General features: G+C 41.6%; 2 protein-coding genes and 1 long non-coding RNA gene across 5 annotated transcripts; all 3 read left to right on the top strand.

Moving 5' to 3' along the window:
- The first annotated feature begins 2,174 nt into the window (after positions 1-2,174).
- On the top strand, positions 2,175-4,201 carry LOC139556343 (putative nuclease HARBI1). Its single transcript, XM_071370203.1, has 4 exons — positions 2,175-2,309; positions 2,408-2,962; positions 3,244-3,355; positions 3,450-4,201. The coding sequence occupies exons 2-4, from the start codon at positions 2,894-2,896 to the stop codon at positions 3,818-3,820; spliced, it is 552 nt and encodes a 183-aa protein (XP_071226304.1). The 5' UTR covers positions 2,175-2,309; positions 2,408-2,893; the 3' UTR covers positions 3,821-4,201.
- A 17,492-nt stretch (positions 4,202-21,693) lies between these two features.
- LOC139556367 (uncharacterized) lies at positions 21,694-61,230 on the top strand. 2 transcript variants are annotated; one of them, XM_071370264.1, is made up of 11 exons: positions 21,694-22,408; positions 22,576-22,770; positions 22,915-23,120; positions 23,371-23,415; positions 23,587-23,602; positions 24,004-24,204; positions 24,305-24,507; positions 24,601-24,636; positions 24,896-24,941; positions 25,181-25,279; positions 60,946-61,230. In XM_071370264.1, exons 1-10 carry the CDS (start codon positions 22,396-22,398, stop codon positions 25,276-25,278), a joined length of 1,059 nt encoding a protein of 352 aa, XP_071226365.1. In that variant the 5' UTR covers positions 21,694-22,395; the 3' UTR covers position 25,279; positions 60,946-61,230. The 2 variants fall into 2 exon arrangements, with proteins under 2 accessions (XP_071226365.1, XP_071226366.1); XM_071370265.1 differs by lacking the exon at positions 60,946-61,230 and having other exon boundaries at positions 25,155-25,573.
- Positions 61,231-70,746: 9,516 nt separating this feature from the next.
- LOC139555822 (uncharacterized) lies at positions 70,747-71,800 on the top strand. Of its 2 annotated transcripts, XR_011671024.1 has the most exons (4): positions 70,747-70,942; positions 71,080-71,285; positions 71,472-71,495; positions 71,578-71,800. It is a non-coding gene; the product is annotated as an uncharacterized lncRNA (long non-coding RNA). The 2 variants fall into 2 exon arrangements; XR_011671023.1 differs by having other exon boundaries at positions 71,472-71,578.
- The last annotated feature ends 289 nt before the right edge of the window (positions 71,801-72,089 follow it).

Raw genomic sequence — 72,089 nt, 5'->3', positions numbered from 1 at the left:
GAATGTTTTCTATCCAATCAGACAGTGAGCATTCACACAATGATTATTTAAAGTTAATTCACAGTCAATTCCGGAGTGCACTGTACTTGACAGCAGCAGACTGGTGACCAGAACTGATATAATAGAGTGGACTGACTGTCTGTTCCATGAGAGCCAGGGAGGACTGTGCTGGGATTGATACTGAAGCAGCACTGCAGTTGCCTGCTACCCAAACTCCTTGCTACCCAAATGCTACGCCACGCCTACGGACGTTAGATTCTGGATCTGAGTACCTCCCTGACGATTTCTAGAATGCAAACACATTCTAACTGTAACACTCGTCTATTTCGTCCTCCTCATCGGACGAGGAGAGGCGAGAAGGATCGGACCAATATGCAGCGTGGGTTGAATACATAATGAATTTATTAAATAAAGACGAACACGAAGAACACTTGAATAAACTACAAAATAACAAACAACGTGAACAGACCTGGGGCCTGTTGCACAAAAGTAGAATTAAGACATCCGGGATAAATGACTCAGCTGAGCTCAATGAAGCCAAAACATGTGCGTCCAGGCTTAATTGGTTGCACAAAGACCAAGCCAGGATGAGCAGACACGGATTCATTAAGCCAGGTGAAACCAATCCTGGATAGGTGCGCGCTCACGGCTCACTCAAATAGACCCCGCCACAGATCACAGATTAACTGATTTACCATGGCAACTAGAGCCGCGTACTTTTCCCCGTCGGAAGCACAAATCCTCATGGAGGCATACGAGGAGGTAAAAGATATAATTAAGAAGAAAGGCAACACCGCCACAGTGATAAAGCAAAGAGAAAAAGCGTGGCAAAGTATTGCAGACCGCCTGAATGCGTAAGTAGTGCACAATTACACACTCACCGCTCCGCTGAAACATCACAATTACAATTCAAATATTTAATTCACATCTCCAAAAATGCAGTTGTACTGTAATTATGAAACGGTTAAATTTTTAATTGAAATGCACTGCAGATATGAGTGAAATTGTGTAAAGTAACTCCATCACACTGTATAAAGCTATGATAAATTTTTTGATATTTTTACTGAAAACAAGACAAAAATACCAAGTAATTTTTTGCAGTGTGACTCCATTAAATGTGTGTGTGTGTGTGTGTGTGTGTGTGTGTGTGTGTGTGTGTGTGTGTAGATTAAACATGAACGGGCCAAAACGGACATGGCAGCAGGTCAAAATCAAATACAAGAACATTCTGCAGAATGGTATGGTCCCTGACTAATATTTAACAAAGCACAAGCATATATTGTACCCAGAAGGTGCCTGCTCACACATTGTCTGTACTGTTTTAGCAGTGAAAAAGAATACCCACAGACAAGGCACGGGTGGTGGGTCACCAAAGGCTGACCTTACCCCAGCAGAGGACATGGCCTTGGAGCTAAATAAAGGCAGGCCCGTCTTAGAGGGGATCCCTGGGGGGAAAGAGACGAGCATAGGTTCCTCCCAAGATGCCACCCGCTTCATTCAAGGTATGTCCTTCCATCTCTACATGGGATACAACCACATTCATATTGAATCAATTTGGACTGTCTGACTTTGGTTTACCTATTGCCTTGCAGTGTCTGGCAGCACTGTGTTCCTGTTAGAGCCACCAGCACAAGCACCAGACGATGCTGATCCAGTGAGTACTCCATCAAAGGCATACTGTAGGCCTGGCATGTCTTGTCTACTAGCTTCAATATGAATCCGATTAAATGTGATAGGGTGAAGGCCCCAGTGCAGCAGCAACAGCACATGATGGAGACGATGATGAGGAGGAGACCATCTCTCTGTATTCCAGAAGGCATGAGGTATCATGTTAAGACTGTGAAAGTACTATTTACTCTACAATGGTGAGGAGTCCTCATCAAAATCAAAAAATCTAATTTCTTTTACAGGACCCAGATGCTATACAGTGGGAAAACCAGCCTGGCAACATAGTGCGTATTAATAAAAGGACACCACATCCTGCCAAATTCCAGCTGCGCTAATTGTATTGTGTTCACAGAGCTCACAAGCTATCAGAAAGTTGTATGGCAACCACCTCCGGCGCCAAATAGAACTGGCAGACATAGACATTCAGTACAAGAAGAAAAAGATGGAAAATCTTGCACTGGAGTCCGAAATAAAAAAGAGGACAATTAGGAAACTGGACCTTGAAATAAAAAAACTTGAGAGGGAGGTGAGATATGCCTTCAATGTACACTGTATGCTAACTGTAACACAAATGTATTAATCATTATTTTTCTTTCCTCCCCCAGCTCCAAGAAGATGACACAGCTCAAAATAAAAATTAGGTATATTCTCGTAAAGTCAAGTGAGCCATGACATATGAGCTCTTATTGTGAGCACACAGGACGGTGGCATCTTTCTAAGGTTTTTTTTATTTTCCCAGCAATCAGTACAACCAAGTCATCGTTATAAGGCATCGCCCTCTTTTGCCCACCCCCCCAGCACCAGGTGTGGCCACTAGCCTATATGAAGGCCCAAAATTGTGTGTTCCTTTCTGCTCTGACAATGGCATGCCCATTCGTGCGAGATGTGGTGGATGAAGAAGCACTTGTGCTGAGGAGAGCCTTCAGGCGAGAAAGGGTCTTCAGGGACCGGTTGGACCCACTGGCCTTCCCTGATGACCATCTATATGAAAGATACAGGTTTTCTGCAGATGGCATCAGGTATCTATGCAGACTACTGGGTCCCAGGATTAAGCACCGCACTGCACGGAGCCATGCACTGAGTGTGGAGCAAATGGTTTGTGTGGCCTTGCGCTTTTTTGCTAGTGGAGCCTTCCTGTACTCAGTGGGGGATGCAGAACAGCTGAACAAGGCCACAATTTGCCGCACAATAAGGAGTGTGTGTCTGGCTATCAAAGCATTAGCAGATGTCTTCATCTCCTTCCCTGGCCACAGAAGACTCTGTGACATCAAAGAGGAGTTCTATAGGATTGCAGGTAAGAGGATCTACAAATTACAGGACAACTGTTAACACATAGTAGGATACTCATTACTTTGTGTGACAGGTTTCCCCAATGTCATTGGTGCAGTGGACTGCACACACATAAGGATAAAAGCCCCCTCAGGTGCCCATGAGGCCGATTTTGTGAATAGGAAATCCTTTCACAGCATTAATGTTCAGGTGAACATAACTTTTTGATATTGTCCATTGACGAACACTCTGCATTGCCAGTGATGTGCATTGATTGGTGTAATATTCCTCATCTTATGATTTCAGATGGTCTGCAATGCTGACTGTGTGATCAGCAATGTTGTGGCAAAATGGCCTGGCTCAGTCCATGACTCCAGAATCTTTCGGGCCTCTGAAATCTATCAGTGCCTATCACAAGGTAAGCCACACAACCCCTATTTATAACCATCATGGCTGTGTCAAGAATATCACTGTGTTTATGAGGTAGTAATGATGAGATTTTGTGTTGACAGGTGAATTCTCTGGTGTGTTGCTGGGAGACAGGGGGTATGGCTGCCAGCCTTTTCTCCTGACACCTTTCACAGACCCCCAGGAAGCACAGCAGGCCTACAACCATGCCCATGCCAGGACCAGGGCCAGAGTTGAAATGACCTTTGGCCTCCTGAAGGCACGCTTTCACTGCCTTCACAAATTAAGGGTCAGCCCTGTTAGGGCATGTGATATTACTGTGGCTTGTGCTGTCCTCCACAATGTGGCCTGCCTGAGGAAGGAGAGGGCCCCCAGAGTGCCACCAGCCATGGACTGGGACAATCCGGCAATCTTCCCTGATGACGACAGTGGTCGGCTGCTGAGGGACCAATATGTGTTGAATTATTTTAGTTAGTATGTGTGCTTTCAATTTTGGTTAAATATGTCCTGCGGTGGCAGAGGAATTTGGGTTTTTTTGGGTTCGTTTTTTGACGAATTTGGCCTCTTATGATGTTTGTGCGGTATACTGTGTGTAATACAAGGCTGCAGGGAGGCTACTGCATCCATTCATTTGTCTGTTCAGTTGATGTGTATGGATTTGTCCTGCATTTATTTTAGTGTGCAGACATGCAGGGTGTGTTATATACAGACCTTTGAATGTGTATGTATCATTTTGTATAATATGCTTGGATTCTGTGCTTTCCATCTTGTAGAGTCACTGTGACTTCAGTTTCGAAAGGAGCTGATGGTTTACCTGCTTTGTTTTGTCCTTATTCAATAAAGGAACATAATGTTACACATTGTGTTTTTATATTCATATGGAATGTGTATTTGTTTATATGACAGAGTACTAGGGCCACACTGAAGAAAAAGGATAAAGTCATAAATTTATGAGGCTGGTTCTTTCTGCAGAAAAGCTACATATTGTTTTTACAGTTTTGATACTTATGACAATGTGATACTTAATATTCTGGCACATCAGCATGTTTTTGTTTATGAAACCATACTGAAGTACAATTTCACGAAATGCCCCACATCTGTCATTTTAACAACTGTCCTCCTTTAAAACAACTGGTTACAATATTATGACTTGTGTTTTTTTCCCCTCTGTGGCCCTAATATTCTATCATTTTATATATAGCCTTATAGTCTATGGGAAACTGTAAATTATCTAATGATAGCAACATCATCTAAAAATCATTTTTTATCCAAAATCATTGAAATTAATGATCACAAACGTTTAAATAATAACAGTGGGTCTAGTTATATGTGATAACAATGTATAGTGAGCAGTGAAATAACTATTGGTTTCCATTTGTGGTGACTGCTGACTGACATTAGGGATGAGATTAAATAGATCCTGGAATTTAGCCTGGTCTGGAGCAGGCTAGCTCCACAGAATAAATCTCCATGGTAATTTATACCATAACATATCCTCCTGCCCCCTATCCATCTTTAGTGCAACCGGATTACGGATCAATTGAGCCAGGATCACCAAGATATCCTGGCTTAATCCCTTATCCTAGTTTTGTGCAACAGGCCCCTGAACTTGAGAACAAAACGCACGAACAGGAACGAACACATACACGAACGAAAACGAAACAGTCCCGTGTGGCACAAACACTGACACAGGAACACAATCACCCACAAACAAACGGTGTGAACAGCCTACCTTAATATGGTTCTCAATCAGAGGAAACGTAAAACACCTGCCCCTGATTGAGAACCATATCAGGCTAAACATTGAACCCAACATAGAAACACATAGACAGGAGCAGCCAGAGCCGTCCGCCAGACAGGAGCAGCCAGAGCCGTCCGCCAGACAGGATCTGCCAGAACCGCCCGCCAGCCAGGATCTGCCCCTCAGTCCGGTGCTACCCCTTGGTTCAGTGGGGTTGATATGGAGGGTGGTTGTGGTTAGGAGGCCACGGGGGCGATTAAGGAGGCGGGAAAAAACATTGTTTAAGTGGGGTCCACGTCCCGCGCCAGAGCCGCCACCGCGGACAGACGCCCACCCAGACCCTCCCCTAGAGTTTTAGGTGGTGCGCCCGGAGTTCGCACCTTAAGGGGGGGTTCTGTCACGTTCCTGACCTGTTTTCCCTTGTTTTTGTATTTATTTAGTATGGTCAGGGCGTGAGTTGGGTGGGTTGTCGATGTGTGATTTTTAGGTTGGGATTTTGTGTGTTCGGCCTGGTATGATTCTCAATCAGAGGCAGCTGTCAATCGTTGTCCCTGATTGAGAATCATACTTAGGCAGCCGGGGTTTCACGTGTGTTTTTTGGGTGTTTGTATTTCGTGTCAGTGTTCGTGCCACACGGGACTGTTTTTCGGTTAGATTCTCTTTGTTATTTTGTTTCGTGTAGTGTTCAGTTTATTTCTTAATAAAACATGGACACTTTCCACTCTGCGTCTTGGTCCGATCCCTACACCTCCTCCTCCACCACCTCTTCAGACGAAGAGGAGGAAATCAGCCGTTACACTAACCGTTCTGATTGGTCCTAGAAACCAATGGGTTGGGCCAGAGCCATTTTGAGTGTTGGGCCAGAGCCATTTTGAAAATTAGTCATTGGCTTTGATACTCTGATTGGTTAGAGATTATCCATTCACTGATTACTTTGTTTTGTACAACACCCCTCATTTTGACGTCACCACAAACAACTTCAATGATGTCAGTCCCAGACTGAAGTCCTATATGTAGTGAAGATAGAGTAGCGCAAGAGTTCAGTTTGAGTCATCAGGCAAGCACTGCAGCAGATTCCAGGTAATCAATATCCATTAAATAAGTTATTATAGCAGTTGTTTTTGTTTTGTTAATGCTTACCCTACTAGCTACGTAACTACTACTTAACTATTACTAAGATTACACTTGTCTATAGCAATTCATGGAACTGAACCTGTCACTTGATCAGAGTTTAGTGTAGTGCTGCATCACACATTCAACCCAGACTCCACTGTAGCTGATAGCAGCAGACTAGTGACCAGAGATTATGTAATGAAGACTGTAAACCTTCTGGTCCATGAGAGCAAGGGAGGACTACTGATGTGTCATCACAATAACAAAGCAATCACAAATATTTTGAAAACGATAAAGAAACAGAAAGGAAGCAAGGGCGGTTGCTGCAGCATTTCCTTATGAAAGGTCCAAAGAATATTTGTTGGTCCGTGGTTTGTAATGAGGAGCAAACAGACACTGCACTTGACACATTTATGAAATTGCTTATTCCAGTTACTAATAAGCATGCACCCATTAAGAAGGAATGGCAAATAACTCTGGCTGCACAGCCGATTTTCAAACATATTGCAAATTGAGAAACCATGTGACTAAACTGAATAAAAAGAAGAAACTATGCTATGACACAAAGATAAATGAAATAAAGAAAGCTAGTAAAAAGCTTTGGAGCACCTTAAATGACATTTTGGGGAAAAATGTATTGAATCAGATGGCTCATTCATCACAAAACCAACTGATCTTGCCGGCTACTTTAATGATTTTTTTATTGGCAAATTGAGGCATGACATGCCAGCATCAAACGCTGACACTACACATCCAAGTATATCTGACCAAATTATGAAAGACAAGCATTGTAATTGTGAATTCTGTAAAGTGAGTGTGGAAGAGGTTAAATGTTTTGTTGTCTATCAACAATGACAAGCCACCGGGGTCTGACAACTTGGATGGAAAATTACTGAGGATAGTAGCAGACGATTTTTCCATATTTTCAATCTAAGCCTACTAGAAAGTGTGTGCCCTTAGGCCTGGAGGGAAGCAAAAGTCACGCCTCTACCTAAGAATAGTAAAGCCCCCTTTACTGGCTCAAATAGCCAACCAATCAGCCTGTTACCAACCCTTAGTAAACTTTTGGAAAACATTGTGTTTGACCAGATATTATTTTACAGTAAACAAATTGACAACAAATTTTCAGCACGCTTATAGAGAAGGACATTCAACAACACATGAACAAAAACAACAAAACGACAAACGAACAGTTCTGAAAGGTGCAATACACAAAACAGTAAACAACTACCCACAAACACAGGTGGGAACAGGCTACCTAAGTATGGTTCTCAATCAGAGACAATGATTGACAGCTGCCTCTGATTGGGAACCATACCAGGCCAAACACATAGAAACGGACAACATAGAACAAAACATAGAATGCCCACCCCAACTCACACCTTGACCAAACCAAAATAGAGACATAAACAAGGAACTAAGGTCAGGGCGTGACACTGAAAGTGGTGGAGAGATTGACTTCATCACTACTTGTATTTATGGGAGGTTTGAACTGGTGGCGCACAGCTCGGACACCCATGCGTATACCCCACAAGACATGCCACAATAGGTATCTTCAAAGTCCCCAAGTCCAGAACCATATGGGAGGCGCACAGTACTACATAGAGCTATGACTACATGGAACTCTATTCCACATCAGGTAACTGAGGCAAGCAGTAAAATTTGATTAGAAAAACAGATAAACAAACACCTTATGGAATAGAGGGGACTAAGAGGCAACACAAACATAGGCACAAACACATGCATACACACATTTAAAAAAATGTATTTCACCTTTATTTAACCAGGTAGGCTAGTTGAGAACAAGTTCTCATTTGCAACTGCGACCTGGCCAAGATAAAGCAAAGCAGTTTGACACATACAACAACACAGAGTTACACATGGAATAAACAAACATACAATCAGTAAAACAGTAGAAAAATCTATATACAGCATGTGCAAATGAGGTAGGATAAGAGAGGTAAGGCAATAAATAGGCCATGGTGGCGAAGTAATTACAATATAGCAATTAAACACTGGAATGGTAGAATGTGCAGAAGATGAATGTGCAAGTAGAGATACTGGGGTGCAAAGGAGCAAGATAAATAAATAAATACAGTATGGGGATGATGTAGATTGAATGGGCTATTTACAGATGAGTTATGTACAGGTGCAGTGATCTGTGAGCTGCTCTGACATCTGGTGCTTAAAGCAAGTGAGGGAGGTAAGAGTATCAGCTTTAGTGATTTTTGCAGTTCATTCCAGTCATTGGCAGCAGATAACTGGAAGGAGAGGCGGCCAAAGGAGGAATTGGCTTTGGGGGTGACCAGTGAGATATACCTGCTGGAGCGCGTGCTACGGGTGGGTGCTGCTATGGTGACCAGTGAGCTGAGATAAGGTGGGGCTTTACCTAGCAGAGACTTGTAGATGACCTGGAGTCAGTGGGTTTGGCGACGAGTATGAAGCGAGGGCCAGCCAACGAGAGCATACAAGTCGCAGTGGTGGGTAGTATATGGGGCTTTGGTGACAAAACGGATGGCACTGTGATAGACTGCATCCAATTTGTTGAGTAGAGTGTTGGAGGCTTTTTTGTAAATGACATCGCCAAAGTCGAGGATCGGTAGGATGGTCAGTTTTACGAGGGTATGTTTGGCAGCATGAGTGAAGGATGCTTTGTTGCGAAATAGGAAGCCAATTCTAGATTAAATTTTTGATTGGAGATGTTTAATGTGAGTCTGGAAGGAGAGTTTACAGTCTAACCAGACACCTATGTATTTGTAGTTGTCCACATATTCTAAGTCAGAACAGTCCAGAGTAGTGATGCTGGACGGGCAGGCAGGTGCGGGCAGCGAACGGTTGAAGAGCATGCATTTAGTTTTACTTGCATGTAAGAGCAGTTGGAGGCCACGGAAGGAGAGTTGTATGGCATTAAAGCTCATCTGGAGGTTAGTTAACACAGTTTCCAAAGAAGGGCCAGAGGTATACAGAATGGTGTCGTTGTAATGTTGTCTGTGTGTAGCTGGTGTATAGGAGTCAGGCGCAGGACAGCAGATATGAGTAAATGAACCTATTTTACTCAAAATAGACAAATACAATACAAAATAAGCGAGCCCACATAAACGGACCGTAATTACAGAAAAACAATCACTCACAAACAAACATGGGGGAACAGAGGGTTAAATAATGAACAAGTAATTGTGGAATTGAAACCAGGTGTGTAAGACAAAGACAAATCAAATGGAAAATGAAAAGTGGATCGGCGATGGCTAGAAGGCCGGTGACGTCGACCGCCGAACGTCGCCCGAACAAGGATAGGGACCGACTTCGGCGGAAGTCGTGACAGTCGTCTGCGTAGAGGTGGATCAAAGAATCACCAGCAGCGAGAGCGACATCATTGATGTATACAGAGAAGAGAGTCGGCCCGAGAATTGAACCCTGTGGCACCCCCATAGAGACTGCCAGAGGTCCGGACAACAGGCCCTCCGATTTGAAATAATGAACTCTATCGGAGAAGTAGTTGGTGAACCAAGCAAGGCAATCATTTGAGAAACCAAGGCTGTTGAGTCTGCCAATAAGAATGTTGTGATTGACAGAGTCGAAAGCCTTAGCCAGGTCTATAAATACGGCTGCACAGTAATGTCTCTTATCGATGGCGGTTATGAAATCGGTTAGGACCTTGAACGTGGCTGAGGTGCACCCATGACTAGCACAGAAACCAGATTGCATAGCGGAGAAGGTACAGTGGGATTCGAAATGGTCGGTAATCTGTTTGTTAACTTGGCTTTCGAAGACCTTAGAAAGGCAGGGAAGAATAGATTTAGGTCTGTAGCAGTTTGGGTCTGGAGTGTCTCCCCCTTTGAAGAGGGGGATGACCGTGGCAGCTTTCCAATCTATGGGAATCTCAGACGATACGAAAGAGAGGTTGAACAGGCTAGTAATAGGGGTTGCAACAATTTCGGCAGATCATTTTAGAAAGAGAGGGTCCAGATTGTCTAGCCCGGCTGATTTGTAGGGGTCCAGATTTTGCAGCTCTTTCAGAACATCAGCTATCTGGATTTGGGTGAAGGAGAAGTGGGGGAGGTTTGCGCGAGTTGCTCTGGGGAGCGCAGGGCTGTTGACCGGGGTAGGGGTAGCCAGGTCGCAAGCATGGCCAATTGTAGAAAAATACTTATTGAAATTCTCAATTATAGTGGATTTATCGGTGGTAACAGTGTTTCCTAGCCTCAGTGCAGTGGGCAGCTGGGAGGAGGTGCTCTTATTCTCCATGGACTTTACAGTGTGTCACGTCCTGACCATAGTGCTTATGTGTTTTGCTTGTTTTAGTGTTGGTCAGGACTTGAGCTGGGTGGGCATTCTATGTTGTGTGTCTAGTTTGTCTGTTTCTGTGTTCAGCCTAATATGGTTCTCAATCAGAGGCAGCTGTCAATCGTTGTCCCTGATTGAGAATCATATATAGGTGGTTTGTTTTGTGTTGGGATTTTGTGGGTGGTTGTTTCCTGTCTCTGTGTTTTGTCTGCACCAGCTAGGACTGTTTCGGTTTGCCACATTTTGTTGTTTTGTATTGTTGTAGTGTTCACAGTTCGTTAAATTAAATATGCTGAGCACTGGCTACGCAGCGTGTTGGTCTGATCTCTGTTTCACCCCCTCTTCTCGTGAAGAGAGGGGAGGCTGCCGTTACACAGTGTCCCAGAACGTTTTTGAGTTTGTGCTACAGGATGCAAATTTCTGCTTGAAAAAGCTAGCCTTAGCTTTCCTAACTGCCTGTGTATATTTGTTCCTAACTTCCCTGAAAAGTTGCATATCACGGGGACTGTTCGATGCTAATGCAGAACGCCACAGGATATTTTGTGCTGGTCAAGGGCAGTCAGGTCTGGAGAGATCCAAGGGCTATATCTGTTCCTGGTTCTAAATTCTTTGAATGGGGCATGCTTATTTAAGATGGTGCGGAAGGCACTTTTAAAGAATAACCAGGCATCCTCTACTGATGGGATGAGGTCAATATCCTTCCAGGATACCCGGGGCAGGTCGATTAGAAAGGCCTGCTCGCTGAAGTGTTTTAGGGAGCATTTGACAGTGAGGAGGGGTGGTCGTTTGACCGCAGACCCATTACAGATGCAGGCAATGAGGCAGTGATCGCTGAGATCTTGGTTGAAAACAGCAGAGGTGTATTTGGAGGGCAAGTTGGTTAGGATGATATCTATGAGGGTGCCCGTGTTTATGGATTTGGTGTTGTACCTGGTGGGTTCATTGATAATATGTGTGAGATTGAGGGCATCAAGCTTAGATTGTAGGATGGCTGGGGTGTTAAGCATGTCCCAGTTTAGGTCACCTAGCATCAAGAGCTCTGAAGATAGATGGGGGGCAATCAATTCACATATGGTGTCCAGGGCACAGCTGGGGGCAGAGGGTGGTCTATAGCAAGCGGCAACAGTGAGAGACTTGTTTCTGGAAAGATGGATTTTTAAAAGTAGAAGTTTGAATTGTTTGGGCACAGACCAGGATGGTAAGACAGAACTCTGCAGGCTATCTCTAACATACACAAAATACACACACGCACACATGGATTTTGTACTGTAGATATGTGGTAGTGGTGAAGTAGGGGCCTGAGGGCACACAGTGTGTTGTGAAATCTGTGAATGTAATGTAATGTTTTTAAAATTGTATAAACTGCCTTAATTTTGCTGGACCCCAGGATGAGTAGCTTGGCAGCAGCTGATGGGGATCGAAAATAAATACAAATACAAAAGACCAGGATGTGCACACTCACCTCAATATGAAATGGATGACAGGACCAACCTGTCATTAGAAGCATGTGAGAAAGTGTAATCAGCAGTAATACACAACACCACTCTAATTATTGGCTTTTTTGAAAGCATTCTGTGACAGTGAAAGACAAGCTAAAATAAATTAATTGTAGGAAGTACATTTTCAAGCATTTTGTTGTTTTAATGCGTTCTTTGTGATACTATGAACACAATCTCAAATAGCAGAAATTACCACAGTGAGCTTTTTCCAAGTTGTTTACTTGGGACTGATATTGAAGCAGCACTGCAGCAGATGCCAGGTAATAAATATGAACGCTTGCCCTAGATTTAGGGAGCTCATACGTGCCTAAAGGGCAATCAATATGAGTGACATTGGATCATACAACAAATGTGGAAAGCAGTTGTACACACAAAACACTATCCTGATAATGACATGTTTCATCGAGCACCACACATTGTCTGGGCCTTTTTTAGCAAGGTTAGCAGCCATACCTTTCTGTTTGAGTCCCCCTCTGTCATTTCCACCTGACAACGGTCCGCAAACCAGTGTTTGCGTTCGGTTATTTGAATAGAGACCATCAAATGGCTATGCTGATATTATAAAAAATCAAAAAATATTGCCCATGGTTACATTAATAGACAGTGGAGTCCGCATGAGACATTGGTAGGAAAACGTACGGATGGTATATGCTAGGGGTGATGGTAAATGCTACGGGTGTGCCGACATGGCCATACTCGTATTCGTAATCATATCCGTAATTGACAGTTGATAGTCGGATCGGATGACAGTCTTGATTGGAAAGAACAAAATGGTTTTAATATGTCTAAGTAGATCTTGTCAAAATACTTCCCTGCACATTCTCACTGCAGAAAAGCTGCCGATTAGGAGCAGCGCGCGGAGGGGTGCGTGTGTGTCCTCAATTTGCAGCGGGCTGCCATGTTTGCTGTCACTTAGTCAGAATGCACATCAGCATTTCCTATTTTCTCCCTAGTCTTGCCCTGCTTGTTAGATATTATGCACATTGATAGCAAACGTCCTCGCCATGTGATTTAGCAGGCAGCAGCAATCTAAATGATCAGACCGAGAACGTGAGGAAAACTGATCAGGTGAAATTATGAAGTGGAAGGAGAAAGTTAGAATAACAGATTGGCATGATTGTGGACTACAGGAAAAGAAGGACCGAGCAGGCCCCCATTCTCATCGAAGGGGCTGTCGTGGAGCAGGTTGAGAGCTTCAAGTTCCTTGGTGTCCATATCTCCAACAAACTATCATGGTCAGAATTAGAGGTCGACCGATTAATCAGAATGGCCGATTAATTAGGGCCGATTTCAAGTTTTCATAACAATCGGAAATCGGTAATTTTGGACGCCGATTTTGCCAACTTTTTTATTTTTTTACACCTTTATTTAACTAGGCAAGTTAGTTAAGAACACATAACACATTCTTATTTTCAATAATGGCCTAGGAACGGTGGGTTAACTGCCTTGTTCAGGGGCAGAATGACAGATTTTTACCATGTCAGCTCAGGGATTCAATCTTGCAACCTTACGGTTAACTAGTCCAACGCTCTAACCACCTGCCTCACGAGGAGCCCGCCTGTTACGCGAATGCAATAAGAAGCCAAGGTAAGTTGCTAGCTAGCATTAAACTTATCTTATAAAAAACAATCAATCAATCAATCATAATCACTAGTTATAACTACACATGGTTGATGATATTACTAGTTTATCTAGCGTGTCCTGCGTTGCCTATAATCGATGCAACGCGCATTTGCGAAAAAGGACTGTCGTTGCTCCAACGTGTACCTAACCATAAACATTAATGCCTTTCTTAAAATCAATACACAGAAGTATATATTTTTAAACCTGCATATTTAGTTAATATTGCCTGCTAACATGACTCGTTGCGAACTGTGAAGACTATTTCTTCCTAACAAAGACAGCCAACTTCGCCAAACGGGGGATGATTTAACAAAAGCGCAGTTGCGAAAAAAGCACAATCGTTGCACGACTGTACCTAACCATAAACATCAATGCATTTCTTAAAATCAATACACAGAAGTATATATTTTTAAACCTGCATATTTAGCTAAAAGAAATCCAGGTTAGCAGGCAATATTAACCAGGTGAAATTGTGTCACTTCTCTTGCGTTCATTGCACGCAGAGTCAGGGTATATGCAACAGTTTGGGCCGCCTAATTATGACATAACATTGAAGGTTGTGCAATGTAACAGGAATATTTAGACTTAGGGATGCCACTCGTTAGATAAAATACGGAACGGTTCCGTATTTCACTGAAAGAATAAACGTCTTGTTTTCGAGGATAGTTTCCGGATTCGACCATATTAATGACCTAAGACTCGTATTTCTGTATGTTATTATGTTATAATTAAGTCTATGATTTGATAGAGCAGTCTGACTGAGCGGTGGTAGGCACCAGCAAGCTCGTAAGCATTCATTCAAACAGCACTTTCGTGCGTTTTGCCAGCAGCAGGGACGGAAGCTATACTGTTACACTGGCAATACTAAAGTGCCTATAAGAACATCCAATAGTCAAAGGTTAATGAAATACAAATCGTATAGAGAGAAATAGTCCTATAACAACTACAACCTAAAACTTCTTACCTGAGAATATTGAAGACTCATGTTAAAAGGAAACACCAGCATTCATATGTTCTCATGTTCTGAGCAAGGAACTTAAACGTTAGCTTTTTTACATGGCACATATTTCACTTTTACTTCTCCAACACTTTGTTTTTGCATTATTTAAACCAAATTGAACATGTTTCATTATTTATTTGAGGCTAAATAGATTTCATTGACGTATTATATTAAGTTAAAATAAGTGTTCATTCAGTATTGTTGTAATTGTCATTATTACAAATACGTTTTTTAATCGGCCGATTAATCGGCATCGGCATTGAAAAATCATAATCGGTTGACCTCTATTCTAGAAACATCATTTAAACCAGGTGATGTCACCGCGTGTGTGGGAGGTGGAACTAAAGGGTTAGGTAAGGCATATTGAGCAGGGCTAGAGGCTCTACAGTGAAATAAGACAATAATCACTGACCAGAACAGCAATGGACAAGGCATATTTACATTAGGGAGAGGCATGCATAGCCGAGTGATCATAGGGGTCCAGTGAGTAGTTAAGCTGGCTAGAGACACGGCGATTCAGACAGCTAGCGGGCCGGGGCTAGTAAGCTAGCAGAAGGGCCTTAGAGGGACGTTGCAGCGGAATAAGTCTGTTATAGCCTCCTCGTGTGGAGCCTCCTCGTGTGGTTGCATCGGCAGACCAGTCGTGATGGATTAGTAGGGTTCTGTGTAGTAAAGGGGTCCAGTCCAATTGGCAAAATAGGTATAGTAGCCCAAAAAATTGGCCGATGGATCTCTTCAGCTAACAGTCCAATATGCTCTAGACAGCTAGCGGGCCGCGGCTAGCAGATGGGCATTCAGGGGACGTCGCTACTGAGGGGCCTGTTGAAAAAAATCCCTCGGGCAGATTACGTCGGTAATCCAGTCGTGATGGATAAGCAGGGCTCGGTGTAGTAAAAGGGGTCCAGGTCAATTGGCAAAATAGGTATAGTGGCCCAAGAAATTGGCCGATTGACCTATTCAGCTAACAGTCCGATATGCTCTAGACAGCTAGCGGGCCGCGGCTAGCAGATGGGCATTCAGGGGACGTCGCAACGTTGTAGTCAGTTGAAGAACCCCCACGGGCAGATTACATCGGTAGTCCAGTCGTGAAGGATCGGTGGGGCTCCGAACCGGAAGTAAGAGGGGTCCAGGCCAATTGGCAAAAAAGGTATTGTAGCCCAGGAGTGGCTGATGGACCTCTTCAGCTAGCCGGGAGATGGGCTTAGCATAGGCTAGCTCCAGGCTAATTGGTGCTCGCTTCGGGACAGAGACGTTAGCCAGGAGTAGCCATTCGGATTGCAGCTAGCTAGCTGCGATAATCCAGGTGAAAAGGTTCAGAGCTTGCGGTAGGAATCTGGGGATATGGAGAGAAAATAAGTCCGGTATGCTCTGGTTTGAATCGCGTTGTGCAAACTGGCGAGAGTTTTCCGAACTAAAGGTTAGCTGATGACCGCTAGCAGTAGCTGGCTAGCTGCTGTTGGGGTTCCGGTTCAAAAGTAAAGAAAAATACTTTAGAAAAAAGCAGATCCACACCACGTTGGGTGAGGCGGGTTGCAGGAGAGTATTCTGATGTTGAGGTTTAGAAAAATATAAAAAAGATATGCGAAGAAAAAATATATAAAAAGATATATACACATGGGACACGACAAGACGAGGACAAATACGTCTGACTGCTATGCCATCTTGGATGAGAGGACGAGAGAACTAGAGTACTAATGGTCAATAGCGATTGTAAATAGGAGTTGGGTTTTAGTTCAACATCTGTTCAGAATCTGTGGAATGTCACTCCTGAACTCAGAGCGACGTGTGCTACGTGTGCCACGTTTTCATTGGTCTGTACATTGAGTCGGAAGTGGTTATTTGGCCATTGGCCACGTTGGACTTCTGATTGGTCAACCCCAGGCTAGGGTGGGGGTTTATAAATGGCCTCCTGTTCCTTTGTTCGATGGGGAAAAGCTGAGGACAGGGGAGACTGAACAGCTGAACATCTACTTCCCAGCATAACATCTTGATTTGTCCTTCTCAAATAAACCTATTTTTCTCCCCCTGATTTGGTTTGGAGTTTGTGTTGTTGAAGAATAACATACATTGCTAACATTGCATCTGCTCTACACAAAACTTGTTCCTATTGAGATGAGAATATCATTTGTTGTCCCCGCAAAGAGGTCGTTTCGGGAATTAAGTAATCTCGAAGAGGGTATGCAATAATGGAGGATTGATACTGTAGTGTTTGTCTTTGCCAGAAGATACCGACTACAGCTGCGCTTGTTTACACTAGCTGGACTGAGGTCGGAACGCAGTCATGGTTACATCAAGACACTGTGGAGCCGGCAGCAGATATTGATCAGAAAACGTACCTCAACGCAGGGATGGGATATGCCACTGTACTCTAAATGTTACCTTCATCCACATTGCTCCATCGAGAAGATTGAAATACTGCTAGTTTTCCATCAGCAGCCATAATGGAATGGCATGTAGCGTTGAACAAAGGAGCTGATTGGCTTACACTGCCATTCTAAAATAGCTGTGGTGGCTACTGCTAGCTAGCATAAGGATGAAAAGGGCAGTTCTGTAAAACGAGCAGTAATTCAATCTTCTCGATATATCAGTGTGGAAAAGGTACAATTGAGTACAGTGGCATACTACGGGTGTGCCGAATAGTCGGACAAAATGAGTATCGAAACGAATATGGGACTCTTTTTGGATACGATTATGATCAGACAATTTTTTGTAATTATCCGAGATCTAAAAAAAAAAATGTTTGGGTGCTATAAAGCATCTTTCTCATGTCAGTCAGTCATGTGCGAGGTTCTACATGGTCTAAATAACTAAAATGACTGTCTGTAAAGAGAAGGGCGGGCTGTACGTTGATCCTGCTGCTCTGATTGGATAGAGTGAAGCTGTATTTCTCCAGCCACTTGCTTCATAATTTCACACTATCAATTTTCCTTTCATGTTTTTGGTCTGATCATTTAGATTCAGTGGCGGTCGGTGCTGTTTTAGATGAGGGAGGATTCTTTTTTTTCATGACCATGGCAGCATATTGGATGACTGTCATTCATATTCCATTCACCCAGATCAATGTAACATCGATAGGTTTAAGCTACTACATGATACGCAAATTTTCCCTGTACCCTCATGAGGTTGCTACAACCTAGCCTATGAATGAAAGTTTAGAATGTAGGTGCACAGGTTGAGAGAATTGACACATTCATTACCACCTTGCACACTATTGCCTGCATTTAGCTGAACTAGGGTGTAATCATTAGACCAGATGCAATCGAGGGTTTCTATTGGACAAATTGAGGTATGTTTGTCCCCGTTTCGTTCCGTTTGCATTCATTTAAGACATGTTTTTCAACAGAATCAGTGGAATGAATACACCCCTGATCACACACAAACACAGTTCACTTTCATAGCAGGTACATTAAAATAGCATGATCACTTTGCTCTTTGTATAATTTGCACGTTCTCCTCCTCTCACCTTTACCATTCACTTGTGGACTTCAGTGCACAACACATCAGCTGTCTGTGACCAGGCGGAAAAAGCTTTCCAAGCCAAACCATGTCATGACCACTAACCACAACACACAACCTACACTGTTGTCACATCATGGTCAACTAGAGGTACTAGAACTAACGCTTTAGTAAACCCGCTAGAATCAGGCAGTACAGTGTACAGTCAGAGAGCAGGTCAGCAGTTAGACTGACGGGCCCAGGTGGCAATAAAATAATAAAACCAAAAGCTTACCTTGACTTGGAAGAGTTCCAGTGTTGGGTAGCCATAGCCAGCTAGCTAACATAGCATCCATCTCTGTATGAGCTGGGTGTTCGAGTAGGCTGAACTAGCTAGCTGCATTTGCCAAAGTACAACCAAATATATCTATCACCCTCTTTTTTTTCTCTCTCTTACGTCTCCTTAATTTTGGAAGAAATGTATTTGTTCAAAACTGATCAAAAATTCTCTCTCTCTCTTTGAGTCAACTATTCAACACATGTTATGCACTGCAGTGCTAGCTAGACATAGCTTATGCTTTCAGTACTAAATTAATTAACTGATCCTTTGATTGGGTGGACAACATGTCAGTTCATGCTGCAAGAGCTCTGATAGGTTGGAGGACGTCATCTGGAAGTTGTCATAATTACTGTGTATGAATACCCGGGTGGCGCAGTGGTCTAGGGCACTGCATCGCAGTGCTAGCTGCGCCACCAGAGTCTCTGGGTTCGCGCCCAGGCTGGGCTGGGTTCGCGCCCAGGCTCTGTCGCAGCCGGCCGCAACCGGGAGATCCGTGGGGCGACGCACAATTGGCATAGCGTCGTCCGGGTTAGGGAGGGTTTGGCCGGTAGGGAGGGTTTGGCCGGTAGGGATATCCTTGTCTCAGTATGTAAAAATGTAATAAAATGTATGCACTCTACTGTAAGTCGCTCTGGATAAGAGCGTCTGCTCTTGGCCGGTAGGGATATCCTTGTCTCAGTATGTAAAAAAATGTAATAAAATGTATGCACTCTACTGTAAGTCGCTCTGGATAAGAGCGTCTGCTAAATGACTAAAATATGTAAAAATGTAATACGAGCATGGCCACGTCGGCGCATATACCATCCCTACGTTTTCCTACCCATGTCTCACACGGACTCCACTGTCTCGTAATATAACCATGATTGCGTTCTGACATCAGTGCAGCTCAGTGCAAACAAGCTTGACGGTAGGAACGGTATCTTCTGGCAGTGTTTGTCTGGACAATATTTTTCAGAAGTAGATAGCCTATTGAAAATATCAGCATAGCCATTTGAGGGTCTCTCTATTCAAATAACTGAAAGCAAACACTGGTTATGCGGATAGTTGTCGGGAGGAAATGACAGAGGGGGACTCAGACAGGAAGAAATGGCAGCTAACCTTGCTAAGGGAAGCCATCAAATGGCTATGTTGATATTTTCAATAGGCTATCTACTTATGAAATATATTGCCCAGACAAACATTTCCAGAAGATACCAACCGTACAGTTCAGCTTGTTTACATCGAACTGCACTGAGGTTCGAACGCAATCATGGTTACATTAAGAGACAGTGGAGTCGGCGTGAGACACGTAGGGATGGTATGTGCGCAGGGGTGTGCCAACATGGCCATACTCGTATTCGTAATCGGAACTGTAAGTTGACAGTTGATAGTGATATCGGATAGGATGACTCTTTTAATATGCCTAAATAGATGTTGGCAAAATACGTCCCTGCACATTCTCACTGCAAAACAGCTGCAAATTAGGAGCCGTGTGTGGAGGGGTGCGTGTGTGTGTTTTCAATTTGCAGCGGACTGCCAAGTTTTCTGTCACTTAGTCAGAATGCGCATCAGCATTTCATATCTTTTCCCTACCCTTAAAACTTCTTCTTAATAGGGGGCGCTGTTTTCACTTTGGGAAAAAATCATGCCCAAATTAAACGGCCTCGTACTCTGTTCTAGATCATACGATATGCATATTATTATTACTATTGGATAGAAAACTCTCTGAAGTTTCTAAAACTGTTTGAATTATATCTGTGAGTAAAACAGAACTCATTTGGCAACAAACTTCCAAACAGGAAGTGAAAATTCTGAAAATGGGGCTCTGTGTAAGGCCTTGCCTATTCAATTGCCTTATATTTATGGATCTGTATGCACTTCATACGCCTTCCACTAGATGTCAACAGGCAGTAGAATGTTGAATGGGGTGTCTAGCTTGATGTGAGACCAAATGAGAGCTTTTGGAGTGACAGGTCCGCCCTATTGGCAGTATTTAGCTGCGCACCAGGGAACACCACATTGTTTTCTGCAATGCGTTAGGTATACACGACGAAATGATCCGTCTTGGACTTTATTGGATACATATGAGAAAAACATCATAAAGATGGATTTTCAACTGAGTTTGACCAGTTTATTCGACGTTTATTGTGACTTTTGGAATTTTTCGTTCCATGCGCCAAGAGTTGATGGACATGTGCGCTCCACAATGCTAGCCAAAGTTGCTAATTCGACAGAAGAAATGGACATTCTAAAACAAAACAACGATTTATTGTGGAACTAGGACTCCTTGCACTACATTCTGATGGAAGATCATCAAAGGTAAGAGAATATTTATGATGTTATTTCGTATTTTTGTGGAATATGTTGGCTCCAACATGGCGGAGAATGGCTGGGAGCTGTCTCAGAATATTGCATGCTGTACTTTGTACTAACGTTATTTTTTAAAATCTAACACAGCGGTTGCATTAAGAACCAGTGTATCTTTCATTTGCTGTACAACATGTATTTTTTAGCAAAGTTTATGATGAGTTTTTTGGTTAGATTACGTGACTTTCCAAAATATCTCCGGACAATTTGGTGCATTTTGGCGCCGTATTCACAATGTAAAACCACGATTTGTAGTTATAAATATGCACATTTTTGAACAAAACATAAATGTATTGTATAACATGATGTTATAAGACTGTCATCTGATGAAGTTGTTCAAAGGTTAGTGATTCATTTTATCTCTATTTGTGGGTTTTGTGAAAGCTATGTTTGCGGTGAAAACATGGCGTTGTGTGTTTGGCTATTGTGGTGAGCTAACATAAATATATATTGTGTTTTCGCTGTAAAACACTTAAAAAATCGGACATGTTGGCTGGATTCACAAGATGTTTATCTTTCATTTGCTGTATTGGACTTGTGATTTCATGAAATTATATTATATGATATCCCTGTGGCGCAAGGCTAGGCTATGCTAGTCTGCGTTTCTGATGAGGAGGATCCCGGATCCGGGAGGGTGAATTGGTGACAAGTTATGTTAGTTTTTCCTTTTTTACTTTTACAATGAATGTTATAGAGACTTTTTAGGTTGTTTTAGAGGCTAATGATTAACTACGGCCAGTTGAATGCCAGATGAGAAAACAGGTGATGCTGCAGTTTTAAAAGCCTACTATAGTGTCTCTTGAATATGAAAGTGAAACTGTTTCTGATAAAACCATCTCTCCTCCTCTTTTCCATCAAGCTGTGTACTGTTTCACTTTCCTCTGGGCATCAAAGAAGGTAGTCAGATTGTCTTTCAATAGTCATCTTCCAAAGGAATTCACACACCATTATGGTTCAGTAAGTCAATTTTCCTCTTTACATTCAGCACTAACTGACACATGATACAGATAAAGGAGGATCTGATCTGTGTATTGTTTGTTCAATTGATATCCAGACTTAAACAACAGAAAACTGATAATCATTTCAAAATTGATAGGCACAAGCAACACAATACTAATCTTTATCCACTAACAGGTATTTTGAACAATCAGATCAGTTCTTATTTCAATAATTGGTCAAAACTTCAGATTTGGTCTGCCTTTGTAAATGCAGCCATTATGTTGCAGATTAGTTTTTCTTAGGAGATCACCTGTCTGAAAACTCATGCATTGCTAATTTTTCACCCTTCATTGAGTTATCTTATTTAACACCACTATGCTTTCTGAATAAGTAAAATTGATGTGGTGTGTATAGGCTACTGGTGCAGACATGAAAATATAATGGGGTTTATGACGCTAATTATATGGGTGTAAAATAGATGTGAGCAATTCACTTTCACGTTTCCTGTAGATCACATGGTCAAATAAAGGCAAGAGGGGAGGTGGGCGGGAGACTGCATAGCTTATCTAAGAAGGATATGTCATTGTCAGAATGAAAGTGAAAGATGACTTGAAATATTTACACTGTCTGCACACTGGTTGTTATATTATACAGTAATATATGTATTTTATTGTCTGTTACATGATTAATACATATTTTTTTCCCTGTTCACTCCCCTTACATATCCACAATGGAACGCAGAGGTAATTATTTTAACAGGACACTGACCTACAACTTATTTAAATAATGTTTAAGGCCAGATCTTAGGTTGGGCTAATAGATGTCTGGGCAGTGATCTAAACCAAAACATTGCTACTTTTATTTTTAGGGTCTATACTTGACTTTTCTCTTTTTATCCATTATAAAACAGAGGTGCCAAGGTTGATGAAGTACTACACCATCACCACTGGCAAGACTATGGATTCTCATATCCAGTTTATGAGACAACTTGGAGGAGGCTTCACTGAAGTGATGTCACCAGAGCAGAGTGATGTCATCATGGCTTTCTGTCCCATTGTCTCTCGTGCTGGTACTGATATTGAGGCAGCACTGCAGCAGATTCCAGGTAGCCAACCCCCAAAGTATCCTCAAACTATCCTACTGTCAATTCTATCTCTTCTATCTCCATATCAGTTGATCTAGATAGGACATGTATCAAGTGGCTAATGACATGAATAAATGCTTTGTTTGTCCCTCATTCTTTTGACAGCTGGTAAAGATGTCATTCTGGTAGTCCTGCATCACTTTTTTAACCCAGAGTGCACTGTAGCTGACAGCAGCAGACTAGTGACCAGAAGTGATGTAATACTCACAGTGGACTGTCTCTTCCATGAGAGTAAGGGAGGACTACTGAACTGTCCTCGCAACAAAGCAGCAGTTGGTAACATTCTGAACCTGCTGAACATGAAGCCAAAGGTAGTTCACCCATGTTCTATGTGTATATCCGTCATTCATTCATGATCATTCATGAATTGGACACACAAACCAGACTCAGCTGGTTAGCAAAAACAATACATGCAAAAGGAGACATTTTAACTGAAGCATTTTATTAGATAGGGTCCAAGAGTGTAAATAATGTGTTTTCATTTAAATATGAGTATTTGTTATTTTTAATCAAAGTGTACTGAACTTCTTTATTCAGTGTATTGAAATATTGTATTCATAGGTGATAGATGTTGTCGTGGACATCCCTGATCTCAGAAACAGGCCAGTATGTATATTTTCATTTTAGGAGTTGCCGCTTTACTCAACAGCTGACAAAATACCCAACAATTGTATACCATTATATGATGTAATCTTTTAGTCTGATACATATAGCTTTAATACAAAGTTTATACAGATACCTTTTGTATATAATTTGCTAACTTTCTCTCTGCTGCAGCACACGTTTCTTGGAAGTAAGTACTATCTGTAAATCATACATTAAAATGATATATATGTACAATATCTACATTCCCTTGTCATTTAAGAAAACTGCTATTGGGGGATCAATGTTGATGCCTGTAAGAAAAACAGACTGTAAACTGATTATGTGGAAGCATTGTTTGACTTCAGTTGCAAAACCACATCCACCACTTTCTCATTTTCAAAAACTATTATGAAGGAAGTGCATCCCGTTTAAAAGACATAGTTCATCTTGATAACTGGATTGCCTTATTACCAAATAAGCACAGTGGACTACTAGTGTATTCTTCCCCTTGAACTACTTTTGATGTAATACAATTAAAAATATAACGCATTATATCTAGATAGTGTGAATTATGTCTACATTTTCTTCATATTGTCTATGTCTCTATAGGCATGTCAGGGATGGTAAGATTCTTCATATTTGTGGTTGGCAATACCTTGGGTGCTCATGTGGATTTGACAAGACATCTCGTCATCAGAGGGGGCTGTACTGAAGTGATGTCACAAGAGGAGAGTGATGTCATCATGGCTTTCTGTCTTATCGTCTCTCGTGCTGGGACTGATTTTGAAGCAGCACTGCCGCAGATTCCTGGTAATTTAGTCAGGGGAGAATCAATCCATCCAAAATGAATCAGAAAATAGGCAAATAAAATTGTAATGAGGTGAAGTGTATTTTGTTTTCCTTTTGACAGCTGGTAAACCTGTCATTCTGGTAGTACTGCATCACACCTTCAACCCAGACTACACTGTACCTGACAGCAGCAGACTAGTGACAAGAGGTGATGTAATACTCACAGTGGACTGTCTCTTCCATGAGAGCCAGGGACTATTGGAGTGTCATCGCAATGAAGCAGCAGTCAAAGAGATTCAGAAGAAGCTTAATATACATCCTGAGGTATTAACTCACCACTGCCATTTTTTGTTTCACTTTGTTAGTTATGTACCATGAGATCTAAAGATAATGTTTTAATCTTGAATTATTTTACAGACTGATTCTGGATCTGTCTGTATGGATCTGCTCATGGTATGACAAACCAATGCAAATGACAAAATACATCAGCATTATACTGCATTATACCCTCTCAACCAATGTTCGTATTGGGATTTTTTTTAATAGCAGGGACTATTTTTGTCATGATTTCTTCAGCTTTTGTATTGTTGGTCAAAGTCCTATTCAGAGGTCTACTTGTTGCTTGTAATGTAGTAAATATACAGTACAACCTCCATACTATTCTGAGGGTTCTAAAGCCAATGTGTCGTTTTCCGATTGTTTTAATTTCCAGATGGTGTGTTCCTGGATCCTTGGTTGCATCAGGGCAGTCAGGCGTTGTAAGTCCATCATTAATTTAAACTAAATTCCACAACATTACAATATTTACAGTTGCTTATATACACGTTATATTCATAACTAATAACTATATAATCCATATATGTAGTTGTTGGTAATTATGACATGCTTTTATAGAGGTTATATTGTTTGCATTTCAGAAACATAAACTGTATTGTGATAATTGTACTTTACTGTAGCTAACTAACATACAGCTTTTATGTTTACTACTATCTTACAGGTTGCCAGAGATCACCATTTGCATTTGTTGGGCTCATTATTTTTCTTGTTCTTTTTTGTTTGGTGATATTTTTTATTGTTTCTAGAAAGAAACAATGAGGTTTATCAAACTAACCTAATGGAAATAGAGCAAGTAGGTTCAAACAGAAATAGAGGAATAAACTGTATAAATTACACAGACAACACAGATAAACTGACTTAATTATACATTAAAAATAATGAATAAAGCCTAATAAAGCACCTACTCTACCTACCTCTATCAGGATAGTGTATTAGTTTAAGATGGCATGATGCTCATGTAATATTGTCGGCCTACTCTGATTGTATATTCTGTGTTGTCAATTTATTCTGCTTTGACTGCCCTTCTTTTAAATATTAAAGTCATAGAATTTCAGTTGCTTTATGAGTGTGTCATTGATGAACCACAAATAGTCATCATTACACTTTGACATTAAGAACATGAACCTGTGTTGTGTTGGTAGGAGAGATAATGCGTAGTTTTTTTTTTTTTTTTTTTTTTTTAATTTTATCCCCTTTTCTCCCCAATTTTCGTGGTATCCAATCGCTAGTAATTACTATCTTGTCTCATCGCTACAACTCCCGTACGGGCTCGGGAGAGACGAAGGTCGAAAGTCATGCGTCCTCCGAAGCACAACCCAACCTAGCCGCACTGCTTCTTAACACAGCGCGCCTCCAACCCGGAAGCCAGTCGCACCAATGTGTCGGAGGAAACACCGTGCACCCGCCCCCTCGGTTAGCGCGCACTGCGCCCGGCCCGCCACAGGAGTCGCTGGAGCGCGATGAGACAAGGATATCCCTACCGGCCAAACCCTCCCTAACCCGGACGACGCTAAGCCAATTGTGCGTCGCCCCACGGACCTCCCGGTCGCGGCCGGCTGCGACAGAGCCTGGGCGCGAACCCAGACTCTGGTGGCGCAGCATAGCACTGCGATGCAGTGCTCTAGACCACTGCGCCACCCGGGAGGCTGATAATGCGTTGTTAACCAATTGGGAAGGTGCTATTTACCAGTTGTGAAGTCATAAATACCAGTTTGCACTCGTTGAGAAACGCTGATTGGCTAATGGCGAGCAAGCTGCGTCAACCATAAACTAAAACTACAGCTATGCATAGCCGCAGGAAGTAGGGGTGTTGGGTGTGATGCCGCACCCCCTGAAAAATGAGAATCCAAAAGTATATATGTATTAACTCAGCAAAAAAAGAAACGTCCTCTCACTGTCAACTGCGTTTACTACAGCAAACTTAACATGTGTAAATATTTGTATGAACATAACAAGATTCAACAACTGGTAGTTGCGCGGTAAGAAACAGAAGGAAAAGAACACAGCTTAATCAAAACCTTCTAACATCTACAGCAGAGCGCGTTCGACACACAAATTCCTTTCAACATACCCACTACTTTCCACACGCCCACTGCTTACATTTTGACACACCCACTCACCCATATTCCAGTTTCCATATTGTTGCTGCAGCTTCCCATTTTCCCTTTCTCTGAGATCACTCACTCTTGACTGTAATGAAAAAAAGTCATCTGGCTTCCACCATAGAGGTACTATAACTTATGGCTACCACCTCTACCACATCCTTTAAACATCCCAAAACTCATCCCTCATTCATTGAATTATTCCATGCATTAAAAAGGAGTAAAAGAGTAATGTTGGAGTTTGGCGTAGAACTAGGAAAAAATTTGATTCCTATTAGATAAGAGGCTACACTAATATTGCTTTCTATTGATGATAGTAGGCCTAATAGTGAAGGTGAAAGATTCTCATTGGAAAGTCACACAGAAACAGTCACAGGTTGTTATGTAACTAATACTTTATTTCTATTTGTTTATTTTTCCTACAGAACCAGAATGGATAACACAAGTAATTTTCACTAGTACATAATGTCTTTAAATAATTTTGTTATTTATACTACTATAGTCACCTCCAAAATTATTGGCACCCTTGATAAAGATGAGCGAAAAAGACTGTATCAAATAAATAACACATACTGAGCTATATTGTATGCTCCAAAAAAATTTGAAAAGTATTTTATACTAATACAATTGTTTAGAGAAAGAGATTTTATTTAACAAGAAATATATATATATATTTTTCAAAAAGATAGATGTCAAAATTGATGGCACACCTAAAGATTCTTATACACTGAGTGTACAAAACATTTGGAACATCTGCTGTTTCCATGACAGGGTGACAGGGTGAATGGGTCCCTTTGAACGGGGTATGGTAGTAGGTGCCAGGCGTACCTGTTTGAGTGTGTCAAGAACTGCAACGCTGCTGGGTTTTTCACACTCAACAGTTTCCTGTGTGTATCAAGAATGGTCCAGCACCCAAAGGACAACCAGCCAACTTAACATAACTGTGAAAAGCTTTGGAGTTAACATGGGCCAGCATCCCTGTGGAACGCTTTCGACTCCTTGTAGTGTCCATGCCCCGACAAATTGAGGCTGTTCTGAGGGCAAAAGGGGGTACAACTCAATATTAGGAAGGTGTTCCCATGGCTTCCTCTGCCACTGGGGTATAAAAATGACATAACAGGCGTGTAAAATCCATTTGTCATCCATCATCTTGAGGAAAGACAAAGAACTCAAAAATGGAAAGAGATGGTTGTTGACCTTAATAATCAGGCAATGGGCACACAAAACAAGAGTTTAAAAAAAGAGTAAACTAAGTGTTAATGTAAGTGTTGTCAAGCAGAGACTGTTACCCAATCCCAAATTGACTCCTATCACCTATCCACTTTGGACTTGTAGATCTGAGAGGAGTGGAATGTTTGGAGTCGATTTCATTACAGGGATAGGCAATTTAAAAAAACAGAAATGTGCAATTAAAATACAGGAAACTCACAGTAGGCCCATTGACCTTTTTCTGCCATATGTTCTTTTAATCTTTTGGGTCGCCTGGGCATGAGGGTCATCATTCTATAATATTCAAGTACAGGACTGTAGATCGGAGATCCAGTTTCCTACCGGACCTTAGAAGGTTTTATTTTGAAAACTACGATATGGAACATCATGCATGGACCAATATGCATGGAATACATAAATGGAGTGTCAGGACCCGGTGCGAGAAACAGTCACTAATAATCGTCAGAACCCAGAAGATGAGGCAGACACAGCAGTACTAGAGATGGTGGTTTAATAAAGAACAAAATCTTCAGGCAAAGAAACTAAATCCACAATGTCCAAAAATAAAGCCAAAAGGTACAAAATGGAAATCCTCCAAAATACAAAAGAAACTCCACAAAGTGGTAAAAACAGCAGGGAAAAACAAACCTCAAAAGACTACTCAAATAATACACAAGAACTAAACCAGAGAACCTCTGGAAAATCCAACAAGAGAAATATCTGAATAAAACAAGGCTTGGGCTGGGGCTGGGTGCTAACTTACAAACACTGAGCAAGGAACACACAGGGTATAAATACTAACAAGGGAATGACCTACAGGTGCAAACAATAATTAGAGCAAGAAAAACAAAAGGTACAAAAAAGGTGCAATGGGGACATCTAGTGACCAAAACCCGAACAGTCTTGGCCAAAACCTGACATGGAATCTCCACAAGCAATAATCATTTTGATTATTATTTGTTATAAGGACATCTTCTTTTTATTAACGAAGATGAACAAACAAACAAAAACGACAAACAGACGACCGTGAAGCTATTCAAACAAATAGTGCTGACACTAAACACTACACATAGACAAACCCACCCAACTCACGCCCTGACCAACTAAATAAATACAAGACAAAGGAAAACAGGTCAGGAACGTGACAAATACCCTATTTGTCATCACCCTAGATAGTTTAAAATAGGGATTCTTATTGGAGATGTCCTTCTCACCTAACATCCCATGCTGTTGAGATATTCTACGTAAGTTAATATCGTGAAAGTCAAATTCGAGCCTGGTGAGACGGTTACATGACAATTTGTCATAATCTAGTAATAGTGACAGTTTAGTGACAGTTAGCTATCTGGTAGTGGAACACCATTTCTTTGTTTTGGCTGTGAAGCGTTCCTCTACCTTGGCAGATATGATGGTGACATGTTTCCTTGTGTGTGTGATGATGAAGTGGATGATGACAATGATTCATGATTACAGAAGACCTCACCGATCAGTACTGTCTCTAACATAACAACACCAGGCCTGAATTATTCTAAGACAGATAGTGCATGCAATAGACATCATCACTATCACATAATTGTCAAAAGGGCTTCAATATTATTTAGTCTGGAGATCAACATCTATTCTGGTAGTAGGACACTGTATTTTGATGTCCACATAGAATAAAAATGACGTGTGTTAAAGGAATTAAATGATTCCTCTATTGTACTCATTAATTAAAATCAATCTGTCTATTTATAAGAATTTGTAAGATACTTATTAACATAAAATAGACAGGATACAGTCTTATTAAAATTAGATAATAGTATTTATTCTCGGAGCACGCTACCATTTGACCATAAACAATAGTTTATATACAAGATATGACGTCATAGGTTACAGAATAAATCTCCTCCTCCTGATCAATATAAAACAGGTTCAAAAGTTCATTCCAACTTCCCAGCGCACACACATGACACACAATATAATCTATTCTCCTGAAGGCTCACTATATTTTATTACCACTTTAGCAGACAACTCAAGATAATGGAAGACCTAAAAAGTTACTCACTGCCTTATCTAAACATCTCAGGGCTAAGTTGGGTCAGTTCAACCATAGTTTAACGACCCTTTTTGCTTACTTTATAACCCACAGCACAAATCTCTTTTCACTAGGCGTGCAGAGTTAAATTAGTTATAGTTTTATCTAAATCTAGAAATTGTTTTAGTTATTATTAACAAAATTCCTAACACGTGGTATACCTACCTTTATGAACACAGAATTAGCCCGCGTGTGAATCCAAAGGTCATATGAACTCCTTGGTTCTGTTTTATTCAGTACAGCAGTGAAGTATTGTAGCAACTCGAGCAGTGTAGCAGTAGCAGTGTTTCTAGAGCCACAGCCACCATCATTGTCCACGAAAAGCCACATAAAGACGGAGAACGCTTGGTTTGCAGTGACGTTGCAGCAAATCTACGCTCTGGATGCTGATATAATGTAACCTTTCTAACCGTGCACTAAATCAAAATCAAATCAAATGGATTTATAAAGCCCTTCTTACATCAGCTGATATATCAAAGTGCTGTACAGAAACCCAGCCTAAAACGCCAAACAGCAAGCAATGCAGGTGTAGAAGCACTACATGTGCTCAAACAACTTGGCTACAATGTAGCCAACTACTGATTTAATTGTTTGATACATTTACATTGTGAAATGTCTACCTGTACCATACACTTCTCTTAGCAAGGTTACCTTCCATTTCTCCCTGTTTGAGTCTCCCTCTGTCATTTCCCCCGACAACGATCCGCATAACCAGTGTTTGCATTCAGTTATTTGAATAGAGAGACTATCAAATGGCTATGCTAATATTTTCAATAGGCTATCTATATACTTATGAAAAATATTGGGATAGGGAGCAGCATTTTCACTTTTAGATGAATAGCGTGCCCAGAGTGAACTGCCTCCTACTCAGTCCCAGATGCTAATATATGCATAGTATTAGTAGTATTGGATAGAAAACACTCTGAAGTTTCTAAACTGTTTGAATGATGTCTGTGCGTATAACAGAACTCATATGGCAGGCAAAAACCTGAGAAAAAATCCAAACAGGAAGTGGGAAATCTGAGGTTTGTAGTTTTTGAACTCACCCCTATCGAATTCACAGTGGGATATGGGTTATTTTGCACTTCCTAAGGCTTCCACTAGATGTCAACCGTCTTTAGAACGTGGTTTCAGGCTGCTCATGTGAAGGGGGGCCGGATGGGAGCTGTTTGACTAAGGGGTCTGCCAGCAGCCTCGTTCTCATTGACGCGCATTTCACATGAGAGGTAGCTCTCGTTCCATAAGCTTTTCTACAGACAATGGAATTCTCCGGTTGGAACATTATTGAACATTTATGATAAAAACGTCCTAAAGATTGATTCTATACTTAGCTTGACAAGTTTCTTCGACCTGTAATATAACTTTTTGAACTTTTCGTCCAACTGGACCTGATCGCGCTTTTGGATTTGTTTACCAAACGCCCTAACAAAATAAGCTATTTTGACATAAATGGACAGAAATGATGGACATTATCGAACAAAACAAACATTTATTGTGGAACTGCGATTCCTGGGAGTGCATTCTGATGAAGATCATCAAAGTGTTAGGATTTATGTTTATGCATAATAGCCTGTTAGCATATTGGTTGAAGAGGAATATTGTTTTGTTACACACATACACAAACTATACAGAGGGGGGTGTGTGTGTAGGTGTAAGGACTGACCAACACAGGCCATAAAAGTTGTGGACAGTCTGGAGAGGGGAGGGGTGCATCTCTCTAGACCAACCAGGAGGTTAGAATACTGGACAATACCATATTAGGAACTGTTTTAGTGTAGAATCGACAGACCCAAGACGGAGCTAATCTACCCAACAACCAGATGTGGACAAAGGAACGCGCCAAGGGGCTTGGACAAAGGGCCAGCAAAGGGGGGCAAAGTCTAAACCAAGCCCAGCCTCTACTGTGATAGGCTAACAGACGCGTTGAAACTACGTCATCACGGTATAAGAACAGCTGTTTACGTACTTCTTGCCAGTTCCCTGTTCATCCTGCGCGGTGATACAGCGAACCCGTATATACGAAAATTGCATTTGCCATTCATTGTTTGCGGTAATTAAACATAATTAAAGAAAGTTAGCAGACCTTGCTTTTTATTTATCCTGACACCGGATGTGTTACACGCAGCGTTTACAAAAGGTAAGTGAATATTTATAACGTTATTGTGACTAATGTTGACTGCGCAACATGGCGGATATTTCTTTTGGCTGGTTTGGGCTCTGAGCGCCGTTCTCAGATTATGCTTTTCCGTAAAAGAACATTCAAATCTGACACAGCGGTTGCATTAAGGAGAAGTGTATCTAAAGTTCCATGCATAACACTTGAATTTTCATCAACATTTATAATGAGTATTTCTGTGAATTCATGTGGCTCTCTGCAAAATCATAGCATGTTTTTGAACTACTGAACTTAAAAACTTCTTATGGCTGCAATCCCGTTAACGGGATGATATGACAACAGCCAGTGAAAGTGCAGGGCGCCAAATTCAAACAACATAAATCTCATAATTAAAATTCCTCACACATACATGTATGTATTTTATACCATTTCAAAGGTAATCTTGTTGTTAATCCCACCAAAGTGTCCGATTTCAAATAGGCTTTACAGCGAAAGCCCGTACGGGAGTTGTAGCGATGAGACAAGATAGTAATTACTAACAATTGGATACCACGAGATTGGGGAGAAAAAAGGGGGTTAAATAAAATAAATATAGAATGGCAGTGTCAGCCAATCAGCTCCTTTGTTGTTCAATGGCTTCTGTGGCTTCTGGTAGCTATCATGAGGATGAAAATGTTTGGAGTACAGTGGCATATCCCATCCCTGCATTGAGGTACGTTTTCTGACCAATATCTGCCTCTGGCTTCACGGTGTCTTGATATAACCATTTTCACGTTCTGACCTCAGTGTAGGCAGTGTAAACAAGCGTAGCTGTTGTCAGTATCTTCTGGCAAAGACAAACACTACAGTATCAATTCTCCATATTGCATACCTTCTTTGATATTCCTGAAACTCCCTCTTTGTGGAGACAACAAATTAGATTCTCATCTCATTCACCACAACTGTAAAAGGGCCAGTTTCTTAAGGCCAACCAGTAGGAACAGGTTTTGTGTTGAACAGACACAAAACAGATTCCAGATCAGCTACTTCTACCCTATATGCATTCCCCCACATGGCCCCCAAGCCTTAAAGCTGTTCCAGTGACAGTGTCTAACAATACTGGATGTGATTTCTGTATGAATAATACTCATAGCGTTGGTGACAAGTTATACTTTTACTTGTATTTTATACTTTTACTTTTCTTTCATACTTTTACAATGAATGTTGTAAAGGCTTTTTAGGTTGTTTCACAGGCCAATGGTTAACTAGGGCATGCCAATCTTTAACCAAATGCCAGTTGAAAAAACAGGTGATGCTGCAGTTTTAAAAGCCTACTATAGTGTCTCTTGAATATGAAAGTGAAACTGTTTCTGATAAAACCATCTCTCCTCCTCTTTTCCATCAAGCTATGTTTCACATTCCTCTGGGCATCAAAGAAGGTAGTCAGATTGTCTTTCAACAGTCGTCTTCCAAAGGAATTCACACACCATTATGGTTCAGTAAGTCAATTTTCCTCTTTACATTCAGCACTAACTGACACATGATACAGATAAAGGAAGCTCTGTATCGTTTGTTCAATTGATATCCGGACGGATGACAACAAAGACGGATAATCATTTCCAAATTGATAGGCACACAGAATGAGTCATGGGATCATTGGCTGCGTTTACATAGGCACCCCAACATTGATATTTTTTCTACTAATTGACCTTTTGAACAATCAGATCAGCTCTTTAGTCAATAATTGGTCAACACTTCAGAATTGGTCTGCCTGTATAAATACAGCCATTATGTTGCAGATGAGTTGTTCTTAGGAGATCAGCTGTCTGAAAACTCATGCATTGCTCATTGTTCATCCTTCATTGAGTTATCTTATTTAACACCACTGTGATTTATAAATAAGTCAAATTGATGTGATGTGTATAGGCTACTGGTGCAGACATGAAAATATAATGGGGTTTATGATGCTAATTATATGGGTGTAAAATAGATGTCAGCAATTGACTTTCACTTGTTTCCTGTAGATCACATGGTCAAATAAAGGCAAGAGGGGAGGTGGGCGGGAGACTGCATAGTTTATCTCAGAGGGATCTGTCATAGTCAGAATGAAAGACGACTTGAAATATTTACACTGGTTGTTATATTATACAGTAAGATATGTATTTTATTGTCTGTTACATGATTAATATTATTTCTTCCCTGTTCATTCCCTTACAGATCCACAATGGAACGCAGAGGTAATTCTTTTAACAGGACAAAGGCCTACCACGTATTTAAATAATGTTTAAGGCCAAATCTTAGTTTGGGATTATAGTTGTCTGGGCAGTGATCTAAACCAAACATTGCTACTTTTAGTTTTAGTGTCTATACTTGACTTTTCTCTTTTTATCCATTACAAAACAGAGGTGCCAAGGTTGATGAGGTACTACACCATCACCACTGGCAAGACTATGGATTCTCATATCCAGTTTATGAGACAACTTGAAGGAGGCTTCACTGAAGTGATGTCACCAGAGCAGAGTGATGTCATCATGGCTTTCTGTCCCATCGTCTCTCGTGCTGGTACTGATATTGAGGCAGCACTGCAGCAGATTCCAGGTAGCCAACCCCCAAAGTATCCTCAAACTATCCTACTGTCAATTCTATCTCTTCTATCTCCATATCAGTTGATCTAGATAGAACATGTATCAGGTGGCTAATGACATGAATAAATGCTTTGTTTGTCCCTCATTCTTTTGATAGATGGTAAAGATGTCATTCTGGTAGTCCTGCATCACTTTTTTAACCCAGAGTGCACTGTAGCTGACAGCAGCAGACTAGTGACCAGAAGTGATGTAATACTCTGTTAGGAATTTTGTTAATAAATAGTTAAAACAAATTCTAGCTTTAAATAAAAATATAACAAATTGAACTCTGCATGCCTGGTGAAAAGAGATTTGTGTTGTGGGTTATAAAGTAAGCAGAAAGGGTCATTCAACTCTGGTTGAACTGACCCAACTTAGCCCTGAGATGTTTAGATAAGGCTGTGGGTCACTTTTTAGGTTTTTCATTATCTTGAGTTGTCTGCTCAAGTGGTAATCAATTATAGTGAGCCTTCAGGATAAATGATTATATGGTGTTTTCATGTGAGTGCCCTGTGAGGTTAGAATGAACTTTTGAACCTGTTTTCTATTTGATTAGGACAATGAGACGCATTCTGTAACCTATGACGTCATATATTGTATATAAGTCTGTGTTTATGATCAAATGGGAGCTTGCTCCGAGAATAAACACTATTATCTAATTTTTAATATGACTGTATCCTGTCTATTTTATGTTAATAAGTATCTTACAAATTCTTATAAATAGACAGATTGAATTTAATTAATGAGTATATTGTAGGAATAATTTAATTCCACTAACATACTCACAGTGGACTGTCTGTTCCATGAGAGTCAGGGAGGACTACTGAACTGTCCTCTTATTGAAGAAGCAGTTAAAGAGATTAGGAAGAAGCTTGACATACATCCTGAGGTGAAGCATCAATTTATCAATATCTTCACTCTGTTGTTGGCAAATCTGAGTGGGTGGGGTTTGCACTTTTGGGAGTATTTTATTCGTTCCGTTATGCCGGGCAAGCTAAATCAAGAAAAAAACAAATATGAGTTGATGTACTGTGATAACTTATCTTTTTGTGCTTCTTGTTTTTTTTTTAAAGACCAAAGACCAGATGGACAGTGTGGTATGCCAATATCTTTTTCATTTGACATTTCTAACATATTATGCTATATCCTGTCTAATATATTTTTTCTTCTTTTTTTCCAGTGGATTTTAAGTGTCTGTTTTGGTATAGTTGCAATCTTGGCCATTGGGACTTTTTTAAAGAAAATGATTTCAGAGAAATATGCTTAGCTTTTTGGCTGCATGTCTGTTCCAAAAGTGAATCAATGATAACCTCACAACTGTGGAAGTGGGGCAAATTCTAAACATGTTTCCCGCCAGATATACATTTTCTGATGTGATACCCTCCAAAAATAATAAAAGAGCATAGAGGACTTGCCACTTGCTTTGTGTCATTTCTCCCCACTTACGCCAACACACAAATGGTCAAATTCAAAAGTCAAAATCAAGCCTGTAACCACAGTTACTGCCAGCTGGCTACTGAAGCTAGAGTTGTTCTTGCAGTGAATGTTTTCTATCCAATCAGGCAGTGAGCATTCACACAATGATTATTTAAAGTTAATTCACAGTCAATTCCGGAGTGCACTGTACTTGACAGCAGCAGACTGGTGACCAGAACTGATATAATAGAGTGGACTGACTGTCTGTTCCATGAGAGCCAGGGAGGACTGTCCTGGGATTGATACTGAAGCAGCACTGCAGTTGCCTGCTACCCAAACTCCTTGCTCCACCCAAATGCTACGCCACTCCTACGGACGTTAGTTTCTGGATCTGAGTACCTCCCTGACGATTTCTAGAATGCAAACACATTCTAACCGTTCTGATTGGTCCTAGAAACCAATGGGTTGGGCCAGAGCCATTTTGAGTGTTGGGCCAGAACCATTTTGAAAATTAGTCATTGGCTTTGATACTCTGATTGGTTAGAGATTATCCATTCACTGATTACTTTGTTTTGTACAACACCCCTCATTTTGAGGTCACCACAAACAACTTCAATGATGTCAGTCTCAGACTGAAGTACTATATGTAGTGAAGATAGAGTAGCGCAAGAGTTCAGTTTGAGTCATCAGGCAAGCACTGCAGCAGATTCCAGGTAATCAATATCCATTAAATAAGTTATTATAGCAGTTGTTTTTGTTTTGTTAATGCTTACCCTACGAGCTACGTAACTACTACTAAACTTTTACTAAGATGACACTTGTCTATAGCAATTCATGGAACTGAACCTGTCACTTGATCAGAGTTTAGTGTAGTGCTGCATCACACATTCAACCCAGACTCCACTGTAGCTGATAGCAGCAGACTAGTGACCAGAGATTATGTAATGAAGACTGTAAACCTTCTGGTCCACGAGAGCAAGGGAGGACTACTGAAGTGTCATCACAATAACAAAGCAATCACAAACATTTTGAAAACAATAAAGAAACAGAAAGGAAGCAAGGGCGGTTGCTGCAGCATTTCCTTATGAAAGGTCCAAAGAATATTTGTTGGTCCGTGGTTTGTAATGAGGAGCAAACAGACACTGCACTTGACACATTTATGAAATTGCTTATTCCAGTTACTAATAAGCATGCACCCATTAAGAAAATGACTGTAAAAATGGTTAAATCCCCGTGGATTTATGAGGAATTGAACATTTGTATGGTTGCTAGGGATGAGGCAAGAAGGAATGGCAAATAACTCTGGCTGCACAGCCGATTTTCAAACATATTGCAAATTGAGAAACCTGTGACTAAACTGAATAAAAAGAAGAAACTATGCTATGACACAGAGATAAATGAAATAAAGAAAGCTAGTAAAAAGCTTTGGAGCACCTTAAATGACATTTTGGGGAAAAATTTATTGAATCAGATGGTTCATTTCATCACAAAACCAACTGATTTTGCCGACTAATTTAATGATTTTTTTATTGGCAAATTGAGGCATGAGATGCCAGCATCAAACGCCGACACTACACATCCAAGTATATCTGACCAAATTATGAAAGACAAGCATTGTAATTTTGAATTCTGTAAAGTGAGTGTGGAAGAGGTTAAATGTTTTGTTGTCTATCAACAATGACAAGCCACCGGGGTCTGACAACTTGGATGGAAAATTACTGAGGATAGTAGCGGACGATTTTTCCATATTTTCAATCTAAGCCTACAAGAAAGTGTGTGCCCTTAGGCCTGGAGGGAAGCAAAAGTCACTCCGCTACCTAAGAATAGTAAAGCCCCCTTTACTGGCTCAAATAGCAAACCAATCAGCCTGTTACCAACCCTTAGTAAACTTTTGGAAAAAATTGTGTTTGACCAGATACTATTTTACAGTAAACAAACTGACAACAAATTTTCAGCACGCTTATAGAGAAGGACATTCAACAAGCACAGTACTTACACAAATGACTGATGATTGGCTGAAAATTGTAATAAAAAATGGATGGTAAAAAGATTGTGGGGACTGTTTTGTTACACTTCAGCAAGGCTTTTGATGTTATCGATCATAGTCTGTTGCTGGAAAAATTTAAGTGTTATGGCTTTACACCCCCTGCTATATTGTGGATAAAGAGTTATGAATGTAACGAACGTCGTCGGGAGAAGGAGAAGAGGACCAAGGTGCAGCGTGGTAAGTATTCATAATACTTTTAATAAATACGAACACATGAACAAAAACAACAAAACGACAAATGAACAGTTCTGCAAGGTGCAATACACAAAACAGAAAACAACTACCCACAAACACAGGTGGGAACAGGCTACCTAAGTATGGTTCTCAATCAGAGACAACGATTGACAGCTGCCTCTGATTGGGAACCATACCAGGCCAAACACATAGAAACGGACAACATAGAACTAAACATAGAATGCCCACCCCAACTCACACCCTGACCAAACCAAAATAGAGACATAAACAAGGAACTAAGGTCAGGGCGTGACACTGAAAGTGGTGGAGAGATTGACTTCATCACTACTTGTATTTATGGGAGGTTTGAACTGGTGGCGCACAGCTCGGACACCCATGCGTATACCCCACGAGACATGCAACAATAGGTATCTTCAAAGTCCCCAAGTCCAGAACCATATGGGAGGCGCACAGTACTACATAGAGCTATGACTACATGGAACTCTATTCCACATCAGGTAACTGAGGCAAGCAGTAAAATTTGATTAGAAAAACAGATAAACAAACACCTTATGGAATAGAGGGGACTATGAGGCAACACAAACATAGGCACAAACACATGCATACACACATTTTTAAAAATGTATTTCACCTTTATTTAACCAGGTAGGCTAGTTGAGAACAAGTTCTCATTTGCAACTGCGACCTGGCCAAGATAAAGCAAAGCAGTTTGACACATACAACAACACAGAGTTACACATGGAATAAACAAACAAACAATCAGGAAAACAGTAGAAAAATCTATATACAGCATGTGCAAATGAGGTAGGATAAGAGAGGTAAGGCAATAAATAGGCCATGGTGGCGAAGTAATTACAATATAGCAATTATACACTGGAATGGTAGAATGTGCAGAAGATGAATGTGCAAGTAGAGATACTGGTGTGCAAAGGAGCAAGACAAATAAATAAATACAGTATGGGGATGAGGTAGATTGGATGGGCTATTTACAGATGAGCTATGTACAGGTGCAGTGATCTGTGAGCTGCTCTGACATCTGGTGCTTAAAGCAAGTGAGGGAGGTAAGAGTATCAGCTTTAGTGATTTTTGCAGTTCATTCCAGTCATTGGCAGCAGATAACTGGAAGGAGAGGCGGCCAAAGGAGGAATTGGCTTTGGGGGTGACCAGTGAGATATACCTGCTGGAGCGCGTGCTACGGGTGGGTGCTGCTATGGTGACCAGTGAGCTGAGATAAGGTGGGGCTTTACCTAGCAGAGACTTGTAGATGACCTGGAGTCAGTGGGTTTGGCGACGAGTATGAAGCGAGGGCCAGCCAACGAGAGCATACAAGTCGCAGTGGTGGGTAGTATATGGGGTTTTGGTGACAAAACGGATGGCACTGTGATAGACTGCATCCAATTTGTTGAGTAGAGTGTTGGAGGCTTTTTTGTAAATGACATCGCCAAAGTCGAGGATCGGTAGGATGGTCAGTTTTACGAGGGTATGTTTGGCAGCATGAGTGAAGGATGCTTTGTTGCGAAATAGGAAGCCAATTCTAGATTACATTTTTGATTGGAGATGTTTAATGTGAGTCTGGAAGGAGAGTTTACAGTCTAACCAGACACCTATGTATTTGTAGTTGTCCACATATTCTAAGTCAGAACAGTCCAGAGTAGTGATGCTGGACGGGCGGACATGTGCGGGCAGCGAACGGTTGAAGAGCATGCATTTAGTTTTACTTGCATGTAAGAGCAGTTGGAGGCCACGGAAGGAGAGTTTTATGGCATTAAAGCTCAGCTGGAGGTTAGTTAACACAGTGTCCAAAGAAGGGCCAGAGGTATACAGAATGGTGTCGTTGTAATGTTGTCTGTGTGTAGCTGGTGTAGAGGAGTCAGGCGCAGGACAGCAGATATGAGTAAATGAACCTATTTTACTCAAAATAGACAAATACAATACAAAATAAGCGAGCCCACATAAACGGACCGTAATTACATATAAACAATCACTCACAAACAAACATGGGGGAACAGAGGGTTAAACAATGAACAAGTAATTGTGGAATTGAAACCAGGTGTGTAAGACAAAGACAAAACAAATGGAAAATGAAAAGTGGATCGGCGATGGCTAGAAGGCCGGTGACGTCGACCCCCGAACGTCGCCCGAACAAGGATAAGGACCGACGTGACAGTCGTCTGCGTAGAGGTGGATCAAAGAATCACCAGCAGCGAGAGCGACATCATTGATGTATACAGAGAAGAGAGTCGGCCCGAGAATTGAACCCTGTGGCACCCCCATAGAGACTGCCAGAGGTCCGGACAACAGGCCCTCCGATTTGAAATAATGAACTCTATCGGAGAAGTAGTTGGTGAACCAAGCAAGGCAATCATTTGAGAAACCAAGGCTGTTGAGTCTGCCAATAAGAATGTTGTGATTGACAGAGTCGAAAGCCTTAGCCAGGTCTATAAATATGGCCGCACAGTAATGTCTCTTATCGATGGCGGTTATGAAATCGGTTAGGACCTTGAACGTGGCTGAGGTGCACCCATGACTAGCACAGAAACCAGATTGCATAGCGGAGAAGGTACAGTGGGATTCGAAATGGTCGGTAATCTCTTTGTTAACTTGGCTTTCGAAGACCTTAGAAAGGCAGGGAAGAATAGATTTAGGTCTGTAGCAGTTTGGGTCTGGAGTGTCTCCCCCTTTGAAGAGGGGGATGACCGTGGCAGCTTTCCAATCTATGGGAATCTCAGACGATACGAAAGAGAGGTTGAACAGGCTAGTAATAGGGGTTGCAACAATTTCGGCAGATCATTTTAGAAAGAGAGGGTCCAGATTGTCTAGCCCGGCTGATTTGTAGGGGTCCAGATTTTGCAGCTCTTTCAGAACATCAGCTATCTGGATTTGGGTGAAGGAGAAGTAGGGGAGGTTTGCGCGAGTTGCTGTGGGGAGCGCAGGGCTGTTGACCGGGGTAGGGGTAGCCAGGTCGCAAGCATGGCCAATTGTAGAAAAATACTTATTGAAATTCTCAATTATAGTGGATTTATCGGTGGTAACAGTGTTTCCTAGCCTCAGTGCAGTGGGCAGCTGGGAGGAGGTGCTCTTATTCTCCATGGACTTTACAGTGTGTCACGTCCTGACCATAGTGCTTATGTGTTTTGCTTGTTTTAGTGTTGGTCAGGACGTGAGCTGGGTGGGCATTCTATGTTGTGTGTCTAGTTTGTCTGTTTCTGTGTTCAGCCTAATATGGTTCTCAATCAGAGGCAGCTGTCAATCGTTGTCCCTGATTGAGAATCATATATAGGTGGCTTGTTTTGTGTTGGGATTTTGTGGGTGGTTGTTTCCTGTCTCTGTGTTTTGTCTGCACCAGCTAGGACTGTTTCGGTTTGCCACATTTTGTTGTTTTGTATTGTTGTAGTGTTCACAGTTCGTTAAATTAAAAATGTTGAGCACTGGCTACGCTGCGTGTTGGTCTGATCTCTGTTTCACCCCCTCTTCCCGTGAAGAGAGGGAAGGCTGCTGTTACACAGTGTCCCAGAACTTTTTTGAGTTTGTGCTACAGGATGCAAATTTCTGCATGAAAAAGCTAGCCTTAGCTTTCCTAACTGCCTGTGTATATTTGTTCCTAACTTCCCTGAAAAGTTGCATATCACGGGGACTGTTCGATGCTAATGCAGAACGCCACAGGATGTTTTTGTGCTGGTCAAGGGCAGTCAGGTCTGGAGAGATCCAAGGGCTATATCTGTTCCTGGTTCTAAATTCTTTGAATGGGGCATGCTTATTTAAGATGGTGCAGAAGGCACTTTTAAAGAATAACCAGGCATCCTCTACTGATGGGATGAGGTCAATATCCTTCCAGGATACCCGGGGCAGGTCGATTAGAAAGGCCTGCTCGCTGAAGTGTTTTAGGGAGCATTTGACAGTGAGAAGGGGTGGTCGTTTGACCGCAGACCATTTACGGATGCAGCAATGAGGCAGTGATCGCTGAGATCTTGGTTGAAAACAGCAGAGGTGTATTTGGAGGGCAAGTTGGTTAGGATGATATCTATGAGGGTGCCCGTGTTTACGGATTTGGTGTTGTACCTGGTGGGTTCATTGATAATATGTGTGAGATTGAGGGCATCAAGCTTAGATTGTAGGATGGCTGGGGTGTTAAGCATGTCCCAGTTTAGGTCACCTAGCATCAAGAGCTCTGAAGATAGATGGGGGGCAATCAATTCACATATGGTGTCCAGGGCACAGCTGGGGGCAGAGTGTGTTCTATAGCAAGCGGCAACAGTGAGAGACTTGTTTCTGGAAAGATGGATATTTAAAAGTAGAAGTTCGAATTGTTTGGGCACAGACCAGGATGGTAAGACAGAACTCTGCAGGCTATCTCTAACATACACAATATACACACACGCACACATGGATTTTGTACTGTAGATATGTGGTAGTGGTGAAGTAGGGGCCTGAGGGCGCACAGTGTGTTGTGAAATCTGTGAATGTAATGTAATGTTTTTAAAATTGTATAAACTGCCTTAATTTTGCTGGGCCCCAGGATGAGTAGCTTGGGGGATCCAAAATAAATACAAATACAAAAGACCAGGATGTGCACACTCACCTCAATATGAAATGGATGACAGGACCAACCTGTCATTAGAAGCATGTGAGAAAGTGTAATCAGCAGTAATACACAACACAACTCTAATTATTGGCTTTTTGGAAAGCATTCTGTGACAGTGAAAGACAAGCTAAAATAAATAAATTGTAGGAAGTACATTTTCAAGCATTTTGTTGTTTTAATGCGTTCTTTGTGATATTATGAACACAATCTCAAATAGCAGAAATTACCACAGTGAGCTTTTTCCAAGTTGTTTACTTGGGACTGATATTGAAGCAGCACTGCAGCAGATTCCAGGGAATAAATATGAACGCTTGCCCTAGATTTAGGGAGCTCATACGTGCCTAAAGGGCAATCAATATGAGTGACATTGGATCATACAACAAATGTGGACAGCAGTTGTACACACAAAACACTATCCTGATAATGACATGTTTCATCGAGCACCACACATTGTCTAGGCCTTTTTAGCAAGGTTAGCAGCCATTCCTTTCTGTTTGAGTCCCCCTCTGTCATTTCCACCTGACAACGATCCGCAAACCAGTGTTTGCATTCGGTTATTTGAATAGAGACCATCAAATGGCTATGCTGATATTTTCAATAGGCTATCTATATACTTATGAAAAATATTGCCCATGGTTACATTAATAGACAGTGGAGTCCGCATGAGACATTGGTAGGAAAACGTACGGATGGTATATGCTAGGGGTGATGGTAAATGCTACGGGTGTGCCGACATGGCCATACTCGTATTCGTAATCATATCTGTAATTGACAGTTGATAGTCGGATCGGATGACAGTCTTGAATGAAAAAAACAAAACGGTTTTAATATGTCTAAGTAGATGTTGTCAAAATACTTCCCTGCACATTCTCACTGCAGAAAAGCTGCAGTTTAGGAGCAGCGCGCGGAGGGGTGCGTGTGTGTCCTCAATTTGCAGCGGGCTGCCATGTTTGCTGTCTCTTAGTCAGAATGCACATCAGCATTTCATATTTTTTCCCTAGTCTTGCCCTGCTTGTTAGATATTATGCACATTGATAGCAAACGTCCTCGCCATGTGATTTAGCAGGCAGCAGCAATCTAAATGATCAGACTGAGAACTTGAGGAAAACTGATCAGGTGAAATTATGAAGTGGAAGGAGAAAGTTAGAATAACAGATTGGCATGATTGTGGACTACAGGAAAAGGAGGACCGAGCAGGCCCCCATTCTCATCGAAGGGGCTGTAGTAGAGCAGGTTGAGAGCATCAAGTTCCTTGGTGTCCATATCTCCAACAAACTATCATGGTCCAAATTAGAGGTCGACCGATTAATCCGAATGGCCGATTAATTAGGGCTGATTTCAAGTTTTCATAACAATCGGAAATCGGTAATTTTGGACGCCGATTTTTCCCCCAATTTTTTTTTTTACACCTTTATTTAACTAGGCAATTCAGTTAAGAACACATAACACATTCTTATTTTCAATAATGGCCTAGGAATGGTGGGTTAACTGCCTTGTTCAGGGGCAGAACGACAGATTTTTACCATGTCAGCTCAGGGATTCAATCTTGCAACCTTACGGTTAACTAGTCCAACGCTCTAACCACCTGCCTCACGAGGAGCCCGCCTGTTACGCGAATGCAATAAGAAGCCAAGGTAAGTTGCTAGCTGGCATTAAACTTATCTTATAAAAAACAATCAATCAATCAATCATAATCACTAGTTATAACTACACATGGTTGATGATATTACTAGTTTATCTAGCGTGTCCTACGTTGCATATATCATCCTTTGTTGCGGAGTTCCAAATTAAGCAGCAGCAGCTGAAAAGATGAGCTCCTACAAATATTGAAATGTAAATGTTTTTTTAGAGTAAAGTACATCGAAAAAAAATCAAAAGAAAACTGCAAACTGAATAGGAGACCAAACAAGCAGCAAACAAAGAAGAAAGGCTTTTGAAAAAGTAACAATTTTTCATAAAATTATACCGTTTTCTTAGCTAGCTAAGTTGTTTACCTGTTGCTAGGCAGTTGCTAGGGACATTCCTGAAAGAAGCTAGCTAGCTAACAAGGAGTGTCTAGTTGGCAGAAGAGAAGAAGGGACAAAGAAGGGACAAAGTGGGACAAAATAAGGACAGAAGAAAAGGGAAAGGGGACATTAAGGTGAAGCAGTCCTCTAAAGACACAAAAGACAATAATACAAGAAACAACACTTCTATTGCCTCTCCCTCTACGATACGCACTTCCGGTTTGGTTTGGAGCGAGTAGTTGCATTCCGCTTTGCTCCACAGGTAGTATTACAGGTAGTATTACATTTCATTTCATTACAGTACAACAGTTTGATTTGTTTGATCTTAGCTGGCTACATAGCCGTCTTTGTATCCAAGATAATTGTGTAGTCTAGAGTAATTGTCGAGGTTACCTAGCCAGTTAGAGGTTACCTAGCCAGCTACACTTTCAAACAAAGTCAACAACGCAGCCACTGCTAGCTAGCCTATTTCACCAGCCAGCAGTACTATATCATTTTAGTCAATAAGATTTTTTGCAACGTAAGCTTAACTTTCTGAACATTCGAGACGTGTAGTCCACTTGTCATTCCAATCTCCTTTGCATTAGCGTAGCCTCTTCTGTAGCCTGTCAACTATGTGTCTGTCTATCCCTGTTCTCTCCTCTCTGCACAGACCATACAAACGCTTCACACCGCGTGGCCGCTGCTACTCTAACCTGGTGGTCCCAGCGCGCACGACCCACGTGGAGTTCCAGGTCTCAGGCAGCCTCTGGAACTGCCGATCTGCGGCCAACAAGGCAGAGTTCATCTCAGCCTATGCTTCCCTCCAGTCCCTCGACTTCTTGGCACTGACGGAAACATGGATTACCACTGATAACACTGCTACTCCTACTGCTCTCTCCTCGTCTGCCCACGTGTTCTCGCACACCCCGAGAGCTTCTGGTCAGCGGGGTGGTGGCACTGGGATCCTCATCTCTCCCAAGTGGACATTCTCTCTTTCTCCCCTGACCCATCTGTCTATCGCCTCCTTTGAATTCCATGCTGTCACAGTTACCAGCCCTTTCAAGCTTAACATCCTTATCATTTATCGCCCTCCAGGTTCCCTTGGAGAGTTCATCAATGAGCTTGACGCCCTGATAAGTTCCTTTCCTGAGGATGGCTCACCTCTCACAGTTCTGGGTGACTTTAACCTCCCCACGTCTACCTTTGACTCATTCCTCTCTGCCTCCTTCTTTCCACTCCTCTCCTCTTTTGACCTCACCCTCTCACCTTCCCCCCCTACTCACAAGGCAGGCAATACGCTTGACCTCATCTTTACTAGATGCTGTTCTTCCACTAATCTCATTGCAACTCCCCTCCAAGTCTCCGACCACTACCTTGTATCCTTTTCCCTCTCGCTCTCATCCAACACTTCCCACACTGCCCCTACTCGGATGGTATCGCGCCGTCCCAACCTTCGCTCTCTCTCCCCCGCTACTCTCTCCTCTTCCATCCTATCATCTCTTCCCTCTGCTCAAACCTTCTCCAACCTATCTCCTGATTCTGCCTCCTCAACCCTCCTCTCCTCCCTTTCTGCATCCTTTGACTCTCTATGTCCCCTATCCTCCAGGCCGGCTCGGTCCTCCCCTCCTGCTCCGTGGCTCGACGACTCATTGCGAGCTCACAGAACAGGGCTCCGGGCAGCCGAGCGGAAATGGAGGAAAACTCGCCTCCCTGCGGACCTGGCATCCTTACACTCCCTCCTCTCTACATTCTCCTCTTCTGTCTCTGCTGCTAAAGCCAATTTCTACCACTCTAAATTCCAAGCATCTGCCTCTAACCCTAGGAAGCTCTTTGCCACCTTCTCCTCCCTCCTGAATCCTCCTCCCCCTCCTCCCCCCTCCTCCCTCTCTGCTGATGACTTCGTCAACCATTTTGAAAAGAAGGTCGACGACATCCGATCCTCGTTTGCTAAGTCAAACGACACCGCTGGTTCTGCTCACACTGCCCTACCCTGTGCTTTGACCTCTTTCTCCCCTCTCTCTCCAGATGAAATCTCGCGTCTTATGACGGCCGGCCGCCCAACAACCTGCCCGCTTGACCCTATCCCCTCCTCTCTTCTCCAGACCATTTCCGGAGACCTTCTCCCTTACCTCACCTCGCTCATCAACTCATCCTTGACCGCTGGCTACGTCCCTTCCGTCTTCAAGAGAGCGAGAGTTGCACCCCTTCTGAAAAAACCTACACTCGATCCCTCCGATGTCAACAACTACAGACCAGTATCCCTTCTTTCTTTTCTCTCCAAAACTCTTGAACGTGCCGTCCTTGGCCAGCTCTCCTGCTATCTCTCTCAGAATGACCTTCTTGATCCAAATCAGTCAGGTTTCAAGACTAGTCATTCAACTGAGACTGCTCTTCTCTGTGTCACGGAGGCGCTCCGCACTGCTAAAGCTAACTCTCTCTCCTCTGCTCTCATCCTTCTAGACCTATCGGCTGCCTTTGATACTGTGAACCATCAGATCCTCCTCTCCACCCTCTCCGAGCTGGGCATCTCCGGCGCGGCCCACGCTTGGATTGCATCCTACCTGACAGGTCGCTCCTACCAGGTGGCGTGGCGAGAATCTGTCTCCGCACCACGTGCTCTCACCACTGGTGTCCCCCAGGGCTCTGTTCTAGGCCCTCTCCTATTCTCGCTATACACCAAGTCACTTGGCTCTGTCATATCCTCACATGGTCTCTCCTATCATTGCTATGCAGACGACACACAATTAATCTTCTCCTTTCCCCCCTCTGATAACCAGGTGGTGAATCGCATCTCTGCATGTCTGGCAGACATATCAGTGTGGATGACGGATCACCACCTCAAGCTGAACCTCGGCAAGACGGAGCTGCTCTTCCTCCCGGGGAAGGACTGCCCGTTCCATGATCTCGCCATCACGGTTGACAACTCCATTGTGTCCTCCTCCCAGAGTGCTAAGAACCTTGGCGTGATCCTGGACAACACCCTGTCGTTCTCAACTAACATCAAGGCGGTGACCCGTTCCTGTAGGTTCATGCTCTACAACATTCGCAGAGTACGACCCTGCCTCACGCAGGAAGCGGCGCAGGTCCTAATCCAGGCACTTGTCATCTCCCGTCTGGATTACTGCAACTCGCTGTTGGCTGGGCTCCCTGCCTGTGCCATTAAACCCCTACAACTCATCCAGAACGCCGCAGCCCGTCTGGTGTTCAACTTTCCCAAGTTCTCTCACGTCACCCCGCTCCTCCGCTCTCTCCACTGGCTTCCAGTTGAAGCTCGCATCCGCTACAAGACCATGGTGCTTGCCTACGGAGCTGTGAGGGGAACGGCACCTCCGTACCTTCAGGCTCTGATCAGGCCCGACACCCAAACAAGGGCACTGCGTTCATCCACCTCTGGCCTGCTCGCCTCCCTACCTCTGAGGAAGTACAGTTCCCGCTCAGCCCAGTCAAAACTGTTCGCTGCTCTGGCACCCCAATGGTGGAACAAACTCCCTCACGACGCCAGGTCAGCGGAGTCAATCACCACCTTCCGGAGACACCTGAAACCCCACCTCTTTAAGGAATACCTAGGATAGGATAAAGTAATCCTTCTAACCCCCCCCCCCCCTTAAAAGAGTTAGATGCACTATTGTAAAGTGGTTGTTCCACTGGATATCATAAGGTGAATGCACCAATTTGTAAGTCGCTCTGGATAAGAGCGTCTGCTAAATGACTTAAATGTAATGTAAATGTAAATATAATCGATGCAATGCGCATTCGTGAAAAAGGACTGTCGTTGCTCCAACGTGTACCTAACCATAAACATTAATGCCTTTCTTAAAATCAATACACAGAAGTATATATTTTTAAACCTGCGTATTTAGTTAATATTGCCTGCTAACATGACTCGTTGCGAACTGTGAAGACTATTTCTTCCTAACAAAGACAGCCAACTTCGCCAAACGGGGGATGATTTAACAAAAGCGCAGTTGCGAAAAAAGCACAATCGTTGCACGACTGTATTTATATTTTTAAACCTGCATATTTAGCTAAAAGAAATCCAGGTTAGCAGGCAATATTAACCAGGTGAAATTGTGTCACTTCTCTTGCGTTCATTGCACGCAGAGTCAGGGTATATGCAACAGTTTGGGCCGCCTAATTATGACATGACATTGAAGGTTGTGCAATGTAACAGGAATATTTAGACTTAGGGATGCCACTCGTTAGATAAAATACGTAACGGTTCCGTATTTCACTGAAAGAATAAATGTCTTGTTTTCGAGATGATAGTTTCCGGATTCGACCATATTAATGACCTAAGGCTCGTATTTCTGTGTGTTATTATGTTATAATTAAGTCTATGATTTGATAGAGTAGTCTGACTGAGCGGTGGTAGGCACCAGCAAGCTCGTAAGCATTCATTCAAACAGCACTTTCGTGCGTTTTGCCAGCAGCAGGGACGGAAGCTATACTGTTACACTGGCAATACTAAAGTGCCTATAAGAACATCCAATAGTCAAAGGTTAATGAAATACAAATCGTATAGAGAGAAATAGTCCTATAACAACTACAACCTAAAACTTCTTACCTGAGAATATTGAAGACTCATGTTAAAAGGAACCACCAGCGTTCATATGTTCTCATGTTCTGAGCAAGGAACTTAAACGTTAGCTTTTTTACATGGCACATATTTCACTTTTACTTCTCCAACACTTTGTTTTTGCATTATTTAAACCAAATTGAACATGTTTCATTATCTATTTGAGGCTAAATAGATTTCATTGATGTATTATATTAAGTTAAAATAAGTGTTCATTCAGTATTGTTGTAATTGTCATTATTACAAATACGTTTTTTTAATCGCCCGATTAATCGGTATCGGCTTTGAAAAATCATAATCGGTTGACCTCTATTCTAGAAACATAATTTAAACCAGGTGATGTCACCGCATGTGTGGGAGGTGGAACTAAAGGGTTAGGTAAGGCATATTGAGCAGGGCTAGAGGTTCTACAGTGAAATAAGACAATAATCACTGACCAGAACAGCAATGGACAAGGCATATTTACATTAGGGAGAGGCATGCATAGCCGAGTGATCATAGGGGTCCAGTGAGTAGTTAAGCTGGCTAGAGACACGGCGATTCAGACAGCTAGCGGGCCGGGGCTAGTAAGCTAGCAGAAGGGCCTTAGAGGGACGTTGCAGCGGAAGAAGTCTGTTATAGCCTCCTCGTGCGGAGCCTCCTCGTGTGGTTGCATCGGCAGACCAGTCGTGATGGATTAGTAGGGTTCTGTGTGGTAAAGGGGTCCAGTCCAATTGGCAAAATAGGTATAGTAGCCCAAGAAATTGGCCGATGGATCTCTTCAGCTAACAGTCCAATATGCTCTAGACAGCTAGCGGGTCGCGGATAGCAGATGGGCATTCAGGGGACGTCGCTACTGAGGGGCCTGTTGAAAAAAAATCCCTCGGGCAGATTACGTTGGTAATCCAGTCGTGAAGGATCGGTGGGGCTCCGAACCGGAAGTAAGAGGGGTCCAGGCCAATTGGCAAAAAAGGTATTGTAGCCCAGGAGTGGCTGATGGACCTCTTCAGCTAGCCGGGAGATGGGCTTAGCATAGGCTAGCTCCAGGCTAATTGGTGCTCGCTTTGGGACAGAGACGTTAGCCAGGAGTAGCCATTCTGATTGCAGCTAGCTAGCTGCGATGATCCAGGTGAAAAGGTTCAGAGCTTGCGGTAGGAATCTGGGGATATGGAGAGAAAATAAGTCCGGTATGCTCTGGTTTGAATCGCGTTGTGCAAACTGGCGAGAGTTTTCCGAACTAAAGGTTAGCTGATGACCGCTAGCAGTAGCTGGCTAGCTGCTGTTGGGGTTCCGGTTCAAAAGTAAAGAAAAATACTTTAGAAAAAAGCAGATCCACACCACGTTGGGTGAGGCGGGTTGCAGGAGACTATTCTGATGTTGAGGTTTAGAAAAATATAAAAAAGATATGCGAAGAAAAAATATATAAAAAGATATATACACATGGGACACGACAAGACGAGGACAAATACGTCTGACTGCTATGCCATCTTGGATGAGAGGACGAGAGAACTAGAGTACTAATGGTCAATAGCGATTTGTAAATAGGAGTTGGGTTTTAGTTCAACATTTGTTCAGAATCTGTGGAATGTCACTCCTGAACTCAGAGCGACGTGTGCTACGTGTGCCACGTTTTCATTGGTCTGTACATTGAGTCGGAAGCAGGATACTGGTTATTTGGCCATTGGCCACGTTGGACTTCTGATTGGTCAACCCCAGGCTAGGGTGGGGGTTTATAAATTGTCTTCGGTTCCTTTGTTCGATGGGGAAAAGCTGAGGACAGGGGAGACTGAACATCTGAACATATACCTCCCAGCATAACATCTTGATTTGTCCTTCTCAAATAAACCTATTTTTCTCCCCCTGATTTGGAGTTTGTGTTGTTGAAGAATAACATACATTGCTAACATTGCATCTGCTCTACACAAAACTTGTTCCTATTGAGATGAGAATATAATTTGTTGTCCCCGCAAAGAGGGCGTTTCGGGAATTAAGTAATCTCGAAGAGGGTATGCAATAATGGAGGATTGATACTGTAGTGTTTGTCTTTGCCAGAAGATACCGACTACAGCTGCGCTTGTTTACACTGCCTACACTGAGGTCGGAACGCAGTCATGGTTACATCAAGACACTGTGGAGCCGGCAGCAGATATTGATCAGAAAACGTACCTCAACGCAGGGATGGGATATGCTACTGTACTCTAAATGTTACCTTCATCCACATTGCTCCATCGAGAAGATTGAAATACTGCTAGTTTTCCCACAGCAGCCATAATGGAATGGCATGTAGCGTTGACAAAGGAGCTGATTGGCTTACACTGCCATTCTAAAATAGCTGTGGTGGCTACTGCTAGCTAGCATAAGGATGAAAAAGGCAGTTCTGTAAAACGAGCAGTAATTCAATCTTCTCGATATATCAGTGTGGAAAAGGTACAATTGAGCACAGTGGCATACTACGGGTGTGCCGAATAGTCGGACAAAATGAGTATCGAAACGAATATGGGACTCTTTTTGGATACGATTAGGGTGTAATCAGTAGTCCAGATGCAATCGAGGGTTTCTATTGGACAAATTGAGGTATGTTTGTCCCCGTTTCGTTCCGTTTGCATTCATTTAAGACATGTTTTTCAACAGAATCGGTGGAATGAAAAAACACCCCTGATCACACACAAACACAGTTCACTTTCATAGCAGGTACATTAAAATAGCATGATCACTTTGCTCTTTGTATAATTTGCACGTTCTCCTCCTCTCACCTTTACCATTCACTTGTGGACTTCAGTGCACAACACATCAGCTGTCTGTGACCAGGCGGAAAAAGCTTTCCAAGCCAAACCATGTCATGACCACTAACCACAACACACAACCTACACTGTTGTCACATCATGGTCAACTAGAAGTACTAGAACTAACGCTTTAGTAAACCCGCTAGAATCAGGCAGTACAGTGTACAGTCAGAGAGCAGGTCAGCAGTTAGACTGACGGGCCCAGGTGGCAATAAAATAATAAAACCAAAAGCTTACCTTGACTTGGAAGAGTTCCAGTGTTGGGTAGCCATAGCCAGCTAGCTAACATAGCATCCCTCTCTGTATGAGCTGGGTGTTCGAGTAGGCTGAACTAGCTAGCTGCATTTGCCAAAGTACAACCAAATATATCTATCACTCTCTTTTTTTTCTCTCTCTTACGTCTCCTTAATTTTGGAAGAAATGTATTTGTTCAAAACTGATCAAAAATTCTCTCTCTCTCTTTGAGTCAACTATTCAACACATGTTATGCATTTACATTACATTTAAGTCATTTAGCAGACGCTCTTATCCAGAGCGACTTACAAATTGGTGCATTCACCTTATGACATCCAGTGGAACAGCCACTTTACAATAGTGCATCTAAATCTTTTAAGGGGGGGGGGGGGGGGGTGGGGGTCAGAAGGATTACTTTATCCTATCCTAGGTATTCCTTAAAGAGGTGGGGTTTCAGGTGTCTCCGGAAGGTGGTGATTGACTCCGCTGTCCTGGCGTCGTGAGGGAGTTTGTTCCACCATTGGGGGGCCAGAGCAGCGAACAGTTTTGACTGGGCTGAGCGGGAACTGTACTTCCTCAGTGGTAGGGAGGCGAGCAGGCCAGAGGTGGATGAACGCAGTGCCCTTGTTTGGGTGTAGGGCCTGATCAGAGCCTGGAGGTACTGAGGTGCCGTTCCCCTCACAGCTCCGTAGGCAAGCACCATGGTCTTGTAGCGGATGCGAGCTTCAACTGGAAGCCAGTGGAGAGAGCGGAGGAGCGGGGTGACGTGAGAGAACTTGGGAAGGTTGAACACCAGACGGGCTGCGGCGTTCTGGATGAGTTGTAGGGGTTTAATGGCACAGGCAGGGAGCCCAGCCAACAGCGAGTTGCAGTAATCCAGACGGGAGATGACAAGTGCCTGGATTAGGACCTGCGCCGCTTCCTGTGTGAGGCAGGGTCGTACTCTGCGGATGTTGTAGAGCATGAACCTACAGGAACGGGCCACCGCCTTGATGTTAGTTGAGAACGACAGGGTGTTGTCCAGGATCACGCCAAGGTTCTTAGCGCTCTGGGAGGAGGACACAATGGAGTTGTCAACCGTGATGGCGAGATCATGGAACGGGCAGTCCTTCCCCGGGAGGAAGGACTAGCTAGCACTGCAGTGCTAGCTAGACATAGCTTATGCTTTCAGTACTAAATTAATTAACTGATCCTTTGATTGGGTGGACAACATGTCAGTTCATGCTGCAAGAGCTCTGATAGGTTGGAGGACGTCATCTGGAAGTTGTCATAATTACTGTGTATGAATACGAGCATGGCCACGTCGGCACACCCCTAGCATATACCATCCCTACGTTTTCCTACCCATGTCTCACACGGACTCCACTGTCTCTTAATATAACCATGATTGCGTTCTGACATCAGTGCAGCTCAGTGCAAACAAGCTTGACGGTAGGAACGGTATCTTCTGGCAGTGTTTGTCTGGACAATATTTTTCAGAAGTAGATAGTCTATTGAAAATATCAGCATAGCCATTTGATGGTCTCTCTATTCAAATAACTGAAAGCAAACACTGGTTATTCGGATAGTTGTCGGGAGGAAATAACAGAGGGGGACTCAGACAGGAAGAAATGGCAGCTAACCTTGCTAAGGGAAGCCATCAAATGGCTATGTTGATATTTTCAATAGGCTATCTACTTATGAAATATATTGCCCAGACAAACATTTCCAGAAGATACCAACCGTACAGTTCAGCTTGTTTACATCAAGCTGCACTGAGGTCCGAACGCAATCATGGTTACATTAAGAGACAGTGGAGTCGGCGTGAGACACGTAGGGATGGTATGTGCGCAGGGGTGTGCCAACATGGCCATACTCGTATTCGTAATCGTAACCGTAAGTTGACAGTTGATAGTGATATCGGGTAGGATGACTCTTTTAATATGCCTAAATAGATGTTGGCAAAATACGTCCCTGCACATTCTCACTGCAAAACAGCTGCAGATTAGGAGCCGTGTGTGGAGGGGTGCGTGTGTGTGTTTTCAATTTGCAGCGGACTGCCAAGTTTTCTGTCACTTAGTCAGAATGCGCATCAGCATTTCATATATTTTCCCTACCCTTAACTTCTTCTTAATAGGGGGCGCTGTTTTCACTTTGGGAAAGAATCGTGCCCAAATTACATGGCCTCGTACTCTGTTCTAGATCATACGATATGCATATTATTATTACTATTGGATAGAAAACTCTCTGAAGTTTCTAAAACTGTTTAAATTATATCTGTGAGTAAAACAGAACTCATTTGGCAGCAAACTTCCAAACAGGAAGTGAAAATTCTGAAAATGGGGCTCTGTGTAAGGCCGTGCCTATTCAATTGCCTTATATTTATGGATCTGTATGCACTTCATACGCCTTCCACTAGATGTCAACAGGCAGTAGAATGTTGAATGGGGTGTCTAGCTTGATGTGTGCCGAATGAGAGCTTTTGGAGTGACAGGTCCGCCCTATTGGCAGTATTTAGCTGCGCACCAGGGAACACCACATTGTTTTCTGCAATGCGTTAGGTATACACGACGAAATGATCCGTCTTGGACTTTATTGGATACATATGAGAAAAACATCATAAAGATGGATTTTCAACGGAGTTTGACCAGTTTATTCTACGTTTATTGTGACTTTTGGAATTTTTCGTTCCATGCGCCAAGAGTTGATGGACATGTGCGCTCCACAATGCTAGCCAAAGTTGCTAATTCGACAGAAGAAATGGACATTCTAAAACAAAACAACGATTTATTGTGGAACTAGTACTCCTTGCACTACATTCTGATGGAAGATCATCAAAGGTAAGAGAATATTTATGATGTTATTTCGTATTTTTGTGGAATATGTTGGCTCCAACATGGCGGAGAATGGCTGGGCGCTGTCTCAGAATATTGCATGCTGTACTTTGTACTAACGTTATTTTTTTAAATCTAACACAGCGGTTGCATTAAGAACCAGTATATCTTTCATTTGCTGTACAACATGTATTTTTTAGCAAAGTTTATGATGAGTTTTTTGGTTAGATTACATGACTGTCCAAAATATCTCCGGACAATTTGGTGCATTTTGGCGCCGTATTCACAATGTAAAACCACGATTTGTAGCTATAAATATGCAAATTTTCGAACAAAACATAAATGTATTGTATAACATGATGTTATAAGACTGTCATCTGATGAAGTTGTTCAAAGGTTAGTGATTAATTGTATCTCTATTTGTGGGTTTTGTGAAAGCTATGTTAGCGGTGAAAAAATGGCGTTGTGTGTTTGGCTATTGTGGTGAGCTAACATAAATATATATTGTGTTTTCGCTGTAAAACACTTAAGAAATCAGAAATATTGGCTGGATTCACAAGATGTTTATTTTTCATTTGCTGTACAACATGTATTTTTCATAAATGTTTTATGATGAGTATTTATGTATTTCACGTTGCTCTCTATAATTATTCTGGCTGATTTGGTGCCATTTATGATCATGGCACCAATGAAAAACCAGGATTTGTAGCTATAAATATGCACATTTTCGAACAAAACATAAATGTATTGTATAACATGATGTTATAAGACTGTCATCTGATGAAGTTGTTCAAAGGTTAGTGATTAATTTTATCTCTATTTGTGGGTTTTGTGAAAGCTATGTTTGCGGTGAAAACATGGCGTTGTGTGTTTGGCTATTGTGGTGAGCTAACATAAATATATATTGTGTTTTCGCTGTAAAACATTTTAAAAATCGGACATGTTGGCTGGATTCACAAGATGTTTATCTTTCATTTGCTGTATTGGACTTGTGATTTCATGAAATTATATTATATGATATCCCTGTGGCGCAAGGCTAGGCTTTGCTAGTCTGCGTTTCTGATGAGGAGGATCCCGGATCCGGGAGGGTGAATCGGTAGATTAATAGCTTGATAGAAAACATCCTCGCCATGAGATTTATCAAAGTAGCAGGCAGTAGCAATCTAAACAGTGGATGCTCCTCAGAGGAGGAAGGAGAGGACCATCCTCCTCAATGAATTAAATAAGAATAGTGAAAAATTAAAAGTTAATCTTTTCAGATAAAACTATACAAAATATATTCACGTCACCAAATAATTTATTAAAACAAACTGTTCTGCATTGAAGGTCTACAGTATTCTCAGCAGCACTCTGTCGGGTTGCACCATTGTGTAGCTGGAGGACAGCTAGCTTCTGTCCTCCTCTGGGTACATTGACTTCAATATAAAACCTAGGAGGCTCATGGTTTTCACCCTCTTCCATAGACCTACACAGTAATTATGACAACTTCCGGACGTCATCCTCCAACCTACAGTAGCAGAGCTCTTGCAGCATGAACTGACATGTTGTCTACTCAATCAAAGGATCAGAGAATGAATCCAGTACTGAAAGCATAAACTATAGCTAGCTATTACTGCAGTGCATTAACGTGGTGAGTAATTGACTCAAAGAGAGAGAAAGATAATAGTTGAATAGTTTTGAACAAATTAATTTCTTCCAAAATGAAGAGAGAGATAAAGATATTTGGTTGAACTTGTTTTACTTTCACTTATCTATTGAATGCAGTTAGCTAGTTTAGCCTACTCAAACACCCAGCTCAAACAGAGAGGGATGCTATGTTAGCAAGCTAGCTATGGCTTTCCAACACTGGAACTCTTCCAAGTCAAGGTAAGCTTTTGGTTTTATAAATGTATTGCCATCGGGGCCCGCCGGTGTAACTGCAAAATTGCATTGTACTGCATGATTGTAGCGGGTTTACTAACGCATTCATTCTAGTAGTTCTCGTTGACTATGACTTGACAACGATGCAGGCTGTATGTAGCGGTCATGATATGAAGGTTTGGCTTGGAAAGGTTTTTCGCCTGGTCACAGACAACTGAGGATTTGTGCACTGAAGTCCACAAGTAAATGGTAAAGGTGAGAGGAGGAGAGTGCGTAGATAGTTGCGGGAAGGAATTATATATACAACTTGCAAAGGGATCATGTTGTTTTTATGTGGCTGTTATGAAAGTGAACTGTGTTTGCGTGTGATCAGGGCTGCACCTACGTTATTGTAACATTTTATTCATAGGCTAGGTTGGAGAAACCTCATGATGGGTACAGTGAAAATTTGAGTATCAACTTGTAGCCTAAACCTATCGAAGTTACATTGAGCTGGGTAAATGGAATATGAATGACAGTCATCCAATATGCTGCCATGCTTATAAAAAAAGAGTAATCCTCCCTCATTTTAAATGGCACCAATTAAATCTAAATGATCAGACCGAAAAAAACATGCGAGGACAACTGATAGGGTGAAATTATGAAGCAAGTGGCTGGAGACATGCAGCTTCACTCTTTCCAATCAGAGCAGCAGGATCAAGTACAGCCCCCCCCCCCCTCTCTTTAAAGACAGCCAGTTTAGTTATTTTGTCACGAACTTCAAAATGAGCGGACCAAGGCGCAGCGTGCATTGAGTTCCACATCTTTTTAATACAAAGTGAAACTAGAAACAAAACAACAAAACTTACAAAGAATGTGAAGACGTAGTGCCCAAACACACAAACAATATCCCACAAACACAGGTGGGAAAAATGTCTACTTAAATATGATCCCCAATTAGAGGCAACGATTACCAGCTGCCTCTAATTGGGAACCATACAAAACACCAACATAGAAAATTTTAACTAGAACACCCCCTAGTCACGCACTGACCTACTACACCATAGAGAGACAAGGGCTCTCTATGGTCAGGGCGTGACATATTTAGACCACGTAGAACCTTGCACCTGACTGACTGACATGAGAACGATGCGTGATGGCACTCGTATATTATTATTTATTTTTTATCATGGATAATTAGAAAAAGTAGTTTGACAATAATCGTATCCAGAAAATTTCCCATATCTATTATGATACTCATTTTGTCAGACTATTTGGCACACCTGTAGTATATGCCACTGTACTCAATTTTACCTTTTCCACACTGGCTGCTGTGGCTACTGGTAGCTAGCATGAGGACGAAAAGGGAAGTTTTTCTGGAAAACTAGCAGTATTTCAATCTTCTCGATAGAGCAATGTGGATATAGGTAACATTTGGAGTAGCATATCCCATCCCTGCGTTGAGGTACGTTTTCTGATCAATATCTGCCACTCGCTCCATGGTGTCTTGACATAACTATGATTGCGTTCCGACCTCAGTGTAGGCAGTGTAAACAAGCGCAGCTGTAGTCAGTATCTGTAGTCAGCAAAGACAAACACTACAGTATCAATTCTACATATTGCATACCTTCTTTGAGATTACTTCATTCCTGAAATCCCCTCTTTGTGGATACAACAAACAAGATTCTCATCGCATTCACCACAACTGTAAACAGGGCAGTTTCTTGCAGCCAACCAGTAGGAACAGGATGTGTTGAGCAGATGCAAAACAGATTCCAGATCAGCTACTTCTACCCTACATGCATTTCCCCACATGGCCCCCAAGCCACAAGCTGGTCCAGAGACAGTGTCTAATTAACAATACTGGATGTGATTTCTGTATTAATATTACTCATAGCATTGGTGACAAGTTATGTTAGTTTTTCCTTTTTTACTTTCACAATGAATGTTATAGAGACTTTTTAGGTTGTTTTAGAGGCTAATGATTAACTACGGCCAGTTGAATGCCAGATGAGAAAACAGGTGATGCTGCAGTTTTAAAAGCCTACTATAGTGTCTCTTGATTATGAAAGTGAAACTGTTTCTGATAAAACCATCTCTCCTCCTCTTTTCCCTCAAGCTGTGTACTGTTTCACTTTCCTCTGGGCATCATAGAAGGTAGTCAGATTGTCTTTCAATAGTCGTCTTCCAAAGGAATTCACACACCATTATGGTTCAGTAAGTCAATTTTCCTCTTTACATTCAGCACTAACTGACACATGATACAGTTAAAGGCGGATCTGTATCGTTTGTTCAATTGATATCCGGACGGATGACAACAAAGACAGATAATCATTTCCAAATTGATAGGCACACAGAATGAGTCATGGGATCATTGGCTGCGTTTACATAGGCGCCCCAACACTGATCTTTTTTCTACTAACTGGTCTTTTGAACAATCAGATCAGCTCTTTAGTCAAATATTGGTCAAAACTTCAGAATTGGTCAGCCTGTGGTAATACAGCCATTATGTTGCAAATTAGTTGTTCTTGGGAGATCACCTGTCTGAATTTTCATGCATTGCTCATTGTTCATCCTTCATTGAGTTATCTTATTTAACACCACTGTGCTTTATGAATAAGTCAAATTGATGTGGTGTGTATAGGCTACTGGGGCAGACATGAAAATATAATGGGGTTTATGATGCCAATTATATGGGTGTAAAATAGATGTGAGCAATTCACTTTCTTGTTTCCTGTAGATCACATGGTCAAATAAAGGCAAGAGGGGAGGTGGGTGGGAGACTGCATAGCTTATCTCAGAGGGATATGTCATAGTCAGAATGAAAGTGAAAGATGACTTGAAATATTTACATTGTCTGCACACTGGCTGTTATATTATACAGTAAGATATGTTTTTTTTCTGTCTGTTACATGATTAATAAAAAACAATTCTCTGTTCACTCCCCTTACAGATCCACAATGGAACGTAGAGGTGATTATTTGAACCGGACACAGACCTACCACTTATTTTATAGAATGTTTGAGGAATGTTTAAGGTCAGATCTTAAGTTTTATTTTTAGGGTCTATACTTGACTTTTCTCTTTTTTATCCATTACAAAACAGAGGTGCCAAGGTTGATGAAGTACTACACCATCACCACTGGCAAGACTATGGGTTCTCATATCCAGTTTATGAGACAACTTGGAGGAGGCTTCACTGAAGTGATGTCACAAGAGAAGAGTGATGTCATCATGGCTTTCTGTCCCATCGTCTCTCGTGCTGGTACTGATATTGAAGCAGCACTGCAGCAGATTCCTGGTAATCTATTCAGGGCAGGGTCAATCCATCCAAAATGAATTGGAATAGGCAAACAAAATAAAATGGTAATGAGGTGAAGTGTATTTTGTTTTCCTTTTGACAGCTGGTAAACCTGTCATTCTGGTAGTACTGCATCACACCTTCAACCCAGACTACACTGTACCTGACAGCAGCAGACTAGTGACAAGAGGTGATGTAATACTCACAGTGGACTGTCTCTTCCATGAGAGCCAGGGACTATTGGAGTGTCATCGCAATGAAGCAGCAGTCAAAGAGATTCTGAAGAAGCGTAATATACATCCTGAGGTATTATCTCACCACCATTTTGAATTTCACTCTGCTAATTATGTACTATGAGAGGTTATATTGTTTGCATTTCTGAAACATTGACACTATTGTGATAATTGTACTTTACTGTAGCTAACTAACATACAGCTTTTATGTTTACTACTATCTTACAGGTTGCCAGACATCACCATTTGCTGTTGGGCTGTTTATTTTTTGGGGCTTGTTTGCCTGTATTTTTTTATTGTTTTAATTTTTTTATCGCCAGAAAGAAACAATGAGATTTATCCTAACCTAATGGAAATAGAGCAAGTAGGTATAAACAGTGGAATAAACTGTAGAAATTACAGACGACACAGAAACTGACTTAATTATACAATAAAAATAATGAATAAAGCCTAATTAAGCATATTCTCTACCTACCTCTATCTATCAGGATAGTATCTTAGTTTAAGATGGCACGATGCTCATGTAATATTGTAGGCCTACTCTTATTGTATATTCTGTGTTGTCACTTTATTCTGCTTTGACTGCCCTTTCTAGCAAAATTAAAGTCATAGAATTTCAGTTGCTGTATGAGTGAGTCATTGATGAAGCACAAATAGTCATCATTACACTTTGACATTAAGAACATGAACCTGTGTTGGGATAGGAGAGATGCTGCGTTGTCAACCAAATGGGAAGGTGGTATTTACCAGTTGTGAAGTCGCAAATAGCAGTTTGCACTTGTTCAGAAAGGCCAATTGGCAAATGGTCAATAAGCTGTGTCAACTTTAAACTAAAACTACAGCTATCCATAGCCGGGGGAAGTAAGGGTGCTGTGGGTGCTACCTCTGATAAATTTGAATGAAAAAAGTTATATATACAGTTGAAGTCAGAAGTTAACATACACTTAGGTTGGAGTTATTAAAACTCCTTTTTCAACCACTCCACAAATTTCTTGTTAACAAACTATAGTTTTGTTTAGATTTTTAGTTTTGGCATCTTTATTTTTTTTTGGCATCTACTTTGTGCATGACTCAAGTTTTCACTGTACCCATCTTGAGGTTGCTACAGCCTAGCCTATGAATAACATTTTACGATAAGGTGCACCCCTGATCACACGCAAACACAGTTCACTTTCATAACAGCCACATAAAAACAGCATGATCACTTTGCAAGTTGTGTATATATAATTCCTTCTCACAACTATCTATGCCCTCTCCTCCTCTCACCTTTTCCCTTTGTTTGTGGACTTCAGTGCACAACATATCAGCTGTCCGTGACCAAGTGAAAAACCTTTCCGAGCCAAACCTTCATATCATGATCGCTAACCGCTACGCACAGCCTACATCGTTGTCAAGTCATAGTCAATGAGAACTACTAGAACTAATGTGTTAGTAAACCCGCTACAATCATGCAGTACAATGCAATTTTCCAGTTACACCGGCGGGTCCCGGTGGCAGTAAATTAATAAAACCAAAAGCTTACCTTGACTTGGAAGAGTTCCAGTGTTGGGTAGCCATAGCCAGCTAGCTAACATAGCATCCTCTGTTTGAGCTGGGTGTTTGAGTAGGCTAAACTAGCTAACTGCATTCGATAGATAAGTGAAAGTTTTAAAACATTCTACCAAGTATCTTTATCTCTCTCTTCATTTTGGAGAAAATTAATTTGTTCAAAACTGTTCAACTATTGTCTTTCTCTCTCTGAGTCAACTGCTCACCACATTAATGCACCGCACTGCAGTGCTGGCTAGCTATAGCTTATGCTTTCAGAACTAGATTCATTCTCTGATCCTTTGAGTGGACAACATGTCAGTTCATACTGCAAGAGCTCTGATAGGTTGGAGGATGTCGTTCAGAAGTTGTCATAATTACTGTGTAAACCTATGGAAGGGGGTGAGAACCATGAGCCTCCTAGGTTTTGTACTGAAGTCAATGTACCCAGAGGAGGACAGAAGCTAGCTGTTCTCTGGCTACACCATGGTGCTACCCTACAGAATGCTGTTGAGGCTACTGCAGACATAAATTGCAAAAACAATGTATTTAAAAATAATATTTGGTGACGTGAATATATTTAGTATAGTTTTATCTAAAAATATTAACTTTTAATGTTTCACTATTTTTATTTAATTCACTGAGGAGGATGGTCCTCCCCTTCCTCCTCTGAGGAGCCTCCACTATTTAGATTGCTGCTGCCTGCTAGTATGATAAATCACATGGCGAGGATATTTGTTATTAACCTGTTGAGGACAGAGGGCGCTATTTTCACTCGTACTCAATTCTTGCTCGTACAATATGCATATTATTATTACTATTGGATAGAAAACACTCTCTAGTTTCTAAAACCGTTTGAATTATATCTGTGAGTAAAACAGAACTCATTTTGCAGCAAACTTCCTGACAGGAAGTGGAAAATCTGAAATCGATGCTCTGTTCTAGGGCCTGCCTATAAATGGGCTTGATATATATTAGTATACATGCACGTCATACACCTTCCACTCGATATCAATAGGGAGTGAGAGAAGAAATTGAGTGTTTATCTTGATCTGAGGTGGAATAAAAGCTCTTGGCATGACGTGACACCCATTTCCTGGAACGCGCGAGAAGGGACCTGGTATTGCCTTCTGTAAAGCTGTCGTTATAGACGACTAATATCTCCGGCTTGATAAATTGATAAATGTGACAATATCATCGTAAAGTATGTTTTTTCAATATAGTTTTATTAGATTATTGAAATTTTTTCGGGACGTTAGGCGTGTTGCGTTGTGTGCCTTTGTTCAGGAAGGAGAGCTTCGCGCCACTTTGCTAGCTTTCCGTGCTAATTGACTGGAGAAGAGGACGTTCTAAAACCAAACAACGATTGTTCTGGACAAAGGACCCCTTGTACAACATTCTGATGGAAGATCATCAAAAGTAGGACCCATTTTATGATGCTATTTCATATATCTGTCGAACATGTGAACTAGTAGTTTGCGCCCAGATTTTGGTCACTCTCTTGCTATAACTAAGCTGGATGTCGTAATGAAGTTATTTTTAGAATTCTAACATGGCGATTGCATTAAGAACTAGTGTATCTATCAGTTTGCACTCATTGAGAAACGCTGATTGGCTAAAGGCAAACAAGCTGCGTCAAACATAAACTAAAACTACAGCTATGCATAGCCGCAGGAAGTAGGCGTACTGGGTGTGTTGCCGCACCCCCTGAAAAATGAGAATCCAAAAGTGAATATATATACAGTGGGGAGAAGAAGTATTTGATACACTGCCGATTTTGCAGGTTTTCCAACTTACAAAGCATGTAGAGGTCTGTCATTTTTATCATAGGTACACTTCAACTGTGAGAGACGGAATCTAAAACAAAAATCCAGAAAATCACATTGTATGATTTTTAAGTAATTAATTTGCATTTTATTGCATGACATAAGTATTTGATCACCTATCAACCAGTAAGAATTCCGACTCTCACAGACCTGTTAGTTTTTTTTTAAGAAGCCCTCCTGTTCTCCACTCATTACCTGTATTAACTGCACCTGTTTGAACTCGTTACCTGTATAAAAGACACCTGTCCACACACTCAATCAAACAGACTCCAACCTCTCCACAATGGCCAAGACCAGAGAGCTGTGTAAGGACATCAGGGATAAAATTGTAGACCTGCACAAGGCTGGGATGGGCTACAGGACAATAGGCAAGCAGCTTGGTGAGAAGGCAACAACTGTTGGCGCAATTATTCGAAAATGGAAGAAGTTCAAGATGACGGTCAATCACCCTTAGTTTAGCCTACTCAAACACCTGGCTCAAACAGAGAGGGATGCTATGTTAGCTATCTGGCTATGGCTATTGTAAGGGTGTGAACTGGCGGCAGAGAAGTCAGACGCAGGAGAGAAATAACTGTGTTTCCAACGGCGCAGTTTATTTACAAAAACCCACCCGAAAACATAATAATAAAAATCAATGGGTAACACAACTGTCACCTCCTGACCATAGAGAGCCCTTGGTTCTCTATGGTGTAGTAGGTCAGGGCGTGACTAGGGGGTGTTCTAGATTATATATTTCTATGTTGGTGCTCTTGGTATGGTTCCAATTAGAGGCAGCTGATGTTCGTTGTCTCTAATTGGGGATCATACTTAAGGGTTCCCTGTTCCCACCTGCTTTGTGGGATATTGTTTTTGAGAGAGTGCATGTAGCGCCTCAGTACTGTACGGTCGTTGTTTGTTTGTTTTAAGTTTCACTTAATAAAGATGTGGAACTCCAATCACGCTCCGCCTTTGTCCGTCTCTCCACGCGATCGTGACAATAACCCGACGCACACTAGTACAGATGTACACATACACTTACAATAAACAATCACTGACAAGGACATGAGGGGAAACGGAGGGTTAAATACACAACATGTAATTGATGGGATTGGAACCAGGTGTGATGGAAGACAATACAAACCCATGGAAAATGGATCAGTGATGACTAGAAGGTCGGTGACGTCGACCTCCCGAACAAGGAGATGGACAAACTTCGGCCGACGTCGTGACAGCTATCCAACATTGGAACTCTTCAAGTCGAGGTAAGCTTTTGGTTTTATTAATTTATTGCCACCAAGGCCCGACAGTGTAACTGCAGAATTGCTTTTTGACTGTACACTGTACTGCATGATTGTAGCTGGTTTCCTAATGCGTTAGTTCTAGTAGTTCTCGTTGACTATGACTTGACAGTGATGTAGGGTATGTTTAGCGGTCATGATATGAAGGTTTGGCTTGGAAAGGTTTTTCTCCTGGTCAGAGACAGCTGATGTTTTGTGCACTGAAGTCCACAAGTAAATGGTAAAGGTGAGAGGAGGAGAGTGCGTAGATGGTTGCAAAAAGGAATTATATATACAACTTGCAAAGGGATCATGCTGTTATGAAAGTGAACTGTGTTTGCGTGTGATCAGGGGTGCACCTACGTTATTGTAAAATGTTACTCATAGGCTAGGTTGTAGCAACCTCATGATGGGTACAGTGGAAATTCTAGTATAATGTTGTTGCCTACACCTATCGATGTTACATTGAGCTGGGTGAATGGAATATGAATTAGTCATCCAATATGTGCCGTGCTCATTAAAAAATTATCTTAAATGGGACACCGACCACCCCTGAATCTAAATGATCAGACCAAAAACATGCAAGGAAAACTGATAGGCTGAAATTATGAAGAAAGTGGCTGGAGAAATACAGCTTCACTCTATCCAATCAGAGCAGCAGGATCAACGTACAGCCCGCCCTTATTTTTACAGACAGCCAGCTGAGTTATACAGAAAATTGCCCATATCCGTTATGATACTCATTTTGTCCGACTACTCGGCACAATCCTAGTATATGCCACTGTACTCAAAATGTTACCTTTTCTACACTGATTAATTGAGAAGATTGAAAAACTGCTAGTTTTACAGAAAACTACCCTAGCAGTAGCCACCACAGCCATTTAGAATGGCAGTGTCAGCCAATCAGCTCCTTTGTTGTTCAACGCTACGTGCCATTCCATAACGGCTTCTGTGGCTTCAGGTAGCTATCATGAGGACGAAAAGGGAAGTTATTTGGAGTACAGTGGCATATCCCATCCCTGCATTGAGGTATGTTTTCTGACCAATATCTGCCTCTGGCTTCACGGTGTCTTGATATAACCATTTTCACGTTCTGACCTCAGTGTACGCAGTGTAAACAAGCGTAGCTGTAGTCAGTATCTTCTGGCAAAGATAAACACAACAGTATCAATTCTCCATATTGCATACCTTCTTTGATATTACTTCATTCCTGAAACGCCCTCTTTGTGGAGACAACAAATGAGATTCTCAACTCATTCACCACAACTGTAAAAGGGGCAGTTTCTTAAGGCCAACCAGTAGGAACAGGTTTTGTGTTGAACAGACACAAAACAGATTCCAGATCAGCTACTTCTACCCTATATGCATTCCCCCACATGGCCCCCAAGCCTTAACTTCTTGTCAATACGGAGGCGCTGTTTTCACTTTGGAAAAAATTGTGCCCAAAAGAAACGGCCTCGTACTCTGTTCTAGATCATACAATATGCATATTATTATTACTATTGGAAAGAAAACACTCTCAAGTTTCTAAAACTGTTTGAATTATATCTGTGAGTAAAACAGAACTCATTTGGCAGCAAACTTCCAAACAGGAAGTGAAAAATCTGAAAACGAGGCTCTGTTTCAGGGCCTGCCTATTCAACTGGCTTTTATTTATCGATATTCATGCACTTCATACGTCTTCCACTAGATGTCAACAGGCAGTGGAAGGTGGAATGGGGTGTCTAGCTTGATCTGAGGCCGAACAAGAGCTTTTGGAGTGACAGGTCCGGTATTTTCTTTGTCTTCGACGGCGCGCGAGGGACCTCGACATTGTCTTCTGAAAAGCGTTCGGCATACACGGCGAATATCTCCGGCTCTGATTTTATTTGATACATATGATAATAACATCATAAAGTAGGTTTTTTCAACCGAGTTTTATCAGTTTATTCAACGTTTATTGGGACTTTTGGAGTTTTCCGTTCTTTGCGCCAAGAGAGGATGGGAATGTTAGCAACCTTGGCTAGCATTGTGGCGCGAATTCGACAGAAGAAATGGACATTCTAAAACCAAACAACGATTTATTCTGGAAATAGGACTCCTTGTACAACATTCTGATGGAAGCTCAGCAAAAGTTAGACAACATTTATGATGTTATTTCGTATTTCTGTGTAATATGTTGATGTCTATTCTCCGCCGTGTTGGTGAGCACTGGTTCACAATAACCCAAGCTGTATGTTGTGGTAAAGTTATTTTAAAAAATCTAACACAGCGGTTGCATTAACCTGTTATGGCTGAAAGAGCAGCATTGAGTAACCTGGAAAGAGGTGGCCATTTCAAACGGCCTCGTTCTCAATTCTTGCTCGTACAATATGCATATTATTATTAGTATTGGATAGAAAACACTCTCTAGTTTCTAAACGTTTGAATTATGTCTCTAAGTGAAACAGAACTATTTTTACAGCTCATTTCCTATCCGGAAGTGAGATTTCCAAAAAGCGAAGTGTCTCTTCAAGAGCTTGTCTATAAAAGGTCATGTCACTTAGGACTGTAGAAACACGTCATACACCTTCCTCTGGGTGTCATGCGGAAGTGAGAGCAGAAATCAGTTGATTATCTCTTTCAGAGAATGCATACACCCTCTTGGAATGAGAGGACCGTCATTATTATTTTTTTCTGAGGCGCGAATTTGGACCACGACTCTCCACCTGGAAAACGGTCGTTATAGATGAATATGACCCCTGGCTTCGATTTTTTTTGATACATGTCACAATATCATCCTAAAGTATGTTTTTTCAATATAGTTTAATTATAGTATTGAAATTTATTCGTGACTTTATACGTGATGCGTTTGAAGACGAACGAGAGGTTAGCGCAGTAAGGCCAGTGTGTTTGCTAATTGAAGAGGGAAATAGTTCTTCTGGATCCAAATAAAGACGGTTCTGAACAAAAGACCCCTTGTACAACATTCTGAATGAAGATCAACAAAGATAAGGACCCAATTTGGGATGCTATTTCATATATATCTGTCGAACTGTGCTATGCTACCGTTTGCTTTGTTGTGATGTTAGCTATTGTAGTAAGCTAATATGACGATATATTGTGTTTTCGCTGTAAAACACTTCAAAAATCGGAAATATTGTCTCTATTTACAAGATCTTTCTCTTTCATTAGCTATCCACCATATATTTCTCTGAAATGTTTTATGATGTGTAATTAGTAGTTGACGTTGGTGTCTGTATTTTCTCTGGCTACTGCCGTGCGATTTCTGACTGTAGCTGTGATGGTGGCTATGATGGTAGCAGTAATGTAAAACTGATTTATAGCTAAAATATGCAAATTTTTCGAACAAAACATAGATTTATTGTGTAACATGTCATAGGACTGTCATCTGAGGGAGTTTTTTCTAGGTTATTTAGGTTGGTTCTAGGTTGGTTCTAGGTTGGTTCTAGGTTAGTTAGGTTAGCTTTGTGCATGCTACTTGCATGCTACCGTTGCTGTGAAAAATGTCTGTCTTTTGTATTTGGTGGTGAACTTACATAAATATATGTGGTGTTTTCTCTGTAAAACATAAAAAAAATCGGACATGTTGGCTGGATTGACAAGATGTTTATCTTTCAAATGCTGTATTGGACTTGTTAATGTGTGAAAGTTAAATATTAAAAAAAAATAGATTTTGAATTTCGCGCCCTGCACTTGAGCTGGATGTTGTCATAGGTGTACCGGTGTCGGGCTTGCAGCCTTAACAGAACCAGTGTATCTGTCATTTGCCATACAACAAGTATTTTTATGTAAAGTTTATGATGAGTTCTTTGGTCAGATTAGGTGAGTGTCCAAAATATCTCCGGAGATTCTGGTGAATCGTTGCTACGTATTCACAATGTATAACCAGGATTTGTAGCTATAAATATGCACATTTTCAAACAAAACATAAATGTATTGTATAACATGATGTTATAAGACTGTCATCTGATGAAGTTGTCCAAAGGTTAGTGATTAATTTTATATATTTTGCTGGTTTTTGCAAAAGCTACCTTTGCGGTGAATAAATGCGTTTGTGTGTTTGGCTATTGTGGTAAGCTAATAGAAATACATATTGTGTTTTCGCTGTAAAACATTTAAAAAATCGGAAATGATGGCTGGATTCACAAGATGTTTATCTTTCATTTGCTGTATTGGACTTGTGATTTCATAAAAATTATATTATATGATATCCCTGTCCCGTTAGGCTAGGCTATGCTAGTCATCTTTTTTTATGAGGAGGATCCCGGATCCGGGAGGGTGATGAAGTAGGTTAAAGCTGTTCCAGTGACAGTGTCTAACAATACTGGATGTGATTTCTGTATGAATAATACTCATAGCGTTGGTGACAAGTTATACTTTTACTTTTATTTTTTCCTTTTACAATGAAAGTCGTAAAGGCTTTTAGGTTGTTTCACAGGCTAATGGTTAACTAGGGCATGCCAATCTTTAACCAAATTCCAGTTGAAAAAACAGGTGATGCTGCAGTTTTAAATGCCTACTATAGTGTCTCTTGAATATGAAAGTGAAACTGTTTCTGATAAAACCATCTCTCCCTCAAGCTGTGTACTTTTTCACTTTCCTCTGGGCATCAAAGAAGGTTCACACACCATTATGGTTCGGTAAGTAAATTTTCCTCTTTACATTCAGCACTAACTGACACATGATACAGATAAAGGCAGCTCTGTATCATTTGTTCAATCGATATCCGGACGGGTGACAACAAAGACAGATAATAATTTCCAAATTGATAGGCACACAGAATGAGTCATGGGATCATTGGCTGCGTTTACATAGGCACCCCAACATTGATATTTTTTCTACTAATTGACCTTTTGAACAATCAGATCAGCTCTTTAGTCAATAATTGGTCAAAACTTCTGAATTTGTCTGCCTGTGGTAATACAGCCATTATGTTGCAGATGAGTTGTTCTTAGGAGATCAGCTGTCTGAATTGTCATGCATTGCTCATTGTTCATCCTTCATTGAGTTATCTTATTTAACACCACTATGCTTTATGAATAAGTCAAATTGATGTGATGTGTAATAGGCTACTGGTGCAGACATGAAAATATAATGGGGTTTATGATGCTAATTATATGGGTGTAAAATAGATGTCAGCAATTGACTTTCACTTGTTTCCTGTAGATCACATGGTCAAATAAAGGCAAGAGGGGAGGTGGGTGGGAGACTGCATAGCTTATCTCAGAGGGATCTGTCATAGTCAGAATGAAAGACGACTTGAAATATTTACACTGGTTGTTATATTATACAGTAAGATATGTATTTTATTGTCTGTTACATGATTAATAATTATTTATTCCCTGTTTATTCCCTTACAGATCCACAATGGAACACAGAGGTAATTCTTTTAACAGGACAAAGGTCTACCACGTATTTAAATAATGTTTGAGGCCAAATCTTAGTTTGGGATTATAGTTGTCTGGGCAGTGATCTACACCAAACATTGCTACTTTTAGTTTTAGGGTCTATACTTGACTTTTCTCTTTTTATCCATTACAAAACAGAGGTGCCAAGGTTGATGAGGTACTACACCATCACCACTGGCAAGACTATGGATTCTCATATCCAGTTTATGAGACAACTTGGAGGAGGCTTCACTGAAGTGATGTCACCAGAGCAGAGTGATGTCATCATGGCTTTCTGTCCCGTCTCTCTCGTGCTGGTACTGATATTGAGGCAGCACTGCAGCAGATTCCAGGTAGCCAACCCCTAAAGTATCCTCCAAAACGATCCTACTGTCAATTCTATCTCCATATCAGTTGATCTAGATAGAACATGTATCAGGTGGCTAATGACATGAATAAACACTTTGTTTGTCCCTGATTCTTTTGATAGATGGTAAAGATGTCATTCTGGTAGTCCTGCATCACTTTTTTAACCCAGAGTGCACTGTAGCTGACAGCAGCAGACTAGTGACCAGAAGTGATGTAATACTCACAGTGGACTGTCTGTTCCATGAGAGTCAGGGAGGACTACTGAACTGTCCTCACAATGAAGAAGCAGTTAAAGAGATTAGGAAGAAGCTTGACATACATCCTGAGGTGAAGCATCAATTTATCAATATCTTCACTCTGTTGTTGGCAAATCTGAGTGGGTGGGGTTTGCACTTTTGGGAGTATTTTATTCGTTCCGTTATGCCGGGCAAGCTAAATCAAGAAAAAAACAAATATGAGTTGATGTACTGTGATAACTTATCTTTTTGTGCTTCTTGTTTTGTTTTTTTTAAGACCAAAGACCAGATGGACAGTGTGGTATGCCAATATCTTTTTCATTTGACATTTCTAACATATTATGCTATATCCTGTCTAATATATTTTTTCTTCTTTTTTCCAGTGGATTTTAAGTGTCTGTTTTGGTATAGTTGCAATCTTGGCCATTGGGACTTTTTTAAAGAAAATTATTTCAGAGAAATATGCTTAGCTTTTTGGCTGCATGTCTCTTCCAAAAGTGAATCAATGATAACCTCACAACTGTGGAAGTGGGGCCAATTCTAAACATGTTTCCCGCCAGATATACATTTTCTGATGTGATATCCTTCAAAAATAATAAAAGAGCATAGAGGACTTGCCACTTGCTTTGTGTAATTTCTCCCCACTTACGCCAACACACAAATGGTCAAATTCAAAAGACAAAATCAAGCCTGTAACCACAGTAACTGCCAGCTGGCTACTGAAGCTAGAGTTGTTCTTGCAGTGAATGTTTTCTCTCCAATCAGGCAGTGAGCATTCACACAATGATTATTTAAAGTTAATTCACAGTCAATTCCGGAGTGCACTGTACTTGACAGCAGCAGACTGGTGACCAGAACTGATATAATAGAGTGGACTGATTGTCTGTTCCATGAG

The sequence above is a fragment of the Salvelinus alpinus genome, chromosome 27 (genome assembly GCF_045679555.1).
Source record: "Salvelinus alpinus chromosome 27, SLU_Salpinus.1, whole genome shotgun sequence".
Lineage (NCBI taxonomy): Eukaryota > Metazoa > Chordata > Actinopteri > Salmoniformes > Salmonidae > Salvelinus > Salvelinus alpinus.
The sequence above is the reverse complement of the archived record's forward strand: the minus strand, read 5'-3'. Positions and strand labels throughout refer to the sequence as shown.

Bases quoted from the DNA above. Each gene is read 5' to 3' on its own strand.
- LOC139556343 (XM_071370203.1), top strand. From the start codon at position 2,894: ATGTCTTCATCTCCTTCCCTGGCCACAGAAGACTCTGTGACATCAAAG. The intron at 2,963-3,243 runs GTAAGAGGATCT...TTATGATTTCAG, and splicing joins GGAGTTCTATAGGATTGCAG to ATGGTCTGCAATGCTGACTG. The intron at 3,356-3,449 runs GTAAGCCACACA...TTGTGTTGACAG, and splicing joins CTATCAGTGCCTATCACAAG to GTGAATTCTCTGGTGTGTTG.
- LOC139556367 (XM_071370264.1), top strand. The intron at 23,121-23,370 runs GTAGTTCACCCA...TTGTATTCATAG, and splicing joins TGCTGAACATGAAGCCAAAG to GTGATAGATGTTGTCGTGGA. The intron at 24,637-24,895 runs GTATGACAAACC...TTTAATTTCCAG, and splicing joins TCTGTATGGATCTGCTCATG to ATGGTGTGTTCCTGGATCCT.